Here is a 71,863-nt window from a genome sequence, read left to right on the forward strand (position 1 = left end):
TAGAAAGTACTGATAGAGTTAGATGCTTTGGAAGCAATGCTTTGGAAGTTTTAGTATGTTTCAGAGATTGGATTAGATCGGAATGAAAAAATTAAGGACGTGAAGATGTTGATAGCCCAAAAGACGGGGAACTTGGAGATATATTAACACATAGTAACCCATCCGAATTTAACACTCCAGAAGAAGGTCAATCAGTTCATATTGATTATAAAGAACTTACTAAGGCAATGCAAAACCTTTGAATTTACTTGTTGTTAAAAATGTAAATCTTTCAATTTGTAAGTTTGAATTATGAAATAAATGTAGCACTTGCAACAAGTGCATTTTTTTCCATCTTCCTTGTATTCTTTATGTTAATACTTTGTACTAATATAACCTACAATAGTTATACAAAATTCCAAAAAAAAAATATTAAAATACACTAAACCCAGCCCGGCCCGACCGCCTCAACCCGTAACCCTTACGATTCAATTTTTACCCGAATGAACCCGTTAAACCCGTTAAGAACCAACCCGGAACCAGCCCGGACCGTAACCCGGACGGGTCCAAAAAATAGGGGCCCGGCCCGGCCCGGCCCACCCGTTTATACCAATCACTGCTTACAAAAATAAAGAATGTTATGTCACCATGGAATAATAACAGCCAAGTAAATTCACCCATGAAATAGGAAATTGTTAAGAGATCTCAAAGAAGAAGAAGAGAAAACAGAGAAAAAAAGAAAAAATTGGAGCAAAAACTGTGAGAGAATCATACCCGAAATGGTTTTCTTCAAATTCTGAAGGAGAACTCAAAGAGTTCACCTAAGTTTCGATGGAACAGAGGAGAGATGTTTCTAGACCCATATCGTTTGTTTGTGTCGAAATAGTGAGCACTATTAAAGATAGAAATAGGGGGAAAATAAAATGGCAAGGTAAAATGGCAATTTTGCCCTTGGTCGACCAACTTCTCTTTTCTATATATATAATAATTATAATAGATACTATGTTTAAAGCATTTCATTAATTATACAAGTTCATTCTTTGTTTGTTGCTGTCATTGGAGTTTTCCTTGTCCATTTTGCTGCTAGGTTAAAAATGCTATTCAGTATCAGAAAAATCGTTGGTACTTTATGTGAGAGTGAAAACCTGACTTCTCTAAATATAAAAGTTTAGTTGTTATTAGTTCATAGTATATTCAAATTCAAGTCTAACCATTTCATACTTCTGACTTTTCGTTGCTGTCACTAAGGTTTTTTAAACAGGATAGTATTACTTATCACTGCTTCCAATGGAGCCTAAACTGGGAAGATGTGTATATCTGGGGTAGTTTTAAATTATTTGGATCCAATATTAACTTTAAATTGCTGGTCTTAGTGTTTGTGATCCCTTTATGACACTGTTTGATTGCTTCATCTTCTTAAATTTTATCAGTCATAACTTCAACTTCCCCTTTCGGAGCATTAATTAATATCTATGAGCTCTTCTTTTCGGCTTGTGGACACTGCTCAATCTGAAAGAGATATAATACTGCCAAAATAGTATTTGCCTGCACTATGAGAGCTATACTTTCTCTTAGTTGGGAGTTTCACTCTTTTGCTCAAGGATACTAATTATTAAGAAGTGGGCCTACTTCTTTTAGTGAATATGTTCCAGGTACCCTTGGTCTTTCTTTAATATTTTTTCCTCATTGCGTGTAGTTGGACTTAGTAATACTTTGAAAGATTAGAAGGCTGTTAAAACTCTGATATGGGCATGTTTTAGAGTCTACTTCTTAGAAAAAAAATTAGTACTTAAAATTGCTTATTCTAGCAAGAGATTCCCAAAAGTCTTGGATGGGAGACTTTACCTTTTAGTTATTAAATAAAAGATCTTGGGAAGAACTATACTGAAGATGAAAATGTGTGAGGTCCATGGTTCTTTGGTTGATTAACTTGATAAGTTTTCTTTTGTAAGGGAGGTATAGTAAGTATGACAAGTAATTTACCTTCCTACTATACATAAGGAACGATGTAGGATCCTCTTCTTGACACACCTGCTTGGGAGCAGAGAGCAGACATGTTATTTGTGTTTTGAAATATATTTTACCCTTGTGATTGTTAATTTATACTGACCGGAATAAGATATCATATGCCATTTTGTGCTTAGCAATCAGTACAACAGAGACTTCATTGTTTTGCTCTGCTACTTTCAGTTTTTCTCTGGAATTGCGCATGGGATTTGCAATTATGCTCTATCCATTTGCTATAGTTCACTTTTAGTGTTGCAACAACATCACCAAATCCAGTATATTGGAAAGAAGGTGGTCCAGATGTTAATGAATCGAGCAGAATATGCAATTCCGACCTAGGAGACAAGGCAATCGAATAACGAGCACCTTTCAGCAACTGTAGAGTTCAATGAAATGCAGACCAGTTTTCTAGAGAGCATTGCAAATAATGGTGTTAGGATATATTAGAATGCAAAGCTGATAACAACTTAGAACGTATAAACGAAATGTTCCAGTGTGGAGTGTATAGTTCCATAACAGCAGAGAGCTTTGACATACCAATTACAGAAAAATGTAAAGATGTTGTAAATGAGGGTCGAGATTGGTTGTTGGAAGGGCACCGTTTATATGTCATCTTTTGCACATACATGTTATAAAGCCGTAATAACCCCATGTTATATAGAGAACTCTTTTGATTAAGGTAATCTATTTCTATTATTTCAATATAGGACACTATTTATGAGTTACACATTATGCCGGTGGCTATCACCACACATAAATATTGAAGAAGATGCAGTTCTGCAACTGTAGTCACCCATGTGTTATGAGATTTGATATAAATAAACATTGTAAAAGGTGGTACTAAGAGATGAGATATTAAAAGGCGAATCTGAACCAATTGTTTTGAGCAAATTTCAGCCTCACCCCTTAATGTAAATTTATTTCGACTGTAGGACAAAACTATTGCTTTTATTGGAGATTCACTTGGCAGACGACATTTAGTGAGGAGAATCTTGAAGTTGAAAATGTAGGATGGAAGTACGGCTTGGTTAAATCCCGTGGAGTGGTACGTCCTGATGGATGGGCTCAGTGGCGGAGGCAGGATCTCCACGAAGGGGGTTCAAAAAAAAAAATTGTATCTAGTGGGAATTGAACGCATGACCTTATGTAGATTTTGAACCCCCTTGACCACTAAACTACACTTTTGGATTGTGTTAAGGGGGTTCAAAACTTAATATATAGAGGTAAAAAACAGATTTTGCCTTATATATACATTGTATTTTTTCGGCGAAAGGGGTTCGGGTGAACCCCCTTGCGCCCCCCTAAATCCGCCCCTGGATGGGCTTATAGGTTTCCAAACACAAACACCACAATTTTGTATTACAGGTCAGCAAGTCTTTGTGTTATAGAGCCCTTCAACGTCACGGATCCCGCCCCAGAGTCGGCCATGAACTTGGATCAACCTTCTGCTTTTCTGAGGAAATATCTTGATCAATTTGATGTTGTGGTGCTGAATACAGGTCATCACTGGAACGGAGGGAAGGTTAACGCAAACCGATGGGTGATGCATGTAAATGGAAAGCTTGTTGTAGACAGGATGCTTGCAGAAATAGGAAATGCTAAAAACTTCACAGTTTATAGTATTGCCATATGGCTTGATTCCCAAATCGCCTCACATCCACAGCTTAAGGCTTTCTTCCGGACCATATCACCCATACATATCTTGAATGGGGACTGGACCACTGGAGGTCGCTGTGATAATAATGTTCCACTTATTAAAGGAAATGAAGTCCAGCTAGAGGAATCAAGTGATCCAGTTATTGGGGGTGCTGTGAACTAAGAAGCATCGTTATGCTGGTTATGAAAGTATTTTTTTTTTATCGCCACAATGTAACAAGTTTTTCCTATACCAAATGGGATCTACTGATCTTTTATAGATGCTTGCATTTATTTGAGATTGACTTTTTATCTTTATTTGGTTATTAAGGAATTTTTCTTCTGTTGCAGGAAATATTAGGATCTCAGTGATCTCTATAGGCCATAGATACAGTATGTTGTCATCATTATTCTTTTTCTGAAATTTCTTGTAATCAACGAGTTTATGATTTTGAGGACATACTTTTCAATATCTATGACCTGATTTGTCTTTACTCTTGTGGTTTTGATGTAATGGGTTAGCAATTGGAAGTTCCTAGGATTTTGTGAAAACATGCTATTTTATTAGTTTACTTGGTTTATCACTAATGATTTATTGGCATGATATCTTGTACTGTTAGTATTTACTCGATTTTGAAAAGCACTGAAGAACTCTCCCACGTGCTGTTTCTGGAATAGCAAAGGTTCGCTACCAACCTGGGGACTGATCTGGCACTCACAGCAAATGGTGATTTAACGGATGCCAATAATTAATGTACTTGAAGATACAAACTTTGCTGTAGTTTTGGGAATGGATCCATCCACCCTGGAAAGCAGCTAACGCAGCTGATATATGCCTTTGCCTTGATAACATAAGCAAAGAGCACGTTAATAACTCCGAACATTTGCACAAAGAAATGCAAAAGCATTGAAAAATGCTTCTTTCTTTTACGCTTTCTTCTTCTCATTCAACTACTAAATTCTGATCAAAGAAGGATCCATGGTTTATGTCTATTCATGGCTTGACATCTTTGCGCAGAAGCTTATTATAGTTTTTTTTTTTTTTAAATTTGTAAACGTTTCAAAATATAGATCATGTGAACCATGTTATGCAACGCAGGGAAATGTAAAGAGCACAGTAGATTGGAAGTGAGGTAATATGAACCTCTACTGTGCTGTTGTTTTTGGAATGGCAAAAGCTTACTGTTAGTTGGGCAGATAATGGATTAAATGTACCAAAACTTGTGTAGTATTTTGTAATTGTTCAAATAGTGTTGGTATTTCTGCTAATGTCACTATTGAACTTGTGAATGGAAACATTTATCGCTGATGCTTTAGCCAACGGTAAAGTTGATAGAGCTGCACTGACTCATTTGAAACATGGCAAGCCAGAAGCAGATGATTGCGAGGACGTACCATCCATGCAAATCTCATACACAATAAGGAATACACACATAATACTGCACCCAAAGAGACACAAGCAATATCAGAATTCCACAATTTAAGAATGGTCTAAAACTGAGACAATATTTTATGCAAGATCAAAAGCCGAGCACCAGAAGTTCTGTTTTCACAGAAAATTGTCTTATTTTGCACCAAAAAGAAAGGACAAACAGACAATTGTTTTAGTAAACAACAACAACAACCTAGTGTAATCCCACAAGTGCGGTCTGGGGAGGGTAGAGTGTAAGCAGACCTAACTCCTGCCTTTAAGAAAGTAGAGAGGCTGTTTCAGGTAGATTGTTTTCGTAAAATGACGATAATATTCACCTGCAGTCATATTTCCAGATATGGCATCTGGGGGCTTCCTTGAATCCATCATTCCCTAACATATTAGTTCACATAAATTTCAGAGAGTTGCACTCGGAAAAAAAAAGAGAAGGAACTCTATACATTAGATAATTTAACGAAAACGACAAACTGAGGTTGGGAACATACAGCAATGACAAATCCCCAATTGGCCATAGGTCCCCAGAAGTGAGTTGTTTTAGGGCCAACAGGACTGTTCCAGAATGCCCGGAAGAAAGCCATGAACTTGTTATTTCAATTGTCTCTGCATATATTTAAATAACATCCAAGCTTATCAAAATTTACAAGACTTTGCAAGTATCAATAAATGACATGTTCCTTATAAATGAAAAAATTCTAGCTGTCTACTAAAGAGATGAAGTGCAAATATTCACATCTATTTTTAGGAAATACTTGGACTTTATCTCATTGACAATGCTACGAACCTGACTTTCAGTGAGAAGTGGTCCACATATCTGAAAACATGTACTACAAAAGGATCATTATAACAGAAATACTTCTTTTGCCATTTTTACTTGCATTCTGCCACTGTTGTTGTCTATTGATTTGACACTACTAAGAAAACATGGAAAATAATTTTCATAAGTTGACTTAATAGGAATGTGCTGATATAAGGTTTTTCTATGGAGTCCATCTAATACAAATTTAATAACCTTTCTGTCAAACTCACTAGTCTTACCTAGTCATGCCAAGAGAACTTTTGTGATTACACTATCTGTCGTAAATTTGATTCAAACACCACTTTAAGCATTTTATTATAGTTTAACCATGCCTTTGTAGGTATTAATTATTCTGATGTATGGAATACAAGACTTTTCTAACAACCTTGTGGAGAAAGAGATACAAAGTAATAGTTTGAGATAGGCACAAAAAAAGGTAGAAATAAAAATACTTCCAGAAAATCCTACTGAGTACTAATAATTCATGTGAATGGCCCGCATGAAAACCAAAGTCTTTTTCTGTAGTGAGTGTCTCACTGGATACTCATATGCAATAATTTCTAATCTCTTGTAATTATATTATGGTTTCTCTGATTTGTGCCCCTCTAACGCTAAAGTGACATAGCTTTCCTAAAACTAACATACGGATGGAATGTTGCATAGAAATCTAGAACAAAGAGGAAATAATAAAAAGGAGCACAATCAGAAGTTGTGCGGGGAACTCATACAGCCAGGTCCAAAGTTAATCCAACAGAATAACTTATAGTTGCGGCAGACCATCTCGGAAGCACATAGGTTATATATCTTCAATATTCAGCTGCAAGAAGTTAATTTTTGTCTTCTTCAATAATCTGTTGCTATATATAACTGGTGCATTTACGCACCTAAACAGAAGTAGCTCATAGACTAAAGATATTCATGAAAGGTTATTGGCATCACCACATCTACTAATGCTTCTTGGTAACGTTAATTGGCCGAATCGTATATATATAGGACGTATCACAGAAACTTCCCTTTTCGTCACCAACTATATCTCCGTTTGGAATTCCCTGAGAAACTTGGCTTCTAAAAGAAAAGGCATAAGCTTCAGAACAAAGGACCAATGACAGAGACTAGCTGGTTATAGCAACTTATTGCTAGAATATACACTGAATAGCCTAGAAAATTGTCCTATTATATATGCATTTCATGAAAAAATTACCTGGTTTTAGTTGTGTATCTTAATCTTAATGTTAATATGGAGCACTATTTCTGTTGGTACAAAAAAGCTGATCGCCTAATATGTCGGGCATGGCTCATTGTTGAAGTTTGGCAAAATGCCAAAGTCCCACATTGGTTGGGAGTTAAGTTTGGAGGGGATTTTTCCCCTATAAAAGAAGGCCTAATGTTTAGGATTGAGACACACCTCTCATTTGCCTTCTCATCTGTTTAAGGCATTTGTATCTTCTCTCTTTAGTATTATTTCACTTGTATTTTTGGAGTGGAATAAAATATTTGGTTGTGTCCGAGGAGTAGGCAAAATTAGCCGAACCTCGTAAATTCTGGTGTTCCCTTTATTATTGCTTTATTGTCTTATTTATTATTTGGTGGTTGTCATAATTTTTGGTATAGTAGTTGTGACTTATTCACACTCTATACATTTGGCTTCCGCAACAATTGGTATCAGAGCCAAGGTACTGTCTAAGTATGCTCTGTGGTTGCAGCATAGTCTGATCTTCCACATCAGAAAAGATTTATCTTGGTAACTGAGTCAAGGTTCTGTCTGAGTATGCTCTGTGGTTGCAGCTTAGTCTGATCTTCCACACCAGAAAGGAAATAATCTTGATTTGTGTCGTCAGCTATTAAATAATATTTGTGTCAAAGATGGGAGACAATAAACAAGAAGAATCTACATCAAGTGTCAACAATACGTCATCATTGGCATCTTCGCTTATGACAAGAATTGTGTCAAATGCGAAATTTGCGGTCGAAATATTTGACGGGTCCGGACATTTTGGGATGTGGCAAGGCGAGGTTCTAGATGTCCTTTTTCAACAAGGGCTAGATCTGGCCATTGAAGAAAAGAAACCAGATGTTATTGGAGAAGAAGATTGGAGAATTATCAACCGTGTTGCTTGCGGTACCATTCGATCCTACCTTGCTAGAGAGCAGAAATATCCATACACAAAGGAAACTTCTGCAAGTAAATTATGGAAAGCACTGGAGGATAAATTTTTGAAGAAAAACAGTCAAAATAAATTGTACATGAAGAAGAGACTGTTTCACTTCACCTATGTTCCTGGTACCACGATGAATGAACATATCACCAGTTTCAATAAGTTGGTTACAGATTTGCAAAATATGGATACAACTTATGATGATGGTGACTTGGCCTTGATGTTGTTGGCGTCACTTCCTGATGAGTACGAGCACCTTGAAACTACTCTACTCCATGGAAATGACGAAGTTTCTCTCAGAGAAGTTTGTTCGGCTTTGTACAGCTATGAACAAAGAAAGCGAGAAAAACAGAAGGGCGGAGAAGGAGAAGCACTATTTGTGAGGGGTCGTCCTCAAAATCAAACGAGGACAAAGAAGGGAAGATCCAAGTCAAGATCCAGACCCAGCAAAGATGAATGTGCCTTTTGTCGAGAAAAAGGGCACTGGAAGAAAGACTGTCCGAAGTTGAAGAATAAGGCCAAACATAACAATGGAAAGGCCATTATGGATTCAAATGTAGCTGATTGTGATGATTCAGACTTCTCATTAGTTACAACAGAGTCATCAACATCATCAGACATATGGTTGATGGACTCGGCTTGTAGCTATCATATGTGTCCCAACAGGGACTGGTTCATGGAATTTCAAGAAGGAGAATATGGAGTCATCCACACAGCGGATAACAGCCCTCTTACCTCATATGGCATTGGTTCAATACGATTAAGGAACCATGATGGAATGATCAGAACATTGATAGATGTTCGATATGTACCGGATTTGAAGAAGAATCTCATCTCTGTGGGAGCCCTAGAATCAAAAGGGTTCAAAATCATTGCAGAAAATGGAGTGATGAGAGTATGCTCCGGTGCACTAGTGGTAATGAAGGCTAATCGGAAGAATAATAATATGTACCGCTATCGTGGCAGTACAGTTATTGGGACAGCGACAGTAACATCCAGTGACGACAAAGAGGCAGAAGCAACCAAGCTATGGCACATGCGCTTGGGACATGCTGGAGGAAAATCCTTGAAAACTCTATCAGATCAAGGATTGTTAAAAGGAGTAAAGGCTTGCAACTTGGAGTTTTGTGAGCATTGTGTCAAAGGGAAACAGACAAGGGTTAAATTTGGTACAGCGATCCATAATACTAAAGGCATTTTGGATTATGTACACTCTGATGTTTGGGGTCCTTCCAAAACACCTTCATTGGGTGGGAAGCACTATTTTGTAACCTTTGTTGATGATTTTTCTCGAAGAGTGTGGGTGTATACAATGAAAAACAAAGATGAAGTGCTGGGAATTTTTCTCAAATGGAAGACGATGGTGGAGAATCAAACAGGCAGGAGGATCAAGTGTATTCGCACAGACAATGGAGGTGAATACAAAAATGATCATTTCAATAAGGTCTGTGAAAATGATGGCATCGTCCGACACTTCACTGTTAGACATACACCACAACAGAATGGAGTGGCAGAACGTATGAACCGGACCTTGCTGGAGAAGGTACGGTGTATGTTGTCCAATGCTGGCTTGGGCAAAGAATTTTGGGCTGAGGCAATTACATATGCATGTCACCTCATTAATCGTCTACCATCTGCTGCTATTGATGGCAAAACACCATTTGAAAAATGGTACGGAAAACCTGCTGTAGATTATAACTCTTTGCACGTGTTTGGCTCAACTGCATATTATCATGTGACGGAGTCAAAATTGGATCCAAGGGCAAAGAAGGCTATTTTTATGGGAATTACTTCTGGAGTCAAAGGATATCGCTTATGGTGCCCTATGACAAAGAAAGTAATATTCAGCAGAGATGTTACCTTTGATGAATTTGCTATGGTAAATAAGGTAACAGAAGATACCAAACAAAATGAAGGTGCTTCTAAGCAGGTGGAGTTTGAGGGAAAATTTATTTTTCCTACACAAGAAGCAGAGGAGGAAACAAATGAAGATTACCCTCTGGAAGGAGAGCCAGTAGAGGAGATTCCAACTCAGGAATCTCAACAACAACTTGAATCAATAGCAACCAGCAGGCCAAAAAGAACAATAACGAAACCTGTTCGTCTCATAGAGACGGTTGCTTGTGCAACCTCAATTGTAGCTGATGATGTTCCTACTACTTATAAAGACGCTGTCCAAAGTTCAGAAGAAGATAAGTGGAGGATTGCCATGAATGATGAAATACAGTCCCTTCATCAGAATCATACATGGAGATTGGCCAATCTCCCGAAGGGAAAGAAAGCAATTGGGTGCAAATGGGTATTTGCAAAGAAGGAAGGATTTCCTAACCAAGTAGATGTTCGCTACAAAGCAAGATTGGTGGCCAAAGGATATGCTCAAAAGGAGGGAATTGATTACAATGAAGTGTTTTCTCCAGTTGTAAAACATTCCTCCATTAGAATTATGTTGGCTTTGGTAGCACAATTGGATTTGGAACTAGTTCAGATGGATGTAAAAACTGCGTTTTTACATGGAAACTTGGAGGAGGAAATCTACATGACTCAGCCAGAAGGATTCAAAGTTGCTGGAAAAGAAAATATGGTGTGCAAACTTGAAAAATCGTTGTACGGATTGAAACAATCTTCTAGACAATGGTACAAGCGATTTGACGAGTTTATGTTGCGGCAAGGGTACAAGAGAAGCAAATACGATCATTGTGTGTATTTGCACAAGCTTAAAGATGGTTCCTTTGTATATCTTCTCCTATATGTTGATGATATGTTGATAGCTTCCAAGAATTTGGAAGAAATTGATAAGTTGAAGATTCAACTGAAGAAGGAGTTCGAGATGAAGGATTTGGGTGAGGCAAAGAAAATTCTTGGCATGGAGATAATTAGAGATAGACGTTCAAAGAAACTCTGTTTATCTCAAAAGGAATATTTGAAGAGAGTACTTCAACGTTTTGGCATAGATGACAAGACTAAGCCAGTTAGTACTCCACTTGCTTCCCATTTTAAGCTAAGTACTACTATGTCGCCAATGGATGAAGCTGAACGAGAGTATATGTCAAAGGTACCATACGCAAATGTTGTTGGTAGCTTGATGTATGCAATGGTTTGCACAAGGCCTGACATTTCACAAGCTGTTGGAGTTATTAGCAGATATATGCACAATCCAGGGAAGGAGCATTGGCAAGCTGTGAAGTGGATTCTACGGTATATTCATAATACTGTAGATGTCGGGTTAGTTTTTGAGCAGGAAGACAATCAGTCTGTAGTTGGATATTGTGACTCAGATTTTGCGGGTGATATGGACAAACGAAGATCAACTACTGGTTATGTGTTTACTTTTGCAAAGGCACCAGTTAGTTGGAAGTCTACTTTGCAGTCAACAGTTGCTTTGTCTACAACAGAGGCAGAGTACATGGCTATTACAGATGCTGTGAAAGAGGCAATTTGGCTTCAAGGATTGCTAAAGGAGCTTGGTGTTGAACAAAAAGGTATCACAATTTTTTGTGATAGTCAAAGTGCTATTCAATTAGCGAAGAACCAAGTTTATCATGCAAGGACGAAGCACATTGATGTTCGGTATCATTTCGTACGAGAAATCATAGAAGAAGGTGGAGTCACGGTGAAGAAAATTCATACTACAGAGAATCCTGCTGATATGCTGACAAAGGTGGTGACTGCGGTCAAGTTTCAACATTGTTTGGATTTGATCAACATTGTTGAACACTGAAGATTGAAGATGAAGACACAACCAAAATTTGTTATTGAGAGAGAATTGAAAATGTGGAATTTTGCCAAGGTGGAGATTTGTTGAAGTTTGGCAAAATGCCAAAGTCCCACATTGGTTGGGAGTTAAGTTTGGAGGGGATTTTTCCCCTATAAAAGAAGGCCTAATGTTTAGGATTGAGACACACCTCTCATTTGCCTTCTCATCTGTTTAAGGCATTTGTATCTTCTCTCTTTAGTATTATTTCACTTGTATTTTTGGAGTGGAATAAAATATTTGGTTGTGTCCGAGGAGTAGGCAAAATTAGCCGAACCTCGTAAATTCTGGTGTTTCCTTTATTGTTGTTTTATTGTCTTATTTATTATTTGGTGGTTGTCATAATTTTTGGTATAGTAGTTGTGACTTATTCACACTCTATACATTTGGCTTCCGCAACACTCATCTAGTATGAACTTAAGCATGTAAATTTTAAGCTTAATTAAAAAGAAAGTTCCTTTCTTTACAAATTTCAACTGCTAATATTTTAGTAAAATTTCAATTCCACCCGTCAGTTGATCCAAAAACAAAACCAAAGTCTAAACCATACAAAACGGAGTCAAACAAGAACAAGAAAGACTTAAATGGAGTACCTCAAAAACCACTTGAAAATTCACAAATTTTGTTCCCTCTCGGCCTGCCAAGGCCAAAATGACACACCTAAAAAAAGTATTAAGTATGCGTATGCCAAATGTATTACATACTTGCATAATTATTACTCTTTGAGAAACCACGGGAAATTAGGACAAGAAAAAAGAAATCCAAAAGAGGGGAAAAAAGGAAAGTGTTTTAGTTGAAAAAGAAAGTGTTTTTAAAAAAAAAAATCAAAAAAAAGAAAGAGAAGAAGAATTGTGTGGAAGTGGTTATGACCAATTCTCCATGGACACACACAGCCCAGACAATGTGTGTGAGAGAGTGTGGTGCTTGTTTTCTTCTTTTGATGATAATAATTAATTGAATGTTACTAAGATATAAATTCTTTTATATAAAAAGAGAGTGACACTCTTTTTTTCTTTAAGTAAATTAATTTCGTTTTTTTGGTGGAAAAAAATAATTGTTCTGGAATTTGGATATATGTTTAATCATCAACTTTTGGCACCAGTAAACATCTCGCGGGAAGTTTGGCTTGGATTTTTTATGATAGTTGGTTCTTTTTCTTCACGGGCAAATGGTCAAATTTGCAAATGAACTATATGAATGGTTTGCATATATTCTCCATTAAATTACTTGGGGTCAATCATGCCGTTACCATTATAAAAGTGGGTTATATTGATCTTATTGACTAACAAAATGATAAGCACGGTTTGATGTCGCATGTTCAAATTTAATGACGAAAAAAGGGTCCAATTTGTTCTTGAACTATGCAAAATTGTCTAAATAAGCTCTCCGTTAATAGTTTGGGTCAATCATGAAATTTTGGTAGATGTAAATTCTTGAAAGGAACGTGGCTGCTCTATCAGCTGAAATTGAGGAAGATGGTATCGACATTTACATTAGTGTATGCACCAGCTTGAGATCGAGAAAACTTAACTGCCTTCCAAATCAGTGTCAAGTCCTAATATGATCTATAACGCTGATATCAATTTGACTAAAAAGAATGACACCTTGGCCAAATTATTTAATCTGGTCTTACAACAATTTGGTTTACATAGCTTCACAATGCAGGGTGTTCGTGGTTTTGCTGGAGAGAAGTATGTCATATAGATAAAGAGCATAACACAGTACACAATAAATTTGAAAAACAAAAGGCATTTTGCTGTAAAATTGACCCCCTTTTCCAATACTCCAGACCCAAAAGGTAAGGCTATATAGTATTCCATATATTGTTCTGCAATAGGAAAAAGAATTCAGCACTTTTTTTGTAATAGACAGGCTATCTTGAAGCAGGATCTCTGTATCTCTTGAAAATGTCTTCAATATCATCCATTACTTGAGGTGGCAAAGGCCTCTCAGTTGTCAAAAAAGCATCAATATCTTCTTTTAATTGTTCCACGGAAGTTGCACCGATAATTGAACTTGTCATAAATGGCCGGTCTCGCGCAAATCCTAGAGCTAACTCAACTAGAGTTAGACCATGTTTCTTGGCCACTTCTTCATACTTTTTAGTTGCTTCCTGGAAATCAAACATAAAACACACCAAAAATCCAAGTAACCATTAACTAGCAGCATGGAATAAACTTCTCACATCGTCTATGTCTACAGTAATGGATGGCATTGATACTGAAGTTGGTAATGTAATGTACATTGTAACTCTAAAGACTACTAGCATTTTTCTGCTTATTCTTCAACGTTCTTCTACTATCTGCTCCTCCAATATACAAAGAAACCACCACCAAGTAATGCCCCTTAACACCAACCCAAACTCCTATAAATGTGGCACCACAAGTTCGCGTTAAGATTCTCATTCCCTCCCAACACAAACCATTTCTCTTTTATTTTTGTATAAGAAAAGCTTCTCAAGTTCCTGTAAGTTCTATAATCAAAGATTCAGCATAGTTATACATGCGTCCAATTTTACAACAAAACCCCTGGAAAATTCGAATTGATAGTGTGTAAATTAAGAATGCTAGACTGAATGAGAGGAGCGAACGATTCTATATAATTGTATCTAATTTCTTTATTACACATAAATGCACAAAGGAGGTAGGCCAGTCAAAAGAACAAGGTGCAACAGACGCTCCCAGTACATTCAGCTTCTTCTTTTTCCTTTTTTTTGAGAGGGGGTTTTGTTTGGGGGGGGGGGGGGCGCATGGCACCACTCAAGTTCCACCTTCCAATCAACCTTGGTGAACTTGAAATTTGAATTCTTTTTCCAAACGATAAAGTTAATCAAACAGTCGATGAACTTTTTCTTTCTTGTAAAAACTTGAAAAATACGTACCTTGGCAAGCGATTTATTGTATCTTTCCATGTAGCCTGGGAACAGGTTAAGTCTTCCTTTTCTAGCAGCTTCAGAATTATTGTCCAAATACTTCCCCGATAAGGTTCCACCAGCCAGTGGGGAATAAGAAAGTAAGCCAATGTTACAGTTGTTTGGGTGGCATACTTCGACAAGATCAACTACAAAGAACAACCAAAACTCGTTATGCTAATTGGCAAATTAAACATGTTGATGCTTACTGTAAACACAATAATTCTATTTCTGTATTTGATTGTTTACTAGGTTATTTCATCACTTCTTTTATCAGTATAGGTTATTTTACTCTCTTTTCTTTATCAGTATTAGGTTATTTTATCACTTAAACATTTTTATCAGCATAATCCAAGTAGAAGGAGGTCCACAATTGATAACATGCCAATATAATAAAAAAGAGCTCTTATAAAAAATAAAACAATGTCATTTTAAATTGTATAATGTCAAAGTGATCATTCATAAAAATAAGCTCATATATCTTGAGATAGCCAACAACTTTTAAATGCATTTAAACTACAATGGCAAGCAGAGTTCCCTGTATCTTAAAGATTAGTAATGCTATTGTTAGGTAGATTGCCTCTATGAGAGTATTGACAGAAGCCATTAAGGATCTAACAGACTTAACCAGTAAATAATCACATTCCTAGAGACCCTAGCTCACCAATGTTGATGCAAGTATATGATTCGGGTATTTGAATATGTGCAAAAGTGGCTTAAGTCAGACCAGAGAATAAGATATCATGCAAGAGGAGATTTAGATGAGAATCAGTTCGCCAATATTCAGAAAAACCTTTAGAATGTGGTTTGTCTATTTCTTTATGAGGTACAGGCAGGTTACTACACGTGATTTGTGCAGCTGCCGCATGGATGACATCAATGTTTTTGTGAATGGGAAAATGTTCAAGATGTCTACTCATACAAGAATATTATAAGGGGAAGCTGTAAAGGAATAGGGGAGAAATGATTCAAGGTTATTTCATCACTTTTCTTTATCAGTATAGGTTAGTTTTAATAGGCAACTTATCACTTTTTTTATCAGTAAAGATTAATTTACTTGGTTACTTATCACTTTCGGACTAATATAGGTAATTTTACTTAAGGTCTTTTTTATCAACGTAATCCAAGTACAAGTGGACCTAAATTGATAAAACACCAATGTGAATTAAAAAGAGCTCTCATCAAAAGATGGAATAAATCATAATGTTAAATGTGATCTATCCTAAGAATAAGCTCATATATTTTGAGATAGTCAACAACTTTTAAAGGTAGATAAACTACCAAGCAGAGTCGTTGTATCTTAAGGATTAGCTATGCCATTTTTGTTAGGCGGATTGCCTCTGCAATGAGTATTGGCAGAAGCCATTAAGGATCCAATAAACTTATTCAGTAGATAGTCACATTCCTTAGAGACCCGAGCTTCCCTAATGTTAATGCAAGGATATGATTTGGGTATATGCATATGTGCAAAAGTGGCTTTAGCCAGATTAGAGAATAAGATATCATTGAAGAGATTAGAGTCTGAGATCAGAATCAGTTCAAAAAGATCCAAATGAATCATTAAAGGCAGTTTTCCATTTCTTTATGCGGTAAAGGCAAATGACTATGTGATTCGTGCAGCAATAGCACGGATGATAGCCGTGTTTATGTAATGGGAAACTGTTCGAGATGTCTACTCATACAAGAGTATCACTAGGGGCAACTGTAAAGCGAATTGGGAAAACTGGATTCTAATAGTCTGTTTAAGAGTTAAGCAAATAGGATTCGGTAATGTAAATACTAAATGAAAGAATTACCAACATATCTATTTGTAAGCGAGCTGTTAAAGAATCTTAACACTTAATAAGAAACCAATTAGCAAAGGGTAGAGTGTCCTAGGATTAAGCACCATGTACTCTTTAATTAATCATCATAGGAGTTCTTCTTTTTCATTTAACACTCTCCCAATCATGTAACCAAAGATTAACTTAAGTAAAGACTCCTAACAAAATAATTTACCCCATGAAGCATCTTGAATAACAAAAATGGATGTGCAGCAGAGATGTTTGTTTTCACACAGGAAGGGAGCTGTGTTACAGTCCCACATTAGTTGAGGATATGAGTTATAGTCTTGTTATATGGTCTTTGACAATCCTCACATCATAAGCTAGCTTTTGGGATTGACTTAGTTCCGGGGTCCCTTTTTCTTACGATGCTAGCAGAGACAGACCCATCCCTGATCTTGTTTACCAAAATGTTGAATCCTTATGTCATAATTTCCACGCTGTAGATGTTCAGCCATGAGTAGGGGAGGGAGGGGGTGTTAGAGTCCAAAATTGGTTAAAGATATAGATTGCAGCTTCTTTATATGGATTTGGACCATCCACACCCCATGAGCTAGCTGTTGAAAAGTGGACTCAGGATGCATTTTCCTAACAGGCTGAATGATAAATAAAGCTCGAACTTTGATGCCAGGTTGAAGAATTTGATCTTCCAAACTTAAGTATTGACAACTATTGGAGTACCCTAACATCTTTGTCAAGCATCTTGGAATTATTCTCATCTAATGAATGTAGGAACTACTTTTATTATTGAACAAAGCAAAACATATCATCCAACTTATAGGACCTCCCAAAGTATGAACAGTATCATTGACAAAAATGGTGGAACACTCAAAATAACTGCGTAAGCTAAATTTCTGTTGAGAAGAGTTGCATCTAAACTACTTTAGTAGGACATGACAAAAGTTAACTTACCCTCAAAGTGACACCTAACCAGCAGACTGTAGCTATTCTGAATGCTGACAATCTTCGGCAGTCCTTCAACTTTTGCAGCATGGACGAACTCCATTACTCCATATGAAGTTTCATTGGAAACACCAATATAGCGGACCTGAATAGCTTGTACCCTTAAATGTTACTTCAAGCTAACTGTATTATAAAGTTAAATCTCCATAAAGCAAATTAATTTTGAGATTTTACGAAGCAAAATGAAAGCTCAAATTATTTTGCAAGATGTGCAACCAAGCCATGTGTAAAAGATAAGGCTTGTTTGTATTCACTATAAGCATTGCAAAATGTTTAAACTCAAACCATGCGTAAGAGTCCTGACTTGCTTATTCACTATGAGTTTTTTTTCATCCAAAAAGTTCAGTTTCCTGGCAAGCATATGTCCTGAATTTTCTTCACTTCAAGATGGATTTTATATAATCCTTCAGGAATGAATGAAAGATACCCTCGGCATTTAATTAGTAAAATGATAACTATAAAGCATCTTACTTCACTCATTTCATTGACAGGTCTGCAGTATTGCAATTGTTAAAAAAAAGCAAGACATACATACCTTTCCTTCATCGATGAGTTCTTGAAAGGCTCTAAGCTGCTCGACGAAAGGCACACTTGGCCTCCATTTTGAAGATTCATAAAAGAATTCACCAAACAATGGTACATATCTATCTGGCCTGAAGAAGGTTTTTACATCAAAATTCCGAAATGAGAACCATCCTTTATTTTTTATGTGGGGGTGAATGTGTGCATTGAACATGCAGCGAACAAACAAATAGATGAAACAGATTAAAACACAAGGTAAGCTCATATTTCACAATTATATCAGACCTAAACAAGATAAGAATGAGAATCCACGAATTTATTAAGTCCTTGCAATATCAAGGTTACCTGATAAAATCTCTCAACTAAGGATGATTTATCACTTCATTGAGAAAGACTTCTAAAATTGATGAAACTTAAACAAGTTATTTATGTCAGTGGCTCAAGTCTATTGCACTTTGATGGGTCCATCATGGTCCATGATTTAAGGAAGATGTTTTTCTTCTTTTGACAAAGACTTCTAATGTCCGCAACTTCTTTTATAGATTTGGCCGTGGACGTTTTGATTTGTTCACATTGAAAAGTTTGAAGTTTCTATCTTTCATCATGGATGACATCTGCAAGAGTATTGAATTTCTATAAATAGAGAGCTCCTGAGTCATTTGTTAAACACACCAACAAAGAGAGAAAGAAAGAGCGAGGCATCACAGATAGGGTATAAGAAAATAGTCTGTGAGGAAAATAGAGAGAGTGGACGATATTGTAGTGAGGTGGGAATAACAAAAGAGGTAATTTCTTTGAGTGTTGTATTGATTTTTGGAGTATTTTACTCGGGCCTACAAAGCGTAAAATTTCTTGCTATAGTGATATCAGTTGCTCCTCTCGGGTTGTGGTTTTTCCTTATTCTTCCACATAAAAATCTTGGTGTCCTTGTTTCTCTTATTATTGCCGTTGATTACCGTATCTCGGTGCTACGTTATTATTTCGCCGTTATTTACTGTGAATATTAGTTTCTGTGGGAGGTTTATTCCAACACACAATATACAACATACTCTTTCTGATGCAAGTCAAGCTCTTGAAGGAACTGTTTAAGCCATCTCATCTCCTTGCCAGCTTCAGTAGCTGCAATATATTCCGCTTCAGTTGTAGAGAGTGCAACACACTTCTGCAACCTCGATTGCCATGATATAGCTCCCCCTGAAAATGTAAATAAATATCCAGTAGTGGATTATCTATTATCAATTTCACCTGCCATATCAACGTCTGTATAGCCCTTCAAGATTGGATCAGATCCTATAAAACACAAACAGTCTCCTATGGTACCTCTCAGTACCTTAGTATCCACTTGACTGCTTCCCAATATTCTTTTCCAGGGTTTTCAAGAAACCTGCTAACAACACCAACTACATGAGCAATATCAGGTCAGGCTTCCGACCGCTGAAGAATAAGGAACTCTAGCTATGCTCACTTTTTCCTCATTTGTTGTAGGACACATCTTCTTGCTCAACTTCAGATGACTAGCATGAGGTGTGCTGACTGGCTTAGCACTCTTCATGTTGAAGCATTCCAGTACACGTTCAATGTACTTCTCCTGAGATAGCCACAACTTTCTTCTTCGCTCTCGAACTATCTTCATTCCCAGAAATGGGTCATACCTTTCTTCTCTTCGAAACCTTTTACCACCAATCGAACTTTGTATCTTACCAACTTGTCATTTCCATCTTTCTTGAGTTTAGAGACCCATTTGTATTTGAGTGGTCTTTTATCCTTTGGATGTTCAACCAGCTTGTACATGTTATTTTTCTGTAGAGATTTCATCTCTTCTTGCATGACTTTTATCCGCTGGTTCTTTTCTGGATGAGACAATACCTCCTTAAGACTTTCTGGCTCCCCTTCATCATTAATGAGGGCATACTCTGTGGATGGGTACCTGCATGACTCTACCCTCGGTCTTTCTGATCTCCTTGGAGGTTGAAGTTGTTCTTCTCCCTGAGTGGGGTACTACACTTGCTTGGTGTCATCATCAAGGTGCTCCCCCTGCTCAATAACCTCGGTTTCCCCCTGCTTGGAAACCTCACCGGTTCTACTTTCTGCACTTGTGGGATCAGTCTATGAAAAACGCTCGTTTCAACGCTTTAAGCGTGAAGCGAAGCGAGGCGGCTACTGTGTCGCTTTTGTAGGGTGAAGTGTAGCAGGTAAGTTAAAGCGTCCGCTTTTGTCAAAAAAGCGAGAAGCGACGGAAGCGCTCGCTTTTGTCTTTTAAGTCACCGATAAAAAAAAGCTCAGTCTTTTTTTTACAAAATCAGCAAGCAGTAGAGCAAGTAGCGACTAGGGTTTCAATTATCAAACCCCGGTATGTTTGCAGCGACTAGGGTTTCAGTTTTCAAGCCCAGGTATGTCTTCTTCTTCTTCTTCGTTTCAGTCCTTAAAATTACAGCGAAATGCTGCCAATTTTTTTTTCCTTCAGTTTTTCATCTTTTGTTCTTAGTCTCACAGCCAATTTTTTTAGTATTGGCAGTTACATGTGTTGTATGCAGTTACATATGTGACATGTGTTGTATGCAGTTACATATGTGACATGTGTTGTCTATTCAGTATTTATTTTAATATTTTTCTTAATTCCATTTCACTTCAAAAAAGCGAGCGTTTCGCTTCTCGCTTCATGCTTTAAGCGAAAAGGGGCTTATCGTTTTTCCTCGCTTCACGCTCTTCATAACACTGTGTGGGATTGTTAGAAGTAGAAGGAATGGTAACAAGGTTAGGGGTTATACCATTTTTGCCCTTCTCTGACTGATCATCTGCGGTTCCAACTTCACTTTCTCGGAAGATTACATCTCTACTTCTGATGACCTTTTTCTTCGCAGGATCCCATAATCTGTACCCGAACTCTTCATCTCCATATCTGATGAATATGCAGGGAACAGATTTATCATCCAGCTTTGTTCTCTGCTCCTTTGGTACATGTGCAAAATCTCTACAACCGAATACCTTCATATGTGAGAAGGACACCTCCTTGTTGGTCCAAACTCTCTTTGGGATGTCAAACTCCAATGGAACTGATGGACTCCTATTGATCAGGTAACAGGCTGTCTGACCTGCGTCACTCCAGAATGACTTAGGCAGTTTAGCTGTTCTGAGCATGCTTCTCACCTTCTCAACAATGGTGCGGTTCACTCTCTCAGCTACACTATTGTGTTGTGGGGTTTCAGGAACTGTCTTTTCATGCCTGATCCCATGGCTCGAACTGTACTCTTCGCTTTACCTTTCGACCCGTCTCCCTTTCCACCAGATCATTAAACTTCTGGAAAACTTGAAACACTTTATATTTGGTTTTCAAGATATAAACCCACAATTTTCGTGAAGCATCATCAATAAAAGTAATAAAATATTTGTTACCACCTATCGATTATATCTCCATTGGACCACAAACATCAAAATGTACCAAATCAAGCGATGTCTGAAGTGAGACTCTATGGGGTAGTGACAAGGTTTTACCGTTGTGCCTTTGGCAAAAGAGATGAGTGATTTCCTAGCAAGAATCTACAATCCCTTCTCGCTCATATGACCTATTTTATTGTGCCACAAATCTGCATAAATTTCATCTTGTGCCTCGTTCAATTCACCTCGGCATATTTCTGCATTTGTCCTGTACAAGGTGCCACGAGCAACTCCCTCTGCAATCACTAATGATCCCTTAGTGAGTCTCCATTTTGAATTGCAAAATAATTCTCGTATCCATCTCGGTCCAAAGCTATTCCCGAGATTAAGTTCATCCGCAAATTAGGTACATGTTGCACGTCCTTAAGAACCAATGTACATCTGACATTTGTCTTGATACAAATATCACCTATCCCTGCAATTTTTGCATAACTCGTGTTACTCATTCTCACAGTGCCAAAACCACCTGCTACATATCTGCAAAAAAATTCTCTTACCGGAGTGGCATGGTAAGATGACGCGGTGTCAACCACCCATTCCGATTCTGGAGCTACCAAGTGCATGCATTCCTCTTCCTCATTTATAAAGAGAACAATATTATCATTGTTCTGCACCATGACGGTTGTGTTGTCGTCATTTTTTTGGCCACTACTTTCACCTTTGCCCTTTCTTAGATTTGGGCAATCCCTTTTGAAGTGACCCGGTTGATCGCAATTGTAGCAATTTCTAGCTTTTGATTTGGATCGGTTCTTGGACTTCCCACGACCTCCGGATCTACCATAGTTGCTTGAACTCCTTTGATAACTCCTGCCTCTACCTTCTGTGATGAGAGCATGTCCTTGGTTTTCAGGCTTCTTTCTCATCTTCTCATTGAGTAGAAGAGCCGACGTGACATCCTTCAACTCCATAATGGTTTTAGCGTGCACAATAGTTGTTGCCAAATTATCGTACGAAAATGACAATGAGTTCAAGAGCAAGATGGCTTTATCCTCTTCCTCGATCTTTACTCCGAGGTTGGCAAGCTGCGTGATTAGTCCATTAAACACATTTAAATGTAACAAAAAAATTGTACTTTTACCTATATGTAGGGCGTATAATTGCTTCTTCAGATACAATTTATTTGTCAGCATTTTGGACATGTATACACTTCCTAACCTTGTCCAAATGTCACATGCAGTGTCTTCATAAATGATGTTATTTACCACATCATCTAATAAGTGCAACCTGATTGCACTGGCAGCCTTTTCATCCAAGCCAGCCCAATCCTCAGCTTTCATGGTATCAGGATTCTTGGCATCACTATCTTAATACCTTGTGTAATCCTTGTTGAGTGAGCATATCTCTCATCCTTCTTTGCCATGTTGAGAAACCGCTATCTCCGTTGAATTTTACTACTTCGTACTTTACTCCGGACATTTTATTATTTCACCGAGTATAGTACTACCGACCATGAAGAGTGTTTTTGTGAACAAGTAGAACGTGTGCTCTAATACCAATTGTTGGGAATAAACCCCCCCACAGAAACTAATATTCACAGTAATAACAGCGAAATAATAGCGTCGCACCGAGATACGATAATCAACGGCAATAATAAGAGAAACAAGAACACCGAGATTTTTACGTGGAAAACCTTTCTGAATATCGGAAAAACCACGGCCCGAGAGGAACTACGGCCCGAGAGGAGCAACTGATATCTGTATAGCATGGAATTTTACACTTTGTAGGCCCGAGTAAGATACTCCAAAAAGCACTACAACACTCAAAAGAAATTACCCTCTTTTGATATTCCCACCTTATTAAAATATCGCCCACACTCTATTTTTTCAGCAGACTATTTTCTTATACCCTGTCTGTGATGTCTCGCTCTTTCTTTCTCTCTTTGTTGGTGTGTTTAACAAATGCTCAGGAGCTCTCTATTTATAGAGATTCGATACTCCTGCATATGTCATCAGTGACACCAAATGAAAGATAGAAACTTCCAACTTTTCAATGTGAAAAAAAATCAAAACGTCGGCTGCCAAATATATAAAAGCTGCGGACATTAGAAGTCTTTGTCAAAGGAAGAAAAACATCTTCCTTAAATCATGGACCATGGGATGGATCCATCATCTATAACATCCGACTTTTTGGTTTTGCTAGGAACCTATACTTGTCCTCTATTATGCATCAGAGAACCAACTAGTTAATCAATCATCTTATCAGTAATGTAACACATATGATGGATAAAAATTAGGACCCGCAGAATTAGTCAACCGCATTGAAACAGGCAGGTTTGCTGGTAAAACCTCTCAACAAAGGATCTGTTTTACTGGTTTGTCTAGAAAATAGAAATACAACAACTGCGCTTCAGTCCCAAACAAGTTGGGATCGGTGATATAATCCTCATTCCTTTCATTTAGCTCAACTCATATCATCAGAAAATACTAAAATTTAAACTAGTCAATTATGTCCATCACTTTAGCACACATCACAAAGTAGCTAATGATCAGCAGTGCAATGATTTCAGGTAGCTTTCTGTCAGATAGTCTGTCAGATAGTTAAGCACAAATATTATTGAGCATAAATGGTGAACGTGATATATTCGCACGTTCGGTAAATATAGTTGTGTTCACTCATGAATAGTTGCCAATAAAATAGTTCAGGTGTACACATTAGCTTTCACACATTGTCTTAATCTCTTTTCATTGTTTCTCTTATTTCAAACACGGTATGGGAGTTTCAGCGAGTTTTTTTGAACTAATTATTTTAAAATACTTCATTCCCTAGGATCCTTCTGCATGTCTACAACCATAGCAGTTTCTTCAGTCCGTTCTCGTATTCTTTGGTTACTGCCCTAGAGTGCTATTGATCTGGCTCTGCTGGATTGCTTTGCACCTACACTTACTCCAACATGTGGTGCAGTTAAAGTATTAGCTTAGCTGTCAACTATCCTCCTCCTTCACCTTCCCAACGTGGGAAAACTAAAAACAGAAAAAAGAAAATATAATAGAAGAAGGGTACAGAAAAAGAAAAAGAAAAAATAGAAGGTTACGTTGCTATGATCCCTAAAGCTCAAAGCATAAGTAATATCTGGTCTTCTAGAATCTGAGAACGATGAGAAATCTCACATGGACAATCAAAGTTCATGTAATAGTGTTTTCACCACCCAGATAATCTGGAACAACCCCACTGATGCAATAGTAGAAACCGGGGAAGTTTTATAATCTAAGGTATACTACTTACCAAAATGCACTTCTAGAATCCTTCAACGATATCATTGACAAGTACTCACCAATGTATTTGGAGTAAATCAAATACTCACCAATGTATTTGGAGTAAATCAATGTAATCAGTATTGAGACGTTTCAAGCTTTTTTCCACACTTTCTCGAATATTAGCAGCATCTACTCGCAAAACATTTGCATTTTCACGTATGTAACTTGATCTTTCTGAATAACCACAAACTTTTGTAGCCAAAATCACCTGAAAAGAAAATACAGCAGTGCATTAGTAATCTTGAGTTAAAAGGACACCAATATATTATAGCTATAATGGCTCAAAAAAGGCAGGAAAGGTTCCTCTACTTAAAGAACAGTTTTGGTAGTTATTTTACTAAGAATTGTAACATTTGGTATCATGGTCATGCTAATAACTTTAGTTTTTATTGTCCAAGAGAGTTGGAGGAAATTCTAAGTTGACTGCACAAGTGCTCCACCATGCCATTTGTAGAATATGGAGAGGACATTTGACAGGTGAAAGATCCAGCATGAACATTACAAACATTTTAGTGGGCATCAAGTTCTTAACAACCAAGTCCTTCTAAGTTGAGACTCATGCTTGGACTTGGGCGATTAATTAATAGGGCTGGACTGTGATTTGCTTTTTTTTCCTGCTTGTGTAATGATTTGCCAAATACAAGCATACATGCATATTAAACAAGGAGAACTACACAAGCTTTACGTATTCAAAGTAACTCAAGCAGCAAAAGGCCAAACTCAAATCAGTCCACATGGCAGTGGCAACAATGATGAAGGGTTTCTCTTTCAGAAGCCTTCCTATCCTAGTGGCCTTCAAAAAATTTCTGACGTAAAAACAAAAAAAAAAAAAACTGCAATGTGCTATACATACATTGAGCAAAGACTAAGTGGACCTTTAGTTACCACTCAGAAGAAAATGATAGCATCTGATAGAATGACTAAAAGCATGAAATACCATAATATGCACATAATGTTGGACATTGCTAACTCAAGGAAGTAAATTAAAAGTTCTTTAAAATGGTGGATTACTCTGGGAAGGTTAAAGACAATTACAGATCAAAGTGGACATATTTCTTTAAAAAAGGAAGGATATCTAAAAAGTAATGAAAGAATGCATTATACTATGGCGAATCAGGCAATGCAAGACTCAGTACCCAGCTTTAGTTATTTTAGCTGCTTAGCCTTTTGTGATCTCATTGATTTACAACCTCAAATCAGAACCAGTACCCAAAGATACATTTTTTCCCAATATTCTTTAGTAAGTGAATCAACAGTGAAGTCTTATCGAGGAATTTGGTGAAAGAGATCAAAGGCAGTTAGAGTTCAGAACAAAAGATCTGAAACAACATAAGATTAGAAAACGAGGTAAAAGAAGAATGTAATAAGGTTCTCTACTCAAAACAAGACAAGAAAATGTAAATAACATGCATCTTTGATGTAAAGGGTTCCCTTCCACAATAGTATTATTACCTTATCACGGGGTTGAGACTTCATCCAGCTGCTAATATAGAGATCCGTCGTCCCTTGTGTCTCCTTCCTCATAGGGACTGGATACTTTTGGAGACAAAAAACAAGGTTAGAAATAAATATAACAACCAACGATATGCAACAAGAAATGAGAGAGGAAGGAAAAGAAAAAATTGCACTAATCAAGAATCTTTTGCGTAAAATTAAGAGAAATGATCTCATTGCTGAATCAATTTCCAACAAAACAAAGTTTACTTCAGATTACATCGGCAACAATGCAGAACTAGAGCTTCAAGAAATAATCTATCAAGATACTGAAAACCAAGAATGGAAACTGTATCATAAATAAAAGCAGCTTTCATAAATTAAAACAAGTAAAAAGCAAAAGTTTTATGCTAAAAGTGAATCTGATCAAGTATGCTATGCACCAAAGAAAAGCCAGCTCCAACTAAGTCAGAATGCTTCCAAAGGATATCCGTCGACCGAAGCATCCATTTATTTAAGTTGAAAGAAATAAAAGATTAAAGGGAGCAAAAGAAAAACCAATAATGCTTTAAGTTTGTGCAACTGAAACTGTAACTAAAGAGAGCCAAAAATAGAACTAACAATGCTTAAGTTTGTGCATGGAGCTTACAGCTTCAGCAGTATCAATAATATTAATTCCTTGGTCAAATGCGTAACTAAGTATTTCATGAGCCTCCTTTTCTGTATTCTGTTCTCCAAATGTCATCTGCAACATTTAATTCACCAATGAGTTCAGATTAATGAATCTTCAATTACTTCATAAATACGCAAATGAGTAGAAACATGGGGGAAAAAAGGCTAAAATGACCTTTCTTTTTAAATAGGGTTCAAAAAAAGAAATTGAAAACTTGAAAATTTCTGTAATTAACTGATAAAAGAAGTATTTACAGTGCCAATAGTAATTTCGCTGATATGAAGATTAGAGTCACCGAGTTTTCTGTACTGCATAGCATTCTTCGGAGCAAGTTTTGCAGTAACAACTCTGCTATAAGTCTTCTTCCTTGCTGAAGACAAAGGGGATGCTCTCAATTGGAGCGTGAAAGTGCGGCAAGGGGAAATGCGAGTGGTGGTGTTAGAGATAAACGCCGGCATTACAGAGGAAGTGCTGCTGCACGAAGCCATGGGTTCTTGCTCTGTGTTTTAGCCTTATCAAAATTCAGAAAAACTATTTGAAAATTGAAACTCTGCCTCAGAAAAAACTATCCGGTTTTGCGAAAGAGGGAGTATCCAAAAGTAACCAAGATGAGATTTTCGCCGAGCTATACTATGCGAAAAGAAACCAATGAAATGATTTTCAATCCATTTAATTAGTTGTATTGAACCTTGACTGGTTTAAGAAATAAATGAGAACTTTTGTAATTTGTGATACTAAATAAGTTGTTTGAATTTTTTGGAACGAACCAAAAAGTAAATAGATTAACGAATCAGATGCTAAATTTTGATGTGTTGCTAAATTACACAAATAATTTAATTCATTTTAGAGTCTCAGAAATTTACACAGACATAAGCCTATAAACGTGGATCACTCAAGTGCAAGAATATCTCAAGTTCATTAGATGCGGCCGTACGTCATCGTTTTGCTCAATCAAAGATAAAAAGAAGGCACGCTCTACGCACGGCGTACTTCAGCTGCTACCCCTTTTTACCGGAAACGACGACGTTTGACTGCTTGTCGTGCTGATAAAATCTCTATCATCTCCAATTTCAGTCCACTGTCAACTCCCAGATCATAGCTTACTCGCTCGTCTCTCTTCACTCTCTCGAAAAATTCAAATCTCCTACAATGGCGAAAGATCCAGTTCGTGTTCTCGTTACCGGTGCTGCAGGTACTCTTATCTGTTGTGTATGCTTCAAAAGGCTTTCATTTTTTAATTATTTAGATCTGCTTCTCCATTTTTACATTTGCTTTATTTCCACTACTAGTTTGATTGATCTTATACTTGGCATAATTGAATCATTGATCTGCTTCCGTTTTGGATTTTAATCCTGATTTTGTTTACTACAGTTTATTTTGTTGATTAATCTACTTAATGTTAGTCGATCATGCATCTGGCTTCTTAATATAATGAAATAAAGTCTGGAGTATGTTAAATAGATAAGTAGGTTAATAGAAAGAATTTGAGGGCGTGTTAAAGACATAATTAATTGCACATGGAAGTGTTCTTTTTGAAACAGCTTAAACTTACGAGGTGGTTGATGCAATTCAATTGAAGTATAGTCGGTTCATACTTTCTTGCTTACTCTTGATTTGGTGATTTCGTAGTTGAAGATAACAATCATACAAAGTTATATACAAATCACTACCTCCTTTTTGTATTCAGTCTTAACGGAAGATGATGGCTTGCTGTGCTTTGTTTTATGTCCTAATTGCTAATAGGAAATTTTGTTCCTTTGCTTTTGTTAGCTGTTAGATACATCTTTATGGTCTAATACTTATCAAAGCAAATATTTTGTATAGTCCCTTAATGGACTATCATTGAGTGATCTACTGCATTTCCTTGTGTCTTATAGAGCACTTTTGAAATATGGTCAACTATAAAATATGTGCTGTAGTTTTGTCTGGGTTCATACAAGCTTCTAATGTGTTAGCGAGGCAATTTCTGATGATGTCTTTTGATGGATGTACGGCTGTTCTTATCTCAAACTTAGATGTTTTTAGCTGCACCATGTCATTTATTAGAATTTGCAATGGTTTAAATATTACTAAATCGATGGTGTCATTGTTTTCCAGGACAAATTGGTTATGCCCTTGTTCCCATGATTGCCAGGGGAGTGATGTTGGGTCCCGACCAGCCTGTGATTCTACACATGCTGGATATTCCACCTGCTGCAGAGGCATTGAATGGAGTGAAGATGGAATTAGTGGATGCCGCCTTTCCTCTTCTTAAGGGTTGGTACCTAAGCTCATTTAGCTTCAATGCTTTAATAATGTCACTTTGAAGTGTTTCGTTTTCTGACCAGCCATCTGTAAGTTGTCAAAAACAAATATGGGTTTAAATGATGAGTTTGCCATGTCTCTGTCAGGTGTTGTTGCAACAACTGATGCTGTTGAAGCATGCACTGGTGTCAGTGTTGCCATCATGGTTGGTGGTTTCCCACGAAAAGAGGGAATGGAAAGAAAAGATGTGATGTCAAAGAACGTTTCTATTTACAAGTCTCAGGCTTCTGCTCTTGAGAAGCATGCAGCTTCTAACTGCAAGGTGAGGTGACTGTTTAGGGAATGAATAAAGATTGCACCCTACTCAATGTGTCATATGTATTTTTGTGCAACTTGTAATTTACTTTTTAGTGTTTTTAATGTGCATCCTGAACATGCATGAACCATATTCAGCATTGTGATGCCCATAATATGCAATTTCATTTTATTGTAAAAAGTCTAAGATTTTGCTTTTTGTTTATATTAGGTGTTGGTTGTTGCTAACCCCGCAAATACAAATGCATTGATCTTGAAAGAGTTTGCTCCATCTATTCCTGAGAAGAATATTACCTGCCTCACAAGGTTGGACCACAACAGGGCCCTTGGTCAAATCTCAGAGAGATTGAGTGTTCAAGTAAGTGACGTTAAAAATGTCATCATCTGGGGCAACCACTCGTCAACACAATATCCTGACGTCAACCATGCAACTGTTAAAACACCAACTGGAGAAAAGCCTGTACGTGAACTTGTTGCTGATGATGCATGGTATTCTAAATCTCTGACTGGTTTCTATCATCAAGCAAATGCACTTGACTTGTTTTTTTATATCCCTTTTTCTGTAAAAACTATGAAGTGTCTGTTCTTTTTTAGGTTAAATGCAGAGTTCATAGCTACTGTGCAGCAGAGGGGTGCTGCCATAATCAAGGCTAGGAAGCTTTCTAGTGCCCTTTCTGCTGCTAGTTCTGCTTGTGATCACATACGTGATTGGGTCCTTGGAACTCCAGAGGTAAATCTTCCAACCAGTCACTTGTGGTAGATGAATCAGATTCATTTGATTGCAAATTGAGGTAATGTATATCTCACTGTGAACATTGCAGGGATCATGGGTTTCTATGGGAGTGTACTCTGATGGATCATACAATGTCCCAGCTGGGCTTATATATTCATTCCCAGTTACTTGCAAAAATGGAGAATGGTCAATCGTTCAAGGTTAGCAGCAGATCTAGTTGCGTTCAGTCACTGCTTACCAATCATTTTTACACACATTTTTCATCTGATCACATGCAAGCTTGTTTACATCATAATAAAGTTTTCAAATGAGTATCTCAATTACTGCAATTCCTCAAAAGTAAATTGTTAACTCGTGTTATTGGGGAATTAGGTTTCAAAATTGGGATGGATCGGCGGGCTTATTTATGTGATTCAAATTGATTGTAAATTACCATATTGTAGCACCTATAAGTGCACTACCTTTGGAGAGGCATCATTCGGGAAAATATTTTGGCATGTGATCAGTCATACCCCGAGTATGAGGTGGGCTTCCTTTAACTATGATAAGATAAAGCCACCTTATGCTGACAAAACAGAGAGCCGTTTGGAGATGTAAATATTTTTTCTGAAATTTCTCATTATCCCCTATTAAAGATTCTACACTTAGTCTTATAGATGATCTAAAAATCACTTTAATCTGATAATTGACTTCACTTGCTTTTGAATGAAGAGCTTAATTGTTCCTTTTCAACTTAATTGGCCATTTCTTTACTTATGTCTATGATATGCTATAGTTCCATTTAAGGTTCTTTCTCCTCATGGGGGTCTAAGGAATCTTTTAGTTGTTCCGTGTAATAAGGGTACAATCTTGCAGTGGTACTGATATGCATGTATCTGTTGGATGTCCAAGAGGTCTAAGTAGCTTCTGTGCTTTTCATCCAGGTCTCTCAATTGATGAGTTCTCAAGAAAGAAGTTGGACTTGACGGCGGAGGAACTCACAGAGGAAAAAGCTTTGGCATACTCGTGCCTTTCCTGAACTTTTTAACATTCCGGAAGTAGGTCATAATCATATGACTAAGTGGTGGTAGAAGTGGCTTCAGTTTTGAATAATGCCATTGTTGAACCTTGAGGGAAGTAATGATGGAGATACTTCAGCTACTTATTATGTACTTTATTATATGCTGATACTCGAAATTAAACTGTTCTCCCTCGTGAGCAATACCATTTTGTCGGACATATTTTTGGACCTCTTGGTCATTAACGAGTTCTGTTCTTGTTGGACATATTTTTGGACCTTGGTCATTAATGAGTTCTGTTCATAAACACCCTCAATAATCTCAGCTCTCAATAAAGGCTCCCAATAAAGGTCTGTGTACATCTAACCTTCCCAGACCGCTCTGTTGTTGATTAAGTTTTGGAACTCGTAAGTAAATCTGATGAGACAAAGATAAGGTCTCTCGAGACCTGATTAATATTGACTGACCTGTAAGATTGCTCGCTCTTTTAGCATTAGAAGAGGAACTAACCACTTATGAGTGCTTGTAGGATATCAGTATCAACGCACGTTTACTAGTGTGAGGCACCCATTCCCCATCCATCATAAACATAGCACTAGAGCTGGTTATTAGGAAATTCAGTTTTTCAGAATATGAAATATTTGAGCCAAAACGGGGTTTGGGGAGGTGATGTATGCTCCTACCCTAAAAACGGGGTGCACTTAAGTTCAAAGCCAAAACCTTTATATATATATATACTCCTAAAACTTATGTCAAGCTCATAACTTGCTCGCTTCACCGAAGAATTTGAGTGGACCAACCAGAGTTGCCTATTCCAAGTCCAATAATAGGCCAGAGCGGTTCATCTAATGATAATTATCTCAAAATTTTGGTTAACAGGATAAGGATTTAATTCTAGTACAAATTTTGAGATTTCATGTTTGGTTGTGGGTATTAGCTAATACTGTATGGGTTAAAATTAGATCAGAGAAATTCGGCACGCAGAGATATGAGGTCGAAGTCAGACAGGCCGAGGTCGGACAGGCCTGTCACACCTCCTTTTTCCGGCACCGCGAGGTGCGTAGGGAGTTTTTTCCAATTAAAGGACAGTCGAAACGGGATTGGTTTAATTATTTCAGAGTCGCCACTTGGGAGATTTAGGGTGTCCCAAGTCACCAATTTTAATCCCGAATCGAGGAAAAGAATGACTCTATATTACAGTCTGCGTACCAGAAATCCGGATAAGGAATTCTGTTAACCCGGGAGAAGGTGTTAGGCATTCCCGAGTTCCGTGGTTCTAGCACGGTCGCTCAACTGTTATATTCGGCTTATTTATCTGATTTTTAATACAATTATGAACCATGTGCAAATTTTATCTTTTACCGCTTTATTATTATAATTATTATTTTTTAGGAATGTGAACATCGCTTAAAACATATCTTTGGATTGTGTCACATGAAATGCACCCACAATACGAAACATATTTTATTTGATGTTTTAGGATTTAGATTTGGGTCGCATGAAATGCGCATCCGAGTTTAAGAAGGTAAAATTAATTAAATCGCGCCTAAAGAGTCTAACGCGTCATTATCTTTTGGGAAGGAAGTGAAATTCACTAAACAATCCATCCCAAATTCTAAGTAATTTTTTTTTAAAATAATTAAATAAATAAATGAGATTGGAGAATCCTATACATTTGTATTATTTACATCTATTTATTTTTAGCGAAATCCTTTAATAATATCCTTTAATGACTACCTTTTTATTATTACTAAATTTTTTATAAATATAAAATCAATATCTACATTCTTGAAAATGACATATTAAATAGAAGAGAAAAACAAATATTAGCAGAAAGTAATAAAATTATAATCATAGATACAACATGGAATTATCGAAAAGTAAAAAATAAAAATAAAAAAAAACTAATTATCCCATAGTTGGATTAAAAATTCAAATTGTTAGTAAGACTATCTATTTATTTTTAGCGAAATCCTTTAAGAATATCCTTTAATGACAACCTTTTTATTATTACTAAGTTTTTTATAAATATAAAATCAATATCTACATTCTTGAAAATGACATATTAAATAGAAGAGAAAAACAAATATTAACAGAAAGTAATAAAATTATAATCATAAATACAACATGGAATTATCGAAAAGTAAAAAAATAAAAAAAACTAATTATCCCATAGTTGGATTAAAATTCAAATTATTAGTAAGACTTAAGCTTATTGAAACTAATTATTTACAAATACTGAAAATTGAAAGAAATAAAAATAAAAACTTGAGTACTAAATCATATTTCTAAAAATTTAAACAATTTAACATTAACTAACTTTGTTTTAATTCATCATGTCCTAATACTTGTTTGCAAACTAATTCATGTTATAACTGAAATTGACTACATGATTCGGATTAACTTATCGTTGACGAAAAACCTTATGAATAAGGAACTTAGTTAATTTTTGCCAAACTGATTCAATAACGCCATTTTTACGTTATTTCTTCTATTTTTTTATTTAAACAATTTTAATTAATAATCAGGTTTAAATATATTTCCTAATAATCTGGTAAAGACGTTATTTAATATGTCGCTATAATATGCCTAGTTATGCCGATGACAGTGATTTACGGAATAATAATACATGAATAACCTAAATACAATACAAAAAATTAAATTAAACTAAATTAAAAATTTAACACTCCATTCTTCATTTCAGCTTACAAAATGCCAAAATTACAGTTGTGTACCTGATATTGTCAATATAAGAAGAAGAAAGTCAGCAACGTAATACGTAACACAGCAACAGCAACAATAACCAGCAATAACCAGTCAACGAAAATCCCAGTGACAGCTTTGAAAAATTCAAAATAAAATCCAGGAATGCCGAAAATAACGGACAGAAACCAAGGGAAATTTTCAGATTTTTGAAAGGCTAGTTAATCTTCAACCCTTAATTTCTACACCTGTATACCAGAATATTTATCAGGTGTGTACTACTTTCTCTTCTAATTTTCAATTTTTTTTCTTTGTATGTTTTTCTTTTCTTGAGAGTTTCAATTTTTTTTTCGGAATAAATGTTCAGCTTTTTTTCAATCTCTTTTTTTTTCTGTCTGTATTTCTTCTCCCCCCTCTTGTGTTCAAGACTTCACATATATATCTCATCCCATAAATCAATTAAAATCAATCCCTTTCTCTACCAAACCCATTATCTTCCCACTCATCCCCATTACATTAAATAAATATATCACACCACCCCATTATATTTTGTCCCCCATGCTTTATTTAAAATAATGCAAGATTCCCCTTTAATTTAAATCTTGTCCCCCCTTTATATTAAATAATCATATCACAACCCACCCCATTTCATTTTGTCCCCCATGCTTCAAATAAACAATTTCAAAATGTACAATTCCTAAACTACCCCTTCCGACCTTACTGAAATTACCAAACTACCCCTGAACGTATTACAAATTTACCAAACTACCCATCAGCTATAACACATCAATTAATCAAACTTAACCAAAATATAGACAATATGATCAATTTCTAACAATGTTCAAACAACAATATGAACACGGATGAACATCATAACAACAATATCACATGAACATGATTTTAACAACATTTCAACAACAAATCACATGAACACAAATTGAACAACCAAGAACAACTAAAATTTGATTGAACAATATTTTAGCAACAAACAATCCTATTTTCGGATTCAACACCAACAATAAACAAAGTATGAAGATTTCTAAACTCAATCATATTGAACTTAAAATCAACTCTAACAACATTACAACAAACAATTCTTATATTAAACTTTAAACAAGATTATGAGAACAATTCAAGAAATAATCATAAATGGTAAACAAGAAATCAAACTATACAAAATTTGGATTCAAGATCATCCAAACAAAGTATGAACATGAATTAATCTATTTTAAGACAACAAACATGACGGATTAAACGATTAAAACAATATATTCCTTTAATACAACTAAATTCTTTAAACAAATAACAAGATCGACGAAGAAACAATTATGAACTTAAACTTGAACTTAACAATATTAACATTTTCTAACAATACATAAACACATGAAACAAATTGAAGAAACAATTAATTAAATTTCAATTTGAATCTAACAAACATCAAACTAACAAATTCTTACTTAAACAATACAACAAACATGAAATAAACATGAAAACAACTAATTAAACTTCCATTTTAAAATCTGAAAATTGATTTAACAAATAACACATGAACATGAACTAAAAATTAATTCAAACGATAAACAAAACAAACATTTGTTGATTTTAGATTCGAAAATATCAAAACAAAATATGGACAAAATAAAACTCAAAAACTACTAACCGGATCGAAAGACGAACAACGACCAAACAAACAACGAACTTGACGATGAACTTACGACGTATAGTATCTTCACTTGACGAAAAACCCTCGACCTTTGCCGGACTTTAACCGGACTGTCTTGTGTCGTCAACAACAGTACGAAGCGGCGAGCAGCAACACGACGCCAAGAAGCAGCAGCAGTCCGAAGCAGCGAGCAGCAGCAACTGTCGACGACGTCCATGGCGGAATGGACTGCTCCCGATGGCAGCGTGCGAGCTTGGTCGTGACGAGCAGCGGCGATGGGAGCTTCGATCAACAGCTGACTCATCGAGGCTATGTTCGTTTGGTTGTTTGGTTGAGACAGAAGCAACAACGACATAGACGTCGAGCTTCAACGAGCTTGAGCTCGATGAGCTTCATCAATGGCGGATAGAGTTGGGGTCGCGAAAGAGGTTGTGTCGTTTGGTGGTGTTTGGACGGTGCTTGGGTGGTGTTCGACGAAGGGGGGTGGCTGCTGGGTAGCCATGGTTGTGCTTTGGAGTTTTGAGGAGAAGAAGATGAAAAGAGAGAAAGAGAAGAAAGGGGGGGGCGGATAGCTTAGGATAGTTTTAGGGTTTTTTTTTTCTTTTTTCTTTTGTTTTGTGTCTTTGAAATGCAAGATAGGGGTATTGGGTCTTTTGGGTTATGGACTGGGTCGACCCAGTTCGAAATGGACTGGGTCGTAGGGAAGATTGGGCCATTTTTTGGGCCTATAGCTTGAAATTGAAGAAGAGGCTCAATTCCGACTTTCTTTATATTTTCACTCTCTTTTCTTCTTTTATTTTTTCTAAAACTAAATTATAAAAATACTTAAACTATTATTAAGAACTAAATTAAGTTATAAAAGTGCAAATTAACTCCCAATAACAATTAACGCACAATTAAGTATTAATTAAGCATAAAATTGTATATTTGGACATTAAATGCTAAAAATGCAAACGATGCCTATTTTTGTAATTTTTAATTTTTGTAAAACAATTTTAATTACTAACAATTGTAGAATTAAATCCTATATGCAAAATGCGACATATTTTTTGTATTTTTTTATTAATTTAGCAAATAAACATGCACAAACAAATACAAATAATTATTCAAAATGTCACAAAATATCACAAAAATGGCACACCAAGAAAAATTATTTTATTTTTGAATTTTTTGGGAGTAATTCTCATATAGGGCAAAATCACGTGCTTACAAGGCCGAGGTCGGACAGTCATCAATAAGGCCGAGGTCGGACAGTCATCAATAGCCGAGGTTGGACAGTCACCAATAGCCGAGGTCGGACAGTAATGAAATAGCTAGTTTGCTTCGGAATCCTCAAAGGGAATATTCTACTGAATATTCCCTCTAAGTATATTTTTTTAAGATTTTCTATGGATACCCCTTATAAATAGGAAGAGAGGACTTCCAAAAAGGGGGCTGGCTCTCTCTCCCACTCCCCCTCTCTAGAAAATATGTAAACATACCTCTTTAAAGAAATTAGAGGATCTGTGATCCCAGACCTTCATCATATCTAAAAAGGGTCTTAAGGTTCTTGTATCTGATATAATTCGTCTTTATCAAATGAAAGAGGATCCGCTCCACTTAAGATTTGGTGAATCTTTTCCTTTATTTACATTTTATTGCCATTTAATGTTACTTAATGCATTTTTCTTTATGCTATTAAATATGGTCATAATCACGGCCAATATTTATACTCGGCTATGTTTTTCTATTCATATTATTCATCTCGGATCTAGAGTTAACTATCTTTAACTAGGATTTACCCCTTCATCTTTGATTGATTTGTTCAAAAGGTTTTAATATCTTTTGAGTCAAACAATTTGGCGCCGTCTGTGGGGATTTTCTAGTTAAGATTTTAGTTTCCTTTAGATCTAAAATTCAATTCCAACTATGGAGCGTCTTCAGGGAAGCCAAACGAATTTGATACACCAAATAGTTTTTGTATTTGGTGTTTGTGCAAATGAGATACTAAAGAATATTATATATTAAATATTACGTTAGCCAAGGGTTTGTTGCCGGAATTTCTTGGGCAGTTAGCACACAAGTATCATGAAATGTCGATACTCCTACACATTTAAAGATTGCGATTTTTTTTTGGTTGGGAGTACATTCGATTAGGCTAAAAATATGCTAGATTTTGTATTTCTTGTATAAAAGAAGTGAGGAACCTGGTTCTGTCACAGCATACTTCTAATTTGTTGCCATCATATTTTAGACATTGTTAATTTCTGGGGTATAAGAACGAGAAAACAAAGACACTTGAATTAAATGTCTGAGGAATACAACTACAATTATAAGATAGCTCAGGGACCAATGTAAAATTATCCTAAAAATAATGGGTCTAGAAGTGGGACCAAGGGACGACAGTAGTAGGAACAAAGCATTAGATTCTGGTTCTTTATTTTCTCTGTTTAACCAAATCTTTGCGTATAACTCTCCTTGCAAATACCATTTTCTCTTTCTTTCCCACACATCTTTCAGGTGTGGAAAGAAGAGTACAAGTGCCATACAAATGGAGGTCATGCTTACCAACACTCTGCTAATGTGAGCTCTACCCACGCTTTTAGCCTCCGTCTAGTGACCCAACATTACACTTGGCAGCTAAATTACCACGGTTGAGAGGACTGAAACTAGCTCTCAAGTATGGAACACGGTGAATCATCCCCCGATATGACTCACAACTCGTCGTTAACCAAGTCACAGGGACTTTCCAAATAAAAGAACAAAGGCTACAAAAATATCAGGCATGAATTCATAAGCTGCTGCCCGAGTTTGACGAGTGTCAACTCGACCAAATACCCCGAGCACAAAACATCAAAATAGACGGCCTTGCTAAATTGGTAGCGGTCACTGAAAGTGTAATCGGAGAAGGGAACGTGATCAGACTGAGGTAACGAATACTTTTATTTTGTTTTAACTAACTATTTCTCCAAATGGAATAAAAGTAGGGGCAGTCACCCGAGAAACGCGTCGTATTCTCCAGTGCAAGCAAAATTAAGCAAACTGAGACTCGCCCAAAAAATGCAGAAACTAAGAAAAACTGGGACTCACCCAAGAAATGCAAAAGCTAAGCAAAACTGGGACTCCCCTAGGGAACACCCTTTAAGGCCAAGGGCCTTCGCCAAAAAAGAAGAGGTCGACCCCGTACGGCCAAAAGTCATCGCCAAAAAAGAGGAGGTCAACCCCGTACGGCCAAGTGCCATCGCTAGAAAAGAGGAGGTCGACCCCGTACGGCCAAGGGCCATCGCCAAAAAAGAAGAGGTCGACCCCTACGGCCACGGGCCATCGCCAAAAAAGAAGAAGTCGACCCCTACGGCCAAGAGCCATCGCCAAAAAGAGGAGGTCGACCCCGTATGGCCAAGAGCCATCGCCAAAAAGAGGAGGTCAACCTCGTACGACCAAGAGCCATCGCCAAAAATAGGAGGTCGACCCCGTATGGCCAAGAGTCAACGCCAAAAAAGAGGAGGTCGACCCCGTACGGCCAAGAGCCATCGCCAAAAAGAGGAGGTCGACCCCGTTCGGCCAAGAGCCATCGCCAGAAAAGAAGAGGTTGACCCCTACGGCCAAGGGCCATCGCCAAAAAAGAAGAGGTCGACCCCTACGACCAAGAGCCATCGCCAAAAAAAGGAGGTCGACCTCGTACGGCCAAGGGCCATCGCCAAAAAGAGGAGGTCGACCCCGTACGGCCAAGGGCCGTCGCAAAAAAGAGGAGGTCGACCCTGTACGGCCAAGAGCCATTGCCAAAAAGAGGAGGTCGACCCTGTTCGGCCAAGAGCCATCGCCAGAAAAGAAGAGGTCAACCCCTACGGCCAAGGGCCATCGCCAAAAAAGAAGAGGTCGACCCCTACGACCAAGTGCCATCGCCAAAAATAGGAGGTCGACCCCGTACAGCCAAGGGCCATCGCCAAAAATAGGAGGTCGACCCCGTACGGCCAAGAGCCATCGCCAAAAAAGAAAAGGTCAACCTCGTTCGAACCACGACGGGTTAATATTTCGACAAGCTCGAAATAACACCCCTACGGCCAAGGGCCATCGCCAAAAAGAAGAATTCGGCCTCGTCCGAATCAACACTCGGCCTCGTCCGAATCAACCTTCGGTCTCGACCGAATCAACACTCGGCCTCGTCCTAATCAATATTCGGCCTCGTCCGAATCAACCTTCGACCTCGTTCGAACCACTATGGGTTAACATTTCGACAAGCTCGAAATACACCCCTACGGCCAAGGGCCATCACCAAAAAGAAGAATTCGGCCTCGCCCGAATAAAAATTCAGCCTCGTCCGAATCAACATTCGGCCTCGTCCAAATCAACCTTCGGTCTCGTCCGGATCGAATCAACCTTCGGCCTCGACCGAATCAACCTTCAGCCTCGACCAAATCAACACTCGGCCTCGTCCGAATCAACACTCGGCCTCGTTTGAATCAACACTCGGCCTCATCCGAATCAACACTCGGCCTCGTCCGAATCAACACTCGGCCTCGTCCGAATCAACACTCGACCTCATCTAAATCAACATTCGGCCTCGTCCGAATCAACCTTCGACATCGTTCGAACTACGACAGGTTAACATTTTGACAAGCTCGAAATAACACCCCTACGGCCAAGGGCCATCGCCGAAAAGAAGAATTCGACCTCGCTCAAATCAACATTCGGCCTCGACCGAATTGACACTCGGCCTCATCCGAATCAACATTCGGCCTCGTCCGAATCAACCTTCGACCTCGTCCGAATTCACATTCGGCCTACTCGCCCGTCCAGATCCGAGGACGCGAATGACATCCTCCGATACCGCCATTCCGGCCTCGACGACCTTCCCCAACTCTACCGTCTTCTCGATCGACTCATCACTCGAGTCATTGGCCCTGATCGAACTCTGCTAAAGTTCAACCCGCGGGGGATACCACTTTGACCTAAAGATCGGCATCTTCAGCTGTGATCCACACTAGTCGACCTCCCCATCTGAATTTCTCGAGCTACGATTAATGAAGTCCTCTCACCGAGCTCGACCACGAGACGACCTTAATAAGCGGAGGGACTAACTATATGGGTCAAAATTAGATCAGAGAAATTCGGCACGCAGAGATATAAGGTCGAGGTCAGATAGTCCGAGGTCGGATAGTCATCAATAAGGCTGAGGTCAGAAAGTCATCAATAGCCGAGGTCGGATCACCAATAGCCAAGGTCGGACAGCCCGAGGTTGGACAGCCATCAATAGTCGAGGTCGGACAGTCACCAATAGTCGAGGTCGGACAGTGATGAAATAGCTAGTTTGCTTTGGAATCCTCAAAGGGAATATTCTACTGAATATTCCCTCTAAGTGTATTTTTTTAGGATTTTCTATGGATACCCTTTATAAATAGGAAGAGAGGACTTCCAAAAAGGGGGCTGACTCTCTCTCCCTCCCCCTCTCTCTAGAAAATATGTAAACATGCCTCTTTAAATAAATTAGAGGATCTGTGATCCCAGATCTTCATCAGATCTAAAAAGGGTCTTAAGGTTCTTGTACTGTTATCATTCGTCTTTATCAAATGAAAGAGGATCCGCTCCACTCAAGATTTGGTGAATCTTTTCCTTTATTTATATTTTATTGTCATTTAATGTTACTTAATGCATCTTTCTTTATGCTATTAAATCTGGCCATAATCACGGCCAATATTTATACTCGGCTATGTTTTTCTATTCATATTATTCATCTCGGATCTAGAGTTAATTATCTTTAACTAGGATTTACCCCTTCATCTTTGATTGATTTATTCAAAAAAGTTTTATTATCTTTTGAGTCAAACAAATACTAATATAAATTTTATATTAAAATGATGATATTAGTTATCTCATATAGAAGTTGGGATAAATAATCCAATGAACCAGCGGTTGTAGCTAACGAGCATCAAGATTCAGATCAGAGTCTGCAGGAAGAACCAGCCAAAACTCAAGATCAAGCTTTAAAAGATTTATAGATAGGAATATTGTAACCCGTAGTTGGTGGTTTAGCTAGTTAAGCTTTTTATTTTTTTCATTTTGGTGTAATAAGTAGCTCAGCAAGCAGAAACAGCAGCAACAGTAGTGAAATCACAGTTTTTCGGTAGTCCCAGCTACCAAAACATGCAGAATTACACCGACCTGATTCCTTTATAACCAAGGATATGTAGGCAACCTCCGAAGCAAGGTTCGATCAAACTTTTTCAAAATACTTCCAAATGGAGTTTCAAACGGGCAAAAATTGCTCGTAATTGCTAACTTTATCTTTGCCCGAAAACTCTTCATGTTTCCGAGCAAAGAGGGACAGCTGTGAGCACTTAATTTTTGCCCTATTTGAAAATAACTCCTAAAGAATAGACCAAAATAATTTTAATTGATTTTTAGTAGTTTTTCTTTATTTAGTTGCATTTCATGCATTTTTAATATTTTAAAATCATAGAAAAAAATCATAAAAATTACCATGTTTTAATTTCATACCATCTTAGGTTCAATTTGCATGTAGGAATTAATTTTATTAAATAAAAAAATCATAAAAATGGTTATTTTTACATATTTAGATTTTAGTCTTTAAAATTAGTATTTTTCTTTAATTTTAAGTTAATTAGTTGTTTTAATGTTAAAAATAAATAAAGAATTTGATTTCTACAAAAATAGATTGATTTAGGATCTTAATTAATTTAATTAGATTTTTTTTTAAAAAAAAAAAGAAAAGGAAATAGGAAGAATATATATTTTTGGTTTTGTTTCTTTAAAATTGGGCAAATGACCCAATTAATTGTTTAGAGCCGAATCCCTTCAAGCCCATTTCCTTCCAATACCAGCCCATTTCACTACCTAGCCCAATTGTTTTTTTCCTTTTTATTTAAACACCTAGGACCTAAACCTATATACCTAGAGAACTATCAGATCGAGGACCCCAAAATAAAAGAGAACGTCATTTACTCCATTTTGGTTTTCTTCTTCCTGACTTCTCATCTTCTCAAATCCGCCAGACCCACCGAGCTTCTGCCGAGCCACCACCCCAAAACGACCAGATCTCTCATTTCTCATGGAGAAAGACAACCGTGACTGGTCTCCTTCTTCCTCGTGAAAAACGGCCGGTCACCTCCATTGAAAAGAATCTGAACAACCAACCTTCAACCTGTCAATACCCTCTTTCATCTCCTCCGATAAACCATCACAAAAACCAGTCGAAATACCTCTGAAAAATGCCATTGAAGCAGCTCCGAAGCTTCTCCGTTAATCGTGTCGAAGCTCTGTTACCCGACTGCTGCTGATCTTGCTGTGACCTGTTGTTGAGCTCCGATTTTTCCGTCTTCTTCGTTCGGATTTTCCCTTTTTGTGAAGCTGTTTCGGAATCTTTATTTCTCATATATTAAAGAAGGCTTGCTTCATAGGTTCCTTTCTTGATTTTTCTGTTGTCTATTTAATTTTATTTAATTTGAATCTTTCTCCGCTACATGTCTTGTATTGCTTCTGTGATTAAATGTTTATAATTTGAATCAGTTTGGTTTAGATGTTTAAAAGGTTATTCAGTCTCATTAAATTTTGGGTTTGGTGGATTCACTGTGCTTACCGCTTAGGTTTGGTTTTGTTATTTGCGCCTTTTGAGATTTTTTTTACTGTTTTCGGTTAGTCAATATTATTTGAACCTTGGGATTCTTTGCTTTGAAATACATTTGAGATAAGATTACATTATCTCGTACGTATTCTTGTTCTATTGGTATGGGATATGTATTCTTGACTTAACTGACTTAATCCATTTAGTGTAGTCTTTGGCGATTTGGCATTAGATATCTGACCAAAAAAAAGATGAAAACAATAGAAGAATTTCAGTTTTAAAAATAATGTCTATTTGTCCATATGCATTTAGTTTGGACACTTGGGGAATTTATGTTTGGCTATAGTTACTCCCTAAAAGAAAGAGAGAAGATAGCTGGTTGTAGATGTCGTTATTTCTTTACCACAGCTATCTGCGTTGCTATTTTCCACCTCTAGAATAAACACTTGGGTACTCCACATGCTTGTAAGAAAAATAAAAGATTTTATTTGGAAATTGGTAATACCTTGTTCCCTGCGACTTCTTCAAGCATGAATATTCTTCACGATATGGTCCTGCAACTGAAATTTTTAGCTCTCTGTTAACTATAGTGAAGTTTTAAAGTTAATGCGGGAGTTTTTGGACTTTAATTTTAGGATTAGGATGGCCATTTATTTGGACTCAAGAGAATTAATTTTAATAAATGATACATGGGCCAAACGAGTTTAATTTTCCAATTCCAATAATTTTAGTTACTAGATTAATAATTAGCCCATTCTTCCATCATAAATAAATGTCTCTTAATTCTAAAGATGGAGTAGTAAGTTGTAAACATCTCTAAGTGTGGATAACTTATATATGCTTAAACAGAGCTAAAATATTTCTTGACTTCCACATCAATTTCATATTCATAAATCATGACCTTGCCATAATCTTAAATTAGTTGTAATAAAATAATCATGAACATCGTAGCTTGCTTTAGGCGCGATTAATAAACCATTGTGATTATAGGTACGGTTCCCATGACATAGTCGTGATACCTAATTCCCAAATTCGGGGGTGTATTTTATGTAACCCGATCATAACAACTTCGAATAATAAAACCCTTTGAAATAAATTGAGGCATGTCATGCCAAGCAAAATTTATAGTCCATGGCCCTCATAAGATTAGATTCAGGAACTAACACTTAGAAAAAGGTTTGAGTTGCGCCATAAATAAATTAAATAATCCATGGCTCTCACAAATGTTGCTATTGAAAATTGAATCGTAGTTGCTTTGGGCGCGTTATTTAAATAATTCATCATAGCTACGGGTACGACTCCCGTGACGTAGTTGTGATTATTAATTACAAAATATCTGGGTGTACATTTCATGTGACCCAATTTTAATCTTCTAATAATAAAAAAACATGTCGCGAATCGCGGGTGCATTTCATGTAGTGTGATTTACGTTGTGTTCCAAAATGGCAAGTGTACGATAATCGTAACTTGTTCAAGAAATAATTCTATAAATCCTAAAAAGCGGTTTAAAATAATTAAAAACGGTTATAAAGTTTAAAATGCACAATAGTTTTAAAACACGTAGTAAATCATATAATAGGCCAATTTTTAATAGTTTAAGCAACCGTGCTAGAACCACGGAACCCGGAAATGCCTAACACCTTCTCCCGGGTTAACAGGATTCCCTATCTAGAATTTCTGGTTCGCAGACTTTTAAAATAAAGTCGAAATTTCCTCTATTTGAGATTTTAAATAAACTGATGACTTGGGACACCCAATAAACTATTCCAAGTGGTGACTCTGAAAAATAAATAATTAATCCCATTTCGATTTATGTCACTTTAATTGGAAAAACTCCTATATTATCCTCGGGTGTAAAAAAGAGGTGTGACACTACGCGTGCTTGAGCCGCCCCTACCATGGGATATCCCATAACTGAACCAAACTACCTAGGGGTGTCAATGGATATTCGAAAACCGACTAAACCGATCGAACCGTACCGCACCGAACCGATTTTTAGTTTTTATTTTTAAAGAAACCGTAGGTTTATATAAATCTATAACCGCACCGATAATTAGGGTAGATTTTTTATTTTATAAAAATAAGCCGAAAAAATACCAAACTGTACTGAATAAATTTTGCATGTGGAAAATATATTTATTTAATAAGTTTAAAAATAATAATGCATTAAATTTTTTTTGGGTCTTGAAATTATGAAAACTATTACAAGCCAACAAGTAATTGAACTCAAAATACTAATTCCTAAAACCTATTATGCTACTTCTACTTCAACTAAGTTATTTCAAGTATCTTTATTAGCAAGACACAAAATATTCTAGCGATTATGAGTAGCAAACTACAATGTATTGAATATGTTTCATTTCATATAATTTAGATTTATCTTTTTGAATATTTAATCTTCTATAGACTTTATTCTTGAGTCTCAGCTTGGTATATCTTTCAACTCGTGTGATTTATATTTTTTTTGCATTTGTTTGATTTCTTTTACGTTGTTGTAGAATAGTTTACGGATTTATACTCTAGCCGTCTTTTTTTTTTTTAATTCGTCACCCTTTAAACAGTAAAAATGTCTAGAGAGTTTTGCTAAGTCCTATAAAAAACGTATGTTATTGCATTCTACTTCTACGGATGAATTTTACATGATATTAAAAAAATACCGAAAATTAATCGAATCGTACCGATACCGGAGAGAAACCGACATGATTGGGACGGTTTCGAAAAGTCTAATTTTAATTATACATAATAGAATAACCGAAAAAATAGTATAGTACAAATTTTATAAAATAACCGACCGAACCGAACCATTTACACCCCTAAAACTACCCCTTAAAGTTTCAATGTATTAAACGGATTTGATTTTGACGATCTAGGGATGGCTCCAATCTTGTGGATAATAGTGTATTGAAGTTGTCATTTCAGTATAAAATTTCAATTGCCAGAAGGCTATATAGCCTATGGATAGGACTACTTTTTAAATGTTCCCCACGTTCAAAAGCTTATCCAACTCTTTTATGGAAAGACTATTGTTCCTTGGATTTTAATATGTTAAATGCCTTCCTAGACTTATAATCTAGTTGTATTAATAAAAATCATTTGCATAATAAGTGTGAGTTCCATTTTATTTTGATTGTCTCTATCTTCTTTTCCCTACACCTTCTCGATCTCCTATTACTGGAGTTAATTTTCTTTTTAAATTAATAAGTATGTCGAATGGAGTTAGAAGTTCTAGTCTAAGCATAACAAATTGTGCATTAACCAAATCCAAGATTTTAATTCTGTAATCATTTTCCTGTTCTTTTTTTTCTTCAGTCTATCAACGTTTCTTCATTATGTTGAAAATCACTTTCACCCTAAAAATAAAGAAAAACTTTCAAGAAAAAAAGAAGGAATAAAGGTCATCCCGTCTCTATTCACACAACAAAAAAACAAAATCAGTAAAATCTCACATTTAGAATCTGGGGAGAGAACTGAGTACACAAACCTGTAAAAATAGTACGGGTTAGGCAGTTTTCGGATTGGTCATTCAAAAATACCCAACATTTACCAAGTCAATAAAAAATAGCCACTATTTTGCTGCAACAGAAACCGGTTCAGCATAATATACTGGAGTTCGGTGCACCTAAGTATGAACTTCTAGCATATTATGCTGGAACTCCAACACGCGGAAAGTTCCAGCATAATATACTAGAGATTCGAGCACATGTGTATGAACTTCCAGCATATTATACTGGATCGGTATACTTTGTTGGAATTCCAGTATATGATGTTGGAGCCCTAGTATACTTATGCTGGAACTCCATTATATTATGTTGAAACTCCAGTATAATATGTTGGAGTTCCAGTATACTTATGCTAGAACTCTAGTATAATATATTAGAGTATTTTTCGGATTTTGAACGGTATTTTCGTTCAAATTTATCTTTACATAAAAAATAGCTAAATTTCGATTACTTTTAAAAATGTGACTATTTCTGAATGACCATTTGTAAATTTGGTCATTTTTGAATTTCTTCCCACAAACCTTACCCCTCCCCAAGGAGTAGAGCCCGTCTCTATTCACCCGAATTTGGAATATTTATGGTTGATTCCTTAATTTTTTTCTATGCGTGTTGGGAAGTTAATGAAATGACCAATTAATATTACAGAATGACGTTCATGCTTGCGTCCCAAGAATTTGTCATTGATTAGGAAGATCCAATATATTTTGCTGTCACTAATTTCTGCGGTATCAACTGCACGTTTGTTGACTAGTTGAAATTAACTTTATGCATAAAGTTAGATGCTTGATAATACTAGGATTTCTAGAACACCTGAGGCAAATTTAAATTTTATGAGTTCATATTTTTAAAATTCTTAATAATGAAAAGTAAAGGAGAAGCTTCCATTCTAGAAGCTACCGCTTCCCGCCTCCCTCGGGGTGAGAATTTCCATTGTTTGCACGTAATAGCTCATTCTTTATATTTTTTTATGCTCAATCTTTCTATTTTCCTTTTTCAGTCTAACTTATGTGTATTTTTAAATGAGTTTACATTTATTATTTTCTGTAATTTTAATAGATTTTTATACATAAATTTATATCCTCCATTAAAAGTTTTTGATCAGATGAACCTGATACTACTAAGCAGTGGCGAAGCTAGGAAATTTAATAAGGGTGTTCAAATTTTGGTTGTCAGTGAGCTATGCAAAGGTGTTTAAAATCTATTTTTAATATAACAAGTAATATTTTACTTTATACGTAGTATAATTTTTCGGCCAAGCGTAACTTCGCCGCTGCTGCTAAGCTAAGCTGCAGCCGCCCATGCTTGAATTACATGATGATAAAATCATGTAAAAACGCACCATAATTACGTGTATATCTGTTTTTTTTTAAGGAAGACATCATTGCGATAAAGAAAATAAAGAGCAGATACTTTAAGAGAGAAACAGACTTTTCAACAGAAAATGTGGACAATGTAATTAAAATGGGATTTCATTATGTGAAATCCATTGGCTAAATATCATAAGTACAAAAAATAATGAGTTGCGCCATCTCCTTATAGAAAATTAAAATGATAGTAGAAAGGAGTTGCCATGTTAATGTCAAGTCACTAGCTCTTAAAAATACACTTCCAATCTGCTTAAAATTTTCATGATGAATTATTTAACAAGTTAAAATAATTTTTTTTAATTTATCATTTATACCTGAACGTCATTTTTTTTTAAAAAAAAAGGAAAGTAAAAGTCACTTCATTGAGTTTCATGGTAATATAGGAGTAAAAGATATTGGTGGCATTTTATCATCGCATGCAAATTTTACAAGACTATTTTACAAAAAAATTAAGCTAAGTTAGGAGGGTGGTGACTACATTTTCTCCGATAATGTTCTCTAGATAATATATATATATATATATATATATATATATATATATGCATCATAGTGAATATAGGATGCATAATGTACATAGTGTGCATAATAGGCACAATGTGCGTAACGCACATAGCTCAACATAAGTGTAAAAAATAAAATTCCCCAAGCAAGAAAACTGGGGCAGAGGTTATGTTTTAAGTTCCAACAAAGGTTTGATTCCAAAAGTTGTAGCACATCACCCATCAAATTATTTTCATTTTTATAGCCTTTCTTTAACCCCACACCAAAACCAACATCAACGTCCAAAAGACCTCCCGATCAATGTCCAAGAGATGCCAAGTCAGGCAAATAAGACCGAGAATAATACACCGATCCCCAGCAAAGAAGAGGATCGTAAGATTGGGAATGAATCGATGATCAAAGGAATCTCCAGAAGAGAGGGTCGTATCTACAACACCCCGATTCCTCGAAAGAAATAAAAGGAGAGAGTCTTATCGGTGAAAACCTTCACAGGCACCATAAGGCGCCGGGAGATGAGAGAAAGAGAGAGTCTCATTAGTGAAAACCCCTCGAAGGGCACTATGAGGCGACAAGACAAATCAACAAAAGCTACCATATTCGCAACGAAATGGACACTCATTTATCATCCCCAGCAAGTCAGACCATCAGGCAAATCGATTGATACAAATAGACTGGGTCGGGAATTTATGGTGCACGACATGATCACGAGGACCAGTCATGTCCTCCAGATAAGTTCTTCTGAGTTTCTTCTCCCACCAAATATTGGTTCAGAAAGATTTTCTCCTTTTCTATCTTTTATTTTCTCTTCCTAAAAATTTGTCTTGAAAAGGATTTTTCAAAGCTTACTACCAGAGACCGAAGGGGAGTTCATCCAATGCAGGATAACACAAACAGTCTTAAAAGCCGGCCCTAGGCAATGCAATAATCGTGCCTCGCAGTTTTGGAGGAAGTAAGCTCCAAAGGGAATGGTTTCAGGAGTAAAAGCAGATTCCCACAGCATGTGCTTAAAGAAAAGCAGAAAAGGGAACAAATTGAAAACCAGCCCCAGCAGGCTAGAGACCCCCAGCAGGCAATTTTGTCCACTAACCAATTATGGGGACATAGAGCAAGAAAAGGGGAAGAGAGGAAAAATCATCCGCCGGAAAGGCACCCTCTACCACCACGATTAAAACTAATTAAATCCTTTTGTCTGCTGCAGGAAAACAAAGGATTGATGATGGCAGTGAGAGGCAACGCCAGGGAAGTCACCAAAAACCGGGGCAGAAAATTTTCTACCAATTGTCAAAATTTTCTCGGAAGAACGGGGAAACAATTTCAAATACATTTAAGTTCTAGGTCGCCCACCAGTAAAATGCGGGAATACTTTTAAGTTCTAGGTCGCCCACCAGTAAAATGCGGGAATACATTTAAGTTCTAGGTCGCCCACCAGTAAAATGCGGGAATACTTTTAAGTTCTAGGTCGCCCACCAGTATAATGCGGGAATACATTTAAGTTCTAGGTCGCCCACCAGTATAATGCGGGAATACTTTTAAGTTCTAGGTCGCCCACCAGTAAAATGCGGGAATACTTTTAAGTTCTAGGTCGCCCACCAGTATAATGCGGGAATACATTTAAGTTCTAGGTCGCCCACCAGTATAATGCGGGAATACATTTAAGTTCTAGGTCGCCCACCAGTATAATGCGGGAATACATTTAAGTTCTAGGTCGCCCACCAGTAAAATGCGGGAATACATTTAAGTTCTAGGTCGCCCACCAGTAAAATGCGGGAATACATTTAAGTTCTAGGTCGCCCACCAGTAAAATGCGGGAATACTTTTAAGTTCTAGGTCGCCCACCAGTATAATGCGGGAATACATTTAAGTTCTAGGTCGCCCACCAGTATAATGCGGGAATACATTTAAGTTCTAGGTCGCCCACCAGTAAAATGCGGGAATACTTTTAAGTTCTAGGTCGCCCACCAGTAAAATGCGGGAATACATTTAAGTTCTAGGTCGCCCACCAGTAAAATGCGGGAATACTTTTAAGTTCTAGGTCGCCCACCAGTAAAATGCGGGAATACTTTTAAGTTCTAGGTCGCCCACCAGTAAAATGCGGGAATACATTTAAGTTCTAGGTCGCCCACCAGTAAAATGCGGGAATACATTTAAGTTCTAGGTCGCCCACCAGTAAAATGCGGGAATACATTTAAGTTCTAGGTCGCCCACCAGTAAAATGCTGGAATACATTTAAGTTCTAGGTCGCCCACCAGTAAAATGCGGGAATACATTTTAAGTTCTAGGTCGCCCACCAGTAAAATGCAGGAATACATTTAAGTTCTAGGTCGCCCACCAGTATAATGCGGGAATACATTTAAGTTCTAGGTCGCCCACCAGTATAATGCGGGAATACTTTTAAGTTCTAGGTCGCCCACCAGTAAAATGCGGGAATACATTTAAGTTCTAGGTCGCCCACCAGTATAATGCGGGAATACATTTTGTCTGTTCATTCCATATTCTAGGTCGCCCACAAGTATGAATGCAGGCATGACATTACCAATAGGAGACGCACTTCCTCAGTTTAGTTTCACCATAGGAGACGCACTTCCTAAGTTTAATCTTACCAATAGGAGACCCGCCTGTAAAACGGAGTTTGTTGTATGTCGAAGAAAAGAAGAAATCAGGCGTCCACCTGGAGAACAAGGACATAGAAAAGAAGAAATCAGGCGTCCACCTGGAGAACAAGGACAAAGAAAAATAGAAATCAGGCGTCCACCTGGAGAACAAGGACAAAGAAAAGAAGTAATCAGGCGTCCACCGGGAGAATAAGGACAAAGGAAGGAAGAAATCAGGCGTCCACATGGAGAACAAGGATAAAAGAAATAGAAATCAGGCACCCACCTGGAGAATAAGGGAATACAATTGAAGTATTGAAGTCAAAAGCCCGCTCATATGAGAAAGGAGCACACTTAGAATCAATAAAGCAGAGGAATACAACAGGAATCCCCAGCAGGAAGCAATAAAAATCCCCAGCATTCACAAAAGGCTGGTCAAAAAAAGACAACAAGAAAACAAGAGGAGAAAAGAGGGGAAAAGAACCCAAGGTACGGAAGTGGAGAACAGATGTGGTCCGCTCAAGAACTAGCACCTACAACTAGCAGTATCAAGGTTCAAATCTGAAGTCTGTATGAAGCACCATTCAAGACTCAAGACCAAGTTTCAGAAGACTTACAGATAGGAATCCCTGTAACTAGTAGCTGATAGGCTTAGTTAGTCTTTTTCAGTCTTCATTTTTTGTTGTAACGACAGGACCGCGGACCGGAACCTCAACGGAACGGCACCTCGATCGGCTCCTCACCTCGGTACACTCTACCATCTCTCTCATTTCCGAACTACACGTGACTTGATTCCTGTATAACCAAGGATATGTAGGCAGCTCAGATACCAGGGCTCGGTCACATCCCTTCTTTTTTTCCCTAGTGTGGTCCCTCCAAATAATGGTCGGGTCAAAAACATGTCTAGTCGTTCTTTGTCGGAAAACTCTTCGTGTTTCCAGTCAAAGAGGGGCAGCTGTAAGCACGTGATTTTTGACCCTCCCCGAGAATTTTCACATTTTTAGCGTGAATATGTGAAATTGGGTCTAATATAGCCATTTTAACTATTTTACTTTATTTCGTTGCAAAAAGAAAAAATCACAAAAATATATATATAAATTTTAGTTTATGTATTTCTCATAAACTTGAAAAATACAAAAATTGTACTTTATTTTGGTACTTTATATAAATTCGAAAATTACAAAAAATATAATTCTATTAATGTTTTGTAGTCGTTTTAATTTTGGAAAAATACAAAAAAAATATTACTTTATATTTTGTCTTTATTAAAAAACGAAAATTACAAAAAATAGTTTTATTAATATTTTATAGTCATTTTAACTTTGAAAAATACAAAAAATATTACTTCATATTTTATCTTAATATTTAAAAAACGAAAATTACAAAAAATAGTTTTATTAATATTTTGTAGCTATTTTAAATCTTGAAAAATATTTAAAAAGATATAGTTTTGTTTAAATACTAGTCTTATTTTTGGTAGTTATTTTGCTTACATAGGACTAGTTAAGCAACGTGTTCCTATTTCTCGGGTCCGGGCAAAAGAATAATATTCGGGTTCAAACTACCCGGTTTTAGGCCTAATTTTCGGACTTAGCCCATAATAATCCGAGTCCGCCACACGTGGAGAACACGGACGGAATCCCATACACGGGGAACCCCACCACGCGTGGGGAACATAAGCCTCGAACCCCACCACGCGTGGGGCTCATTTTTCTGGGCAAAGACTATACAAATACACGGACAAACTTTGAAAGGAGGAGGACTTTTTGGAAAATTTTGGAGGGGTTGGCACTGTTCCTCCGTCTTCTTCCTCAAGAAAAAGGAACGAAAACCCTACTGAAAACAAAAACAAAAAAACAAAAACCCTACCCCGTCTCCTCCCAACTCTGTCGACCCTACTGCCCAAAACCACCATGAACGATCACCCCTCCTCCTCCTAAGCTTCCCACCACCAAAGCCACCGTCGCACCCCCCGTCCCAAAAAAAAAAAAAAACTAGAAAAAACCCTCTCGTCGTCAACTGAAACCAGTCCAGCAGCAACCATCGCTGCAGCAGTCGACCCTACGTCAAAACGCCATAACCATCCCCCAACTCCATCACCATCACGTCCAAACACCACCCCCACGCACAGCCCGAACAAGAACCCAGCAGTTCCGCCATTTTAGTCCAACGAGCAGCTATTGCTGCGTGCCAAGCAGTCGTTGCTGCGATTCCAAGCAACGCACAGCTGTTCCTTCCTCGCATCCAAACGACCTCTTTTCTGCTTCATCCTCCTCACGTCGACGCCGTCCAAACGCCCGTCAGCAGCCCCCCTCGCGTCGACCTTACTGCTGTCGATGTTGTTTCATCTTTCGCGAGCAGCTGTGGGTTGCTGCGATCCTTCTTGGCCGAGTTTTCTGTTTTCCGTCGAGGTCGACTTTGGTTCGTCGAGGTCCGGTACGTCGAGGTGTTCGTCCGAGGTTTCATCATTGTTCCTCGTCGAGTGAGGTCCGGTTCGAGTTCCGTAGGAGGCACTGTTTGTCGTTCTAGGATTGTCGAGGTTCGAAGGTTGGTGTTCTTCGTCCTTTGTTTCATTTCATTCGTTTTGCATATTATGGTTCAAGGCAAAAAATGAGAATATTCGATATTTATGAATGTCAACAATGCAATTTTTGTTGTTGTGTTAAAAATGTTTATTCTATGTTTAGTTACTGCATGCCTAAAGTAAATGTGAGCATATGAACGAGGTTATTCTATTTTTCATTTTTACCATGGATGTTATTACCTGTTAGAATCGTTGTTTTTTTTTGTTTAACCTCGGATGATTTCATTGGTAGAAAATCGTAGTTGCCTTAAGTTTGCCCTCAAATAATAAAAACGAGACGAGCTTTGCCAAATAAAAATGTACAGATTGCGGAGCCCTCACAAAATATATGTATTAAACACTTAGATTCCGGGACGGACCGTTTAGCAAATTTCACGGCCCCACCCAAAATAACAATGCGCTAGTTGCTTTAGGCGCGCCTTTAATGATGTTATCTCCCTAAACTCGGGTGCACATTTATGTGACCCAAATCCAAATCTCAACGAAGTTGAAATGTGTCTCTAAAATCGCGGGTACATTGATTGTAACGTGGTTCGAGATGCATGTCCACGACGTTGCAAATTCCTTTAAAAAATATGAATGAGATGAGCCTCGCCGAATAAAAATACAAATTGCGGAGCCCTCAGTAAATACTTGTTTAAAATTACTTAGAATTCAGGAGGGTCGTTTAGCGAATTTCACGGCCTCCCCAAAATAATAACGCGATAGTCTCTTTAGGCGCGTGTTTAATAATTTACTTTCTTAAGCTTGGGTGTGCATTTCATGCGACCCAAATCCAAATCTCAAAACATCAAATAAAATGCGTTCCGGATTGTGGGTGCATTTCATGTGACGCAGTCCAAAGACGTGTTTTAAGCGATGTTCACATTCTTGTAAAAACAATAATAATAAAGCGGTTAAAAGTTAAAATTTGCACATTGGTTCATAATTGTATTTAAAATCAGATAAATAAGCCGAATATGACAGTTGAGCGACCGTGCTAGAACCACGGAACTCGGGAATGCCTAACACCTTCTCCCGGGTTAACAGAATTCCTTATCCGGATTTCTGGTACGCAGACTGTAATATGGAGTCATTCTTTTCCTCGATTCGGGATTAAAATTGTTGACTTGGGACACCCTAAATCTCCCAAGTGGCGACTCTGAAATAAATAAATCAATCCCGTTTCGATTGTCCTTTAATTGGAAAAACTCCCTTGTACCCTCACTGGTGCGGAAAAAGGAGGTGTGACATAAATTATTACGAGAAAAAATATATTATATGAATAATATCACGCAATTGAAAACATAATTTATAAACCTAAAATTTAAAACATTTACAATGAAATAACACCAAACAACAAATTAACAATATAAAGATGTAATTAAAATTGCCATGTAGTTAAGTTATAAAAAAATTAAAGTCAAAACTCTATTTGAAAACAAAACAAAAAATTAATTGCTTATTGCATATAATACTAAATAATAATTACTTAACGTGTAGATTTATGAAAAATAATAAAAGAAATTCTTCGTTTAAACTTTGGCATATTTTTAAGAATTAAAAAAATAATACGATAATGTTTATATTATATATACAACACGAAATATGAAAAATAATTAAAATATTATATGATAGAAAATAATGTATATAGAGGAGAATAGAAGTAATCTGAAGGGGTCTACACTTTAAATTTGTTTAATAAAATAATTAAATAGGAAAAATAATATTATTGATAAATTTAAACAAAATAATTGGAGCTACGGAACAAAAGAACAATGTTAAATTAAATTTTAGGGTAATACAAAACTATATTCATTATATTATACTAAAAGTAGAGCAATGAGTAAGGACATTAAGTAACACGATAAGCTAATAAAAAATCACATGGCAATACAACAAGTGTGCATTATGGTTAAGCCAAGTGGCAAGCTAATATAAAGCCACTTGGCAAATTATGACAATATTTGTTATAGTATTTAATTTAAATTGAAAGACAGGATATTTATTTAAATTTAAATAGAAAGATAGTAAATAAGATTCTTTTGAATCTGAATGGAAAGAAAGTTAAATTTGAATTGATTGATTAATTAATTAGGAAAGCTAATCAACACATAAATGCTCCAATTCAAACAGGAGGCTCAACGGGTGAGGCGAATTGTTCTAAATAATGAGAAAGAGTATTTTGAAATTTGAGTTCACAACAAAAATAACAAAAAAAAACAAAAACATGTTTGTTACTAGAAATAAGACTAAAAAATTTAGGCTCGAACCCATAATCATAATTACCGAGTTGTTGGATCAAAACTTAACTTTCGTAACTACCTTAGGGATAATGTTTAACTATGAATCGACTCAGACATTGGCTAAACAAATGTCAATTGTGTTGCCTCTCGATAAAATTAATTATCCAATATTTTATAATTTATTTTATATCTCAATTGTTTGGAAGCAATACATACATCTTTTTTTTTTCCTATTAGTGCTAGCAGTTGCTTTGCTAAAATATATAATAAGGGAGGATTGATTCTTCTCTAATGGCTCAGGTATGGACAATGACTTTTTATCGCGTTGTTGATATTTATGTTCTCTCAAATTGTATAAGCCAATTGATCGAGCAACCGATGGGGTCGAATATATATATATTACGTGTGTGTGTGTGTGTGTCAATTAGAATGAAATAGATTTGGATAGGGTAAACACATAGATGAATATAATTATACTATTTGGGATTGCTATTTGCACAAAATAAAGTAGATCGTAAAATCATAAGGTAAGATTCATTTAATTAAGAATTACATGTAAGAACTCATCTTCTTTTAGTACATGTGCGTCGTGGAAGAAAAATATTTAAAGTAGGTTAACATTTATTCAATTATAATATATTAATCTTAAATATATCCCAAAGGTAATATTTAAATTGTTAAAAACAATGTGACTTTAATTGTGTGGTTAGAATTTAAGTTAACTAGCAAAATTATTGAGCAAATTATGATCCAAATGTTTTATAAGTTAGTAACTCCCAAAAGTTAGAATATATTGATTGTTAATAAATTATTATGTATGTATATATTAATTTGTCACCGTGTAATTTTAGGTTGGTAGAAGTTGATGTTGATGTGAGAATTTATTATGTTGAGATAATAATATAATATATTTTAATAATTTAAATTAAGATATTACTAAATGTATTTTTATTTGTTATTACTTTATATAGTATGACTTTACTCAGTTTTAATATGGATGAAATAGTTTGACTTGACACGAAATTTAAGAACGAAAAAGAAAACTTTTGAAACTTATGATCCTAATAGTTTTGTGGGCCATGATATTTGCATGGGTGTAAGAACTTCTCATTATATGTAAAATGAGTAAAATAAAAAATTTAAAGTTAAATTATTTCCAAATACAGAAATATGTCATTCTTTTGGAACAGTCTTAAATTGAAAGGGAATGAGTATTTATTTTTGAATCATATTGTATTTTTATTTATTTGTATCACCGGCTATATATTAGGTTATGATATTTAAGTTTATGTCAATAGTTATTCATATAATTTGTTCTTTTTAATTTATAGAATTTAGAAGGATCATAATCCGCACATCATGCGGGTATTAATACTAGTACTAGCTAAATGGTCCAAACACGGGAATATTTTCTGGTCAAGAAAATTACAAACACGAAGTTTCAAACTTAACGACTCCAAAAATTCCTAAAACCTTTTAGCTAGATACCACTACCTCAAAATTTACAGAAGAACCAAAATTGACATATAGACCCCTCAAAATTCTGGTAATTCTGGCAAGTCATCAGTCTTGATGAAAACATTGTACCAAAAGTCCATGTCATCCTCCATTTTTGTAGTCAACATGTCCACATTTTCTTCCTTCAAACTGGAAAATGGTAATTGAACTTGTAATTCTTGATCAGCAGTAACCATAACATGATCATGAGTATTACTCCAGTTATTGTCCGTTGATAATTTGTCCGTCCAAAAACTCTCATCGATCTCTGGAAAATACTCCGACGACTCCATTTCTTCTTGCTTAATCACCATTTGATGATCATCGACTAGTGTCACAGTTGACATTTCAGTACTAGATGAAATTTGGGGTGAGTTAGGAGCTGGCACTGAGCTATCAATAATGTGTTTTTGTGTGTAAATAAAAGTAAGATGAGAATTATTGGATGACTCAGAAGTAGTAGGACCCTTGGAATCATGATTTTTGGAGTGTCTTTTGGGGTTCTGAGGAGGCTTATAATCTTTGAGCTTCTTCTTCAAGTGGGTGTGCCAAACATTTTTTATTTCATTGTCTGTTCGTCCCGGTAATTTTGCTGCTATTGCTGACCATCTGCACATGTGGGCAAATTTTTATTAGCAATAAGGTGAACATTAATAGAGGTTTAATTTTTATACAGTGATATATAAAATATTTTTTTATATTATCAGGTCATATAAAAGATAATGATAAGTATCTGACTGTAAAAAAAATGAAATTAGTATATTAGTTTAAAGATAATGCAAGTTACTAACTATTAGAAGAGAAGTTCTTTAAATATCAGTATGTATAAGTTAAATCCAACAAGTATTTGTAGATTAAGAGAAGAGGACAAACATAACGTGGTGCTTAAATTTTAATAATAGTGTCACAAAATCCTAAGGAGATGTTAGCAATGTGCATTGATTTTTTAACAGTTGATGCATAGAAGCAAATGAGATTTGATTAAATAATATTCTAATTACCAACTTGTCTAAGCGAATCTTTTTTCCCCTCTATTTGTATTATTCCTTGAAAGAAACAAAACGACATGGAAATTAAAAAATAAGATATGTGTTCAGTGTTCTTTGGCTTAGATATACTAAATCTTTCTTTTCCATTTTCTAAGTACTCTCTGAAAGTAAAGATAAAAGTTTTTTTTTTATAAAAAAAATCCGCAATCTAAGGTACTATTGCCTTTAGAAAAAAGGAAAAAAAAAAGAAAAAAGAAAGGGTCTTTTTCTTTGAGTCCTCCCCCCTTTGGCATAATGATTATCCGCACACAAGGCATTAGTGAATGTGATCAAGACCATAATCTTACAAAAATATTCAGCTTTAAGGGTAATTTATCATGTGCAGAGTTTAATTAATTTTAGCAATAAAAAGGAGAAGAAAAAGATTAGGATTTTAATTTGAAGGTATAGAAGAAATTGATATAAGAAATTTAATCCAAAATAAAATAAAAAACTAACCTATTGCCAAGCATTTCATGTAACTGGATAATTGTATCTTCTTCTTCCTTTGTGAAATTTCCCCTCTTTATATCTGGTCGCAAATAATTCGTCCACCGCAGTCTGCAACTTTTCCCGCATCTCAATAGTCCTAAGTGATGAAAAATTTGACATAACCAAACAAAATGAGTAATAGGTTTCACTCGTAAAAAATCTCAGGAAAAGTTTAATAAAACAAAATAGATTTAGAAACGGATTTATGAAAAAGGTTAAAATGTATATGACAAAACTAATTCAAAATCCACTGACTTTAAACCCTAGATTCATCGGCGTCCAAAAAAATGGACGATATCATTTTTGGACCAAAAAAGGGAAAATAGATTTACCAGCTTGTTTAGGAAGGGCTCGCCAGTTGCCATGGCCATTTTGTTGAATGAAAGAGATGAGGATCTGATCTTCTTCAGGAGTCCATGGCCCTTTTTTCAGCCCCATTTTCTCACAACAAGGAGCTCTCCCCATTCTTCCTCTTGTGAAATTGATAAGTCGTTTTTTTCCTCTTCAATGAATTCTCCTTGGTTTTAAGTATTTTCCCAAAAGGACGAAAGAAATGCCAAAAAGCTCTCAAGACTCAAGACTAGAAGAAGCAAAATGACCGTATTTATTTATGCTTGTGAACAGATTCCCATTTCTACATTGGATCTCTCTCTCACATACAAACATTAAGTAAGACTTTATCTTTTATGCAATCAGATTACTTAATAAATAATTGTGATTACTTTTCTTTACTAATATTGATTATACTGATCTACAATAAACGATAAATTATCTACTTAAATTATACTTACGTTATATAAAAATCGTTACACTATCGGTTCATATAACTTAAATTCAAATAAGAAAAATCATATATAATACTTTCGGTCAATATAAAGATCATTTCACTATCGGTCTTAATGATATATCTTTCTTCAATTTAAAAAAAGCACGTTTAATTGATTATGCGCTCACGATGCTACATATATTAGAGCGTGGACTAACAGCTTGTTTGGATGGTTGTTCCCGTTGTATCGTATTGTATTGTTATTCCAAAACAATATTTTTTTTGATTATTTCATTAAAATTGGTTGTATTATATTGTTAAATTCATTGTTCCAGAACAATGAAAAGTCCTATTTTATGAAACAACCGATTTGATGTGGTGGGATTGTTTCCTATTTTTCTTTCCAATTATGCCCTAACTTATTACTCTACAATTCTATTTTAACCTTTACTTTTTTTTCTATTTTAACTCCAAATCTCAAACCTATAACCTACTTTATTAGTTTTCCAAAATTTCTGCCGCCAACGTTAAAGGTGTTTTGCCGCCTTCTGTCTTATTTTTTCTCCTAATTTGCTTTTAACTCAATTCTAATTAGTTGTGTTTTGCCTTCTTCTGTCGCGCTCCTTTGTTCTGCTTTTTTAAGGTGTTTTGCCTCCTTCTGTTTTATTTTTTAAAATTATTTTTATGCATAATTTTGATAAATTTAATATTTAAATAATTGAGGATATTTTAGTAAACTTATCAGTTATAATATAGTACGATACAGTCAAATCAAACAACAAAATATTATTTAATAATAACAAACAATACAATCTATCCAAATATTGTATTCATAAACGATACAATACAATATGATACAATACAATACTGTATATTATAAAATGATGGGGAACAAGGATCCAAACAGAGTGTAATAATATTTTCACTAAATTTACAGGGAAAGATCAAATCAAATGATGAAAAACGATTAACAAGTACAGTACATTTATCAGGGGCTTGATAGATTCTTGCAGCATATTCACATTCGTTGTACCTGGACAGAAAATCTTTTAAGATTGTATAAATTATTTGGTATTTAGTATGATAATAACAACAAAATTATTTACTTTTTTACACATAATCTAAATATGTTAATATAAGGACCATTTCTTTAATTTTGTTAAATAGTCCACATTTTCAGCGTGTGGATTCTGTACAGGAGATTAGTTCAGGAAATTTAGTAATTTAATAAGAATTTGTGATGAAGTGATTTGGTAAAATAACACGAGCTAGAGAGTACTGACGAAGGCGCAATGAATGCACGTGAACAAAGTTTATCTTGTAAGCGACAACTCAAATTGCAGGTATGAGTAATCAAATTAAATATATGACAAATAGTGAGTGACAAGTTGGGTTTATTTATTAGGAAAATTACCACTGTGAAAGATTTCATATGTATACTTTTGAAAAATTCCATAGAATATTCAAAACAGTCTCAATTTAGCTAGCAGTTTTCTCATTAAGAGGTCGTTTGGCAACGTGCATTACAAAAAATAATGCATGTATTAGCTTTGTGTATTTATTTACCTATAAAAATAAATAACAACTAAATTTATACACAGTTTAAAAGATACGTGATTTAATTCAATACGAATGATTTAAGAACATCAAGAAATAAAATTACAGAAAAAATAAACGATCAAACCAATTGTAATGTGCTGACCAAGCCTGCTCTTAAGTTGAGCACTGAAATTTGGCCTCGATCGAATCCTCGATACAAGTTCTGTTGTGATTAAAGAAGAGAATAACTTAAGAATACTTTGAATAGTACCTAGAAGACAAAAATGAACTTTTATTGCTTTGATATGCGTGTCAACATAAAAGAATTCCCCCTTTTATAAAGTAGGGCAAGTTTTGTCCTAATACAAGTCTAAATAAGGTAAAAATCTTCTTTTCCCGGTAAATGCCGATCTGCAATTGATATCGGACGAGATCCGCACCGTAATATTCGATTGAGGACAAATATTACGTCTCCCAACTTATCACGACCAACCGTTCCTCCTTTTCCCGTGACCTCGAAATTTCACTCTGTCCGGGTCTATTATTTTTCCATGCCCGATTCTAGATACATCGTTCACTTCTCCCAAGTTTCAATACGAGGGATCCTTCGGCCTTGCTTGTAGTGGCGTCGAACCGTGCTTCCCCCTCGTCTCCTTATCGGGGAATTAGGGAAAACTTTGTCCCCAATTTTACTCGTACACAGATAGTCCCCTCGTTTTTTGGAGTGCAAATTTAGCGGAGCGATGGTAAACGACTAATTTACCCCCGTTCCTTCTTCCGTACGATATAACCGAGTTGACGGGTCAGTGAAACGTCCTATCAGTCGCGTCGCTCTGATTTCGGACACGTGTCAGCCGCCGGTTGACCGTCCTCGGATGTGAAACGCCATGCATTGATTACTCCATCTCTATAAAAGCTTCGGTCCATTTTTCACCTTTTTACTTTCCAATTCCAGAACTCCTTAATTTACCCCCCAAACATTTCGCTTATTTTTAACCCCTCCAAATCTTCATACATTGTTACATATATCTTCATATTTTCATCTTCTCATCTTCAAATCTTCATACTACATCTTCAAATCTTCAAGTTTGACCTTCAAACCTTCATCCTCACCTTCAAATCTTCATATTTCCCACAATTTGGTGGCAAAGACTTCGAAATCTATGCCTCAACAGACCGTCCCTTCAACTTTCAATCCGGCCACGGGTGCTGAGGTGGCCTCGGAACCTCTCCTGAAGAACTTCATCCCCGGAGGCTGCTCTATTGAAAACGACTTCAAAGTCGAAAACGCTTCCAATCAACAGGATCGAGGCGAGGAGCTATGGAGGTACATATGCTCCATTACCGAGGGTACGCTCTCTACGGTCCAGGAGGACTGCAAATGGGAGGGCAAGGAGGCGGTCGTCCCCGGCCCTGACGAGGACATTACAACATATGTGGAGGGGTATCTAAGTGTTTACATATATCCCTTCACACTTGCCCCCATAGACCCCATAGTCATCGACTTCTATAGAAGGTACGAGGTCTGCCTTGGGCAGATTCATCCGTCCTTTTGGAGGATTGTGATCCTCATCTTCCACTTCGTTAATAACACCGAAGCACCCCGATTTACCCTCGACCATCTGCTTCGTCTCTACAGTCCCCGGATCTTCCGAAAGGGATTAATTAAGCTCGTTCGTAGGGTGAGGAAAGCTCCATTCTTGAGCATCGACGAGAATAGGATCGAGGCCGGCAGGGAAGATTTGTTTGGGTAAAAACCAAGGATCTTATTCCCTCCGAGTTCCTACCGTTCCCTGAAAAGTGGAACCTAGCCCGTAAGTCATTCATTTTTTTAAGTACTTAGAATTTCTTTTGGATTGTTTTTGTTCTTTTTCTTCTTCATTGCTTGGATTTACCATCGAGCAGCGGTTGCCTAAGTCTCCAACGCAGTTCCCCGCTTCAAAGAGTGGGTCGAGGAGATCTGCACGCAGATATCGTATTTTGAGCGCGAATGGTGCAAGCTTTCGAAGGGCAAGTGGGAGGCCCTTCCCATGGTGAGTGCTCTTCCCGACCAAACTTTCATAAATATTCAACTATTTTACTCTAAATCCCTCTCTTTCTTTCATAGGTTTGCCCAAGACCACCGAGCTCCGGGCATTGGACAAGGACGAGGCTTCATCATCACCCGATAAACCTTCCACTTTGAGACAACTTGAGGCTACTTCGAAGAAAGAGGAGAAGAAGAGAAGAAAGAGTAAGTATTCGAGTTCCCCGGACGCCGAAGCCAAAAAGAAGAGGGTAGCGGTCCGCGCCAAGAAGAGCAATAAGAAAAGTACCTGGGCTAGGGTACCAGACTCTGACTCCCTCTACCAGCTCATGGATTACCCTGAAGATGACGACCTAGATTTCTTCGCCCATGGACTAGCCATTGATGAAGAAGAGAGGGGTGGGGGCTGGGGGGAGTGACCGATAGGCTAACCCCTCTTTAGCTCGGGAGCTAAAAGGAAAATTAGAGGCAACGGTTTCCCAAGAAGCTATCCCAGTTCCAAGGGAAGCTGTCGACGTCATTGACATTACGGAATTGTCGTCCTATATACCTATATAGAGTCTTTATTCGATGAGGCTCGAGCCGTTAAGGATAAGCCAAACGAGATGGCACGGGCCGCAGATGAGGCCCTCAACCTGTTCTTTGATGGTGTGGACATGGGCGCGTTGGAGGATTACTCTAGGTTTGGTCACTTGGAGATCCCGAAAAAAGACGTGTCATTGGGAGCAGTCAAGCCGAGTTCGAGCCCGAAGCTAGTGAAGCAGTTCCCTGCTCCGAGCGTGGAACTCGGCCATAAAAGAAGGGTAGTATTTACATCCCGATTGACACTCGAGTGTTGTACGAACCGGTTGGTATGGCCAGTTATCTTCGCTGCCTGGTGAACGAAGAGGACTAGGCGAAGATGAACGAGGTGTGAACACCGAGCCTCTTCAACGAGGAACAACATGCAATGAACCGGGTAAGTTTCCCTTTCCTTGTGTCCTTCTTGCAGATCATTTTACTTCAGCGTATCTTCATGATCTTATTGATTTGTTTTTCAGGATTCGGTGGTCCACCATGAAAGCTTCCATCGATCTCAGATGGAAGTCAGCCAGCTTGAGTTCGAGCTCAAGGAGCAAGTCCGACAGAAAGACATGTATAAGGTTTTCAGCTAGCAAAAGGACGAGGACCTCAAGGATCTCCCCATTCTTCGAGCTAAGCTGGAAAAGGCTCAAAGGGGGGCTTCGTCTGTGAAATGGGAGCATACCGAACTGGTCGAGAAGGTAAGGATATTTGATATTAAAAATGATAGGTTACGCGTAGTGACTAACGATACAACCTCTCAAGTCCAGGAGAAGATAAACTTGATTGACCAACTACGAGAGATGAACGAGCTCAAAACTTCGGCCGAAACATTGAGGAGCAGGATGGACCTTTTGGCCTCGACAAAGGAGGCTACCAAAGAGGAATTAGCATCGGTCAAGGACCACCTCCAGGTGACGAAGGATAAGGCCGACATGTGGTCTCGGCTAAATGATAAACTTCAGGCACAACTAGATTCAGCCGTCTCAGAACGGGATGACCTCGGTCGGGAATATACTGCGCTGAAGTCCAAGTTAGAGGCAACCTCGATCAATTCCTCCAAGATCGTGGAGATGCTGGCCCAATACAAAACCGATGTGAAAATAGCCAAGGCTCGCTTAATAATAAAGGCCAAGTACGTAAAGTGGATATCCCAGAGGGAGAACCTCGAGGAGATTCACGCCCGGGATTTTGATCTATCGGCCGAGATTGAAGAGGCCAAGAGTCTTGAGGCCGAGTCAAAAGAGTTGTATGAGCCTAAGGGTTCCGGTGCTGAGTCGGGACCCGGTGAAGATTAGGCATAGATGCCTTAGCTCTTTTTTTTTGTTTTCCTTTGTATATTTCTTTTTTAGTTTGTTTTGAGGCCATTTTATCGAGCCTTTGTAAATATTTTTTGGAATATATAAAAGTTTCCCTTCGGCTACACTGTTTCTTTTATTTTTTAGTATCTGTTTGCAACTTTTTATTTGAAGATTATTATTAATGCCTTTGCATAAATTTTGACTTAATCTAGAGTACCCGTTCCCTCAAAGCCTGAATGTGGCCCGATTTCGGTAATAACTCTAAGTCGTTTAGGCTTTGAAATCTCGATAAAAAATGAAGACCTTTAAGATATTTGAGTGTTTTAGTCGTACATGATGGTGTTTTTCCGAGGATAACCCTTTAATAGGTTTTAATCATGTGTTAGACCTTACTTTCTAAGTACGGACTTGGAGGTCTCCGAGCCATTTTGATAGCATCAAGAACAAGGATATAGTTAAGGACAATGATAGAGATGATAAAGTTTTGGAAGCTCCAAGGCCATTTACAAGATCTCAAGCTAAAGAGTTGCAAGCTAAGGTTGCTAGACTTCAATGGCAAATAAAGAAGCTTTTAATTGTAGAGGAAGAGCTCAAGCCCAAAGGAGATGAATTGTCCAAGTTTTACAATTATTTGGTAGTCCAAATTGAAGTCCAAGAGGAGGAAGATTGGGTTACCAAATCAGCCCTTGAAGTCCACCAATAGGGCTCAAAATGACCTTAAAAGAGGTCCAAAAGGGGGTGTTTCAAAAGGAGCCCAATTGGAGTCCAAACCAATGGCCCAAACTAATAGTTTTAAGGCCCAAATCTGCCCCAAAAGGATTTGGCCGCCCCCACTTAATTTTGATGGCTTTTGTTACCCCTTAGGAGCCACCTACCTAAGTTTGATGGCTATTGTGACCCCTAGCAGCCCCCTACCTAATTTAGATGACTTTTTAGCAACCCCCTACATTATTTTAAGTGCTTTTAACTCCTATAAATAAGGAGTTCTTCTCATTCATAAGACACAACATTTATTGATTAAGTATATCATACTTTGAGAGTTCTTTTGAACCTTTGTTACTTGTGCTTTGAGATTTATCTTTCAACCTTTACTAGTTCTTAGTTCAAGGTAGTAAGATTACTTCTCTTTTATGATATCTTTGATTCCTTTGTGGTATTCTTAGAAGGCGATTAATACTAGTTATTAATTGTTGTCTCAAGTTACTCGTAAAGTGGTCAAGATCCGAATCTATTGTTTTGATTTGCTTTTTAAGTAAAGGCGTTTGATTTCTTCCATAAATCAAGACGTTGTTACTTTGATCTTGTCAAGGCTATAGAACTTACGTTCTTGGAAGTTCTTGGAATTCTTTCCTTGAATTCTTCCCATATCCTTTATTTTCATCTCTTTAATTCTAGTTGTTCAATTCCTTGTTGTTATTGCTTCCGCATTTACTTCTCAAATTCTTACTCTAATTTGGATTCCCGACCTAGTTGTTATCAAGTGGTATCAGAGCGGTTGTATCAAGATTTCGTTCTTGGTAAGTATTGGGATTTCTTGAATACTAAGAGTAAAGAAAAGAAAAGAAAAAAAAATTAAAAAAAAACGAAAATCAGTTTTTAGAACAAAAAATAGAATTGCGTGCTCTCCGGGATATTTCTTTTGTATCTAATTTGTTACCAAAAATTAACAAAGGAAACAAGAAGAGGGGATCCTAGATTTTCTTACTCTTTCTAATCTAAACATATAATCCTTTCCTTTTTGTTCGCGTCATGTTTCAACCGAGCCTAATAGTTCTAGGATTTGGTTTTTCTTTCATTACTTCCCCAAAAATCTGAATTTTACTACTAAGAATTTTAAACGAGTTGGGTTTAATTATAAATCTACAAAGTATTTTGTTCAAAGGTTATTCCGAGAAAAAAAAGAGAGCTAATTTTTGTGATACAGTTTACACTTTTTTTTAAAGATGTCGCGTACAGGTAGTGATGATGAACGAAGGGTTCTCCAAGAAGCTGAAATCAAAGCAAAAAATAATTTTACCTTGCAAGCTATGCATCAACAATTTGAAAGGTTGAATTTGCAACTCCAAGAGATGAGGGATACCATTGCTGATCAAAATGATACAATAGCTGAACTTAGGAGGGAAAATAATGTTAGACCCCAAGCTAGGAGAAATGTACCCCATGCTCCCATTGTAAATCAAGAAAACCCTATAGATGATTTTAATGATATTGATTTTGATAGGGTGGGAAGAGATAGGAGGGGACAAAGAGGTAGAGTAGAAGATGACAATATAAGTAGTATAAAGATGAAGATGCCATCATTCAAGGGAGCAAGGGACCCAGACTTGTACCTTGATTGGGAGAGAAAGGTTGAAGCCATCTTTGATTGTCACAACTACTCTGAGGGTAAGAAAGTTAAACTTGCTGTTGTTGAGTTTTCTGACTATGCTGCTATTTGGTGGAAAAAGCTTGCTAGGGACAGATTGCAAGAAGGACAAGCACCAGTTGCTACTTGGGCTGAGATGAAGAGGGTGATGAGGAAGAGATTCGTGCCATCACACTTTCAAAGAGAGCTACAACAACGTCTTCAAACATTGAAGCAAGGGTCCATGTCTGTGGATGAGTACTTTAAGGCTATGGATATGGCTATGATCCAAGCTAATTGTACAGAGGAAGAAGAGGCTACAATGGCTAGGTTTTTAAATGGTTTAAATAAGGAAATAGCTGATGTAGTAGAATTACAACAATATGTAACAATAGATGAGTTAGTTGATTTGTCTGTAAAGATAGAAAATCAAAATAAAAGAAAGCAGACTAGCTCGTGGAAAGGTCGGACAAGCACCATCTCCAAGAAGCCATGGCCATATCATGAGATGAAGAGTTCTTCTAGACCTCAAGAAGACAAGGGTAAAGGTAAATTTGAGAACAAAGAGGGAGGTAAAACCTTTAACCCTAAACCTTTTACACCTTCTAGTTCTATTCAATGTCATAAATGTAAAGGAAGGGGACATATGATGCATGAATGTCCAAGTAGAAGAAACATCATTCTTAGAGAAGATGGAGGATATGAGAGTGAAAAAGGTGAGGGAGAAGAAGAGGGAGATGTGAGTGATGAAGATGATGTAGAACTACCTAATGAGGGCATGATTGGGGTAGTTAGAAGGATTATGACTATCAATTTGGCAAGCAATAGTGAAGAACAAAGGGAGAATATATTCCATACTAGGTGTGGGATAAAGGGAAAAACTTGCTCTATGATCATTGATAGTGGTAGTTGTGCTAATGTGGTGAGTTCATACTTTGTGGAAAAATTGGGACTTGCATGCATGAAACACCCTACTCCATATAGACTCCAATGGTTAAATGATAGTGGTGAACTAAAGGTAAACAAACAGTGCATGATTTCATTTAATGTTGGTAGATATGAGGATGATATTCTTTGTGACATAATACCTATGCAAGCTTGTCATATCTTACTGGGTCGTCCTTGGCAGTATGACAGGAATGTTTTTCATGATGGAAGAAAGAATAGATATTCTCTTGAACTAAATGGCAGGAAATTTACTCTTGCACCTTTATCTCCTTCTCAAGTGTTTGAAGATCAAAAGAGATTAAGAGAAACAATGGGAAAACCAAGGGGAGAGATAAAAAGTGAGCTTGAGGAAAAAGAAAAGAAAGAAGGCCAAGAATTAGAAAAAAAGAGAGATGGCCGAGAGAAAGAGAGAGAGGGCAGCAATTTGAGAGAAGAGATAAAAAAGGGTTTGAATGAAAAAATAGACAGTCTTGGTGAGAGGAAAGAGGTTAAGGAAAGAAAAAAAGAGAGTTTTTATATAAAAACCAAAGAGTGTTTAAATGCAAGAAAAGAGGGGCTGCCCATAATACTACTTACTTACAAAGAGACTTTGATTAATTCTGAGTTGCTAACTTCTTCTTTGCCAAGTAGTATTTCTTCTCTTTTGCAGGATTTTGAAGATGTCTTTCCAGAAGATATTCCTAATGGATTGCCACCTTTACGTGGCATTGAGCATCAAATTGATTTTGTACCTGGATCACAAATCCCAAATAGGCCAGCCTATAGGAGTAATCCAGAAGAGACAAAAGAACTTCAAAGGCAAGTTGAGGAGTTGCTTGAGAAAGGTTTTGTGAGAGAGAGCATGAGCCCTTGCTCGGTTCCCGTCCTATTGGTACCAAAAAAGGATGGAACTTGGAGGATGTGCGTGGATTGTAGAGCAATCAACAAGATTACGGTAAAGTATCGCCACCCTATTCCTCGTCTTGATGACATGTTGGATCAATTACATGGATCCAAAATCTTTTCTAAAATTGATCTAAAAAGTGGTTACCATCAGATTCGAATGAATCCTGGAGATGAATGGAAAACTGCTTTTAAGACCAAATATGGGCTTTATGAGTGGTTAGTTATGCCTTTCGGCTTGACTAATGCACCTAGCACTTTCATGAGATTAATGAATCATGTTTTTAAGGATTTTCATGGAAAATTTGTTGTGGTGTACTTCGATGATATCTTGGTCTTTTCTAACACTTTAGAAGAGCATGTAGAACACCTAAAACAAGTTTTTGAAGTTCTTAGAAAGCAATTTTTATTTGCTAATCTTAAAAAGTGTACTTTTTATGTGGATCGTGTGATTTTCTTGGGTTTTGTAGTTAGTTCTAAAGGAGTTGAGGTTGATGAAGAGAAAATCAAAGCAATAAAAGAATGGCCTAAACCTAAGAGTGTAACTGAAGTTAGGAGTTTTCATGGACTATCGAAAGGGGATTTATTTGTTTATTTCAGAGTCGCCACTTGGGAGATTTAGGGTGTCCCAAGTCACCAATTTTAATCCCGAATCGAGGAAAAGAATGACTCCATATTACAGTCTGCGTACCAGAAATCCGGATAAGGAATTCTGTTAACCCGGGAGAAGGTGTTAGGCATTCCCGAGTTCCGTGGTTCTAGCACGGTCGCTCAACTGTTATATTCGGCTTGATTATCTGATTTTATACAAGTGTGAACTTATGTGCAAAATTTAACTTTTAACCGCTTTTATCATTTACTGTTTTTATCAAGAATTGCAACGTTGTGAAAATGTATCTCGAACCGCGTTACAATCAATGTACCCGTGGTCGTCGACACACTTTGACTCCGTTGAGATTTGGATTTGGGTCACATCAATGTGCACCCGAGTTTAAGGAAATTAAATTATTAAAGGCGCGCCTAAAGCGACTAGCGTATTTATTTTGGGTAGGGCCGTGGAATTTTGCTAAACAGTCCATCCCGAAGTCTAAGCAATTTTAAAGCAAATATTTACTGAGGGCCCCGCAATTTTTGTATTTTTATTTGGCGAGGCTCATCTCATTCTTATTTTTAAGGATAAACCTACAGTGACTACATTTTTTCTATTAAGTTTGTCTCTAAAAATAAAAGAAAATTTCTCAATTAATTACATGCTGAAAAACATAACTTATTAGTTATTAGTTTACGGCTAATATGAATGGAAAATTGCGAACGAGTTTGTACAAAGAAAAACTGCTTTCATTCTATATTCTATTATTCAATAATACTAGAACATGAGATTGACACACCATAATATCAAAACAAATTAACTAGTATTTGATTAATTTAAACTAACATTATTAGATGAAGAAGTTATACATATGCAACCCCATTACTCATTAATTAATCGACTACATTTTTATACAAAGAAAGGAAAATTATGTTCAAACACAAATCTAAACATGAGGGATTCAACAGGAACAAAGCCTGATTAATATATCATTTCGCTTCAAGCCGAAAGTGTACAAATGTGTACCTGGAATGGCAGTACAAGAAGAAAAGAAGGAGGAGTCAGCAACAGTAATAACACATCAACAACACATTCAACAACACCGCAAAACCAGTAACGACCAGTAGAATAACCCAGTAACAGATTGAAAAATTAGCAATATCAAAGTGCAATTGCAGTCAATGCAGAAGAGAGATGGATACAAGATGCAGTAGTTTACTGATTTTGAATAACACTCGAGAAAAGGCAAGCGAAAATTATTCAAGTAAAAGTTCAAATTGTCTTTCTCTTTTACTCTCAAATTCTGATTTCTCAAAATTCTTTCAAGTTCAAGTCTCTTCTTTCCTCTCCAGTTTTAGTCTAAAACTCTCTTTCTTTTTTTAAACTGCCCGTTTTCTTTTCCTCTCAAGTGTCAAAAGTCTGTCCTCTGTAATGTGTCAAATGACCCTATATATAACAAGACTCTTGTCTTGAATCCCCAACCCGAAATATTCCCCAATGGCATGCTTTGTCCCCACTAATTAATGTTTTCTTTATTTTAAACCTTGTCCCTCATGCCTACATGCTTTTGTCCCCCACTACATTAAATAAATATATCAACCCCAACCCATTACATTTTGTCCCTCATGCCTAACATAAACAATTACAATATTCCCCTCCACTACATTATGTCTTGTCCCCCATTAAATTAAACAATTATATCACCCACACCCCATAACATTTTGTCCCCCATGCTTAATATAAAGAATTATTCAAAATGTTCAATTACCAAATTACCCCTCCGACCTTATTGCAATTACCATTCTATCCCCATCAGCTATAACCAATCAATTAATCAAACTCAACCAAAATATAGCCAGTAAGACCAATTTCTAAACAAATTCAACAACAAATCATATGAACACAGATGAATCATACAACTCCAAATTAATGGAAACAAATTAACCATATTGGGAACCAATCCTGGTTAACTTAGACCAAAATGGATGAGCAAGAAAACAACAATATTAACAACACAATACATGATTCAAACTAAATCAACAAATCAAAAACCAAAACATAAACTCACATTAAATCACTAGATTAAAAATGAACTTCAAACAAAGATGAACATGAATTAAAACTATTTTAACAACAA

The 71,863-nt window shown here is 36.7% G+C and overlaps 4 protein-coding genes and 1 long non-coding RNA gene across 5 annotated transcripts in view; 1 reads left to right on the forward strand and 4 right to left on the reverse strand.

Annotated features, from left to right (window-relative positions):
• Window positions 1-858, reverse strand: part of LOC104220780 (uncharacterized) — a 4,157-nt gene extending 3,299 nt beyond the window's left edge. Inside the window, exon 1 of the long non-coding RNA XR_709595.2 lies at window positions 754-858. This is a non-coding gene — a long non-coding RNA (uncharacterized lncRNA). The remainder of the gene's footprint in view (window positions 1-753) is intronic.
• Window positions 859-2,143: 1,285 nt separating this feature from the next.
• Window positions 2,144-6,784, reverse strand: LOC104220781 (mitochondrial pyruvate carrier 1-like). Its single transcript, XM_009771712.2, has 6 exons — window positions 6,734-6,784; window positions 5,539-5,653; window positions 5,371-5,425; window positions 4,923-5,060; window positions 3,429-3,451; window positions 2,144-2,362 (listed from the first exon to the last, which is right to left on the reverse strand). Exons 2-6 carry the CDS (start codon window positions 5,629-5,631, stop codon window positions 2,144-2,146), a joined length of 528 nt encoding a protein of 175 aa, XP_009770014.2. The 5' UTR covers window positions 5,632-5,653; window positions 6,734-6,784.
• Window positions 6,785-13,318: 6,534 nt separating this feature from the next.
• Window positions 13,319-27,482, reverse strand: LOC104220783 (uncharacterized). Its single transcript, XM_009771714.2, has 8 exons — window positions 27,026-27,482; window positions 26,748-26,843; window positions 26,117-26,200; window positions 24,712-24,872; window positions 17,989-18,106; window positions 17,403-17,538; window positions 14,638-14,816; window positions 13,319-13,869 (listed from the first exon to the last, which is right to left on the reverse strand). The coding sequence occupies exons 1-8, from the start codon at window positions 27,257-27,259 to the stop codon at window positions 13,630-13,632; spliced, it is 1,248 nt and encodes a 415-aa protein (XP_009770016.1). The 5' UTR covers window positions 27,260-27,482; the 3' UTR covers window positions 13,319-13,629.
• Window positions 27,483-27,657: 175 nt separating this feature from the next.
• On the forward strand, window positions 27,658-31,328 carry LOC104220782 (malate dehydrogenase-like). Its single transcript, XM_009771713.2, has 7 exons — window positions 27,658-27,963; window positions 28,869-29,027; window positions 29,162-29,337; window positions 29,542-29,819; window positions 29,925-30,060; window positions 30,152-30,263; window positions 30,987-31,328. Exons 1-7 carry the CDS (start codon window positions 27,921-27,923, stop codon window positions 31,079-31,081), a joined length of 999 nt encoding a protein of 332 aa, XP_009770015.1. The 5' UTR covers window positions 27,658-27,920; the 3' UTR covers window positions 31,082-31,328.
• A 25,814-nt stretch (window positions 31,329-57,142) lies between these two features.
• Window positions 57,143-59,710, reverse strand: LOC104247827 (transcription factor MYB4-like). The gene is made up of 3 exons (XM_009803950.2): window positions 59,103-59,710; window positions 58,738-58,867; window positions 57,143-57,859 (listed from the first exon to the last, which is right to left on the reverse strand). The coding sequence occupies exons 1-3, from the start codon at window positions 59,233-59,235 to the stop codon at window positions 57,289-57,291; spliced, it is 834 nt and encodes a 277-aa protein (XP_009802252.1). The 5' UTR covers window positions 59,236-59,710; the 3' UTR covers window positions 57,143-57,288.
• Between the last annotated feature and the right edge of the window lie 12,153 nt (window positions 59,711-71,863).

Source organism: Nicotiana sylvestris, chromosome 6 (genome assembly GCF_000393655.2).
Source record: "Nicotiana sylvestris chromosome 6, ASM39365v2, whole genome shotgun sequence".
Classification (NCBI taxonomy): domain Eukaryota; kingdom Viridiplantae; phylum Streptophyta; class Magnoliopsida; order Solanales; family Solanaceae; genus Nicotiana; species Nicotiana sylvestris.

What these genes read in the sequence shown, in the direction of transcription:
- LOC104220783 (XM_009771714.2), bottom strand. Translation starts at nt 27,259, where the DNA reads ATGGCTTCGTGCAGCAGCACTTCCTCTGTAATGCCGGCGTTTATCTCT. An exon ending in GATTTACTCCAAATACATTG is followed by an intron (nt 18,107 to 24,711) that starts GTGAGTATTTGA and finishes AACCTTCTTCAG; the next exon opens with GCCAGATAGATATGTACCAT. An exon ending in GGTTAGGTGTCACTTTGAGG is followed by an intron (nt 14,817 to 17,402) that starts GTAAGTTAACTT and finishes TGTTCTTTGTAG; the next exon opens with TTGATCTTGTCGAAGTATGC.
- LOC104220781 (XM_009771712.2), bottom strand. Translation starts at nt 5,631, where the DNA reads ATGGCTTTCTTCCGGGCATTCTGGAACAGTCCTGTTGGCCCTAAAACA. An exon ending in ATTGGGGATTTGTCATTGCT is followed by an intron (nt 5,426 to 5,538) that starts GTATGTTCCCAA and finishes CTAATATGTTAG; the next exon opens with GGAATGATGGATTCAAGGAA. An exon ending in TTGGCTAAAGCATCAGCGAT is followed by an intron (nt 3,452 to 4,922) that starts AAATGTTTCCAT and finishes AAATTGATCAAG; the next exon opens with ATATTTCCTCAGAAAAGCAG.
- LOC104220782 (XM_009771713.2), top strand. Translation starts at nt 27,921, where the DNA reads ATGGCGAAAGATCCAGTTCGTGTTCTCGTTACCGGTGCTGCAG. An exon ending in CGCCTTTCCTCTTCTTAAGG is followed by an intron (nt 29,028 to 29,161) that starts GTTGGTACCTAA and finishes TGTCTCTGTCAG; the next exon opens with GTGTTGTTGCAACAACTGAT. An exon ending in AGAATGGTCAATCGTTCAAG is followed by an intron (nt 30,264 to 30,986) that starts GTTAGCAGCAGA and finishes CTTTTCATCCAG; the next exon opens with GTCTCTCAATTGATGAGTTC.
- LOC104247827 (XM_009803950.2), bottom strand. Translation starts at nt 59,235, where the DNA reads ATGGGGAGAGCTCCTTGTTGTGAGAAAATGGGGCTGAAAAAAGGGCCA. An exon ending in AGCCCTTCCTAAACAAGCTG is followed by an intron (nt 58,868 to 59,102) that starts GTAAATCTATTT and finishes TTCATCACTTAG; the next exon opens with GACTATTGAGATGCGGGAAA. An exon ending in CATGAAATGCTTGGCAATAG is followed by an intron (nt 57,860 to 58,737) that starts GTTAGTTTTTTA and finishes CCACATGTGCAG; the next exon opens with ATGGTCAGCAATAGCAGCAA.